Here is a 72,089-nt window from a genome sequence, read left to right on the forward strand (position 1 = left end):
AAGGGGGCGGAGTACTTTTCCAAATGAGTAACAGTGATGGAATTTCACATAGAAACTCGTGGAGGTGCAACCCTAAGTTCCTACTCAGAGGCAGAATGTTGAGTTGGCAAAGTACACAAACCCTGAAACCAAACCACCACCCCTGTCCTTTACTTGCCATTTATTTTCTTGTCTGACCTTGGAGAAGTTACATAACTTCTCAGTGTTGTTCTTTCTTAGAGATCTTAAACGTATCTGCATACCATCTACATTGACCCTTGAACAAGATGGGGGTTAGGGCCGACAATGTCTGCATAGGTGAAAATATACCTGTAATATTTAACTCCCTCAAAACTTTACTCATAGCATGCTGTTGACTAGAAGCCTTGCTGATAACGTAAAGTCTATTAACACATTTTGTATGTTTTATGTATAACACACTGTATTACAGTAAAGTAAGCTAGAGAAAAGAAAATGTTAAACTCATAAGGAAGAGAAAATACATTTACAGGACTATTAATTGGGGGGGAAAAAACCTCATACCCATGCAATTCAAACCTGGGGCATTCAAATTCAACCGTACATGCCAACACCCAGAAACAATCAGAAATAATTACTATAAAAGAGACAGCTTTGCGTTAGAATGGAGTATTTGTCTCAAAAAGATAAAAACTACTAAAACAAATCTAAATACAGTAAAGAAAGTAAAGGTTAAGAAATTACCAAAGTTAAAAGCAAAAAATAAAAACAGAAAACAAAAGAGTATTCTTGATCGATAAAACAAAAAACCTGGTAGTTTAAAAGAAACAATAATATGGGATCAGACTTTTTTAAGTTTATTAAGAAAAAAATCTATTTACACAAATAACATTAGAAATGAGTGGGAGTATAGACACTGTTTTTAAAAATGGACACTTTTGGGGTGCCTGGGTGGCTTAGTGGTTTAAACGTCTGCCTTTGGATCAGGTCATGATCTCGGGGTCCTGGGATTGAGCCCTGTGTTGGGAGCCTGCTTTCCCCTCTTTCTCCACCTGCCTCTCTGCCTAATTGTGCTCTCTCTCTGTGTCAAATAAAAAAAAAATCTAAAGAAGTAAAAAAGAAGAAGAAAAATTGGCATTTGTACCTGAACACACTTATTTTGGTAGCTAGTATTCTCTCCATTTAATAGATGAAAAAAATGAGGCACAGATAGCATGAGTAAGTTATCTAAGGTCACACAGCATTAAGTGGTAGAGCTGTGATCTTTACACACACTCATACACTGAAATAAACCTAAATTATGATGTGAAGAAACATGAAAAACTAGAAAGACACATCATGCTACCAGATAAAATATTTTAAGGATTTTAACTTGATAACATTTTTTCCCCCCAAATCAGCCTGTAAGGTCAACAGGATGCCAATAAAAACACAAAAGAAAAAAAGTTTTTTTAAATGGATCCTCACAATCCACTTTTAAAATTGATCTAGAAAAGTGAATAACTAAAAAACTAGGAAGGAAACTTTGAAAAAGAGAATCTCAATTTAAATCTACTCTATTTAAACAATGTGGTATCAGCACAGGGACAAATATGTTGAAAGAGGGTTAGGGTTGGTAGCCTAGACTATCTGATGAAATTGCTCTTATAAAATGATCTACGAATATTCACTGTATCCTACATCAACAGGAAAAAATAATATCCAATGTTGATGTAGGTGTGTTGATACTGTGTATATAAATTGGCTCAATCTTTTTTTTTTTTTTAAGGAGAGGAAACACAAGCAGGGGGAGTGGGAAAGGGAGAAGCAGGCTTCCCGCTGAGCAGGGAGCCCCATGCGGGGCTTGATCTCAGGACCTTAATGACTGAGCCACCCAGGCGCCCCTGGCTCAATCTTTCTGAAGAGCAATTGGCAATATCAGTATCAAGACACATCCAATTCCATTTTCAGCTTTCTATTATGGAAAAATATTCATGTATTTTTTTTTTTTTATTAGCACACTGTTCATTGTAGCCTAGTTTGAAATAGACGACTATTGGAGAGAAAGTTAATGTTTATTCATAAGGGAACAGTTAAATAGTCATGGTTAATGGCTTTAAAAAAAAAGGCTTTTATCTATCTTATGAAGTACTTTCCCTGGGGGCTTAGGCACACACATGTGCATACATGAGCACACCTGTATTCTTCTATTCTCAGACATAAAACATCATCCCAAACATTAAAATGTTCTTCTTAAGGAACAAAAAAAGATTTCCAAGAAGTGTGTTGAGCTTAATCCCATTTATATAAAAGAGATTTGCAGATGTACAAATCTGCATGTAAACACATAGCAGGTGTTCTGGAAATACATCAAAATCATAACAGAATTTGCCTCTAGAGAAGGCAGCATGGGGAGTGGTGAATGGAGATTTTTATTTTTCATTTCCTTATTTTTTTATGAATTACTTGAGACTGTATTAGTATATTCTTTAGAGAATAGTCTTTTAAAATACTAGGAAACTATGATCACCTATGAGACAGGTAAAATTAGAATTCTACATATTCATCAATACAGCTGATAAAATCATGAATTTAAATGGGCACATTGAAAACCTGTGCAGAGCAATTCAAATGTGTCTGCACACGGTTTGTATGTATCACAATCCACAGAAGGTATGTGTGGAGATCAGCAGGGTTGGGTGATTGAATTCTCGGGAGCTGGGCATGGATTCTGTAGAAATAGAATTTCCTTGAGATTTAATGAGGTAAACTAAATTAAAAATGCTAAATTTATGCTCAAACTGTAAGAATGAATGCAACTGCGTTTTCCTGGTGAGAGATGCAGATGGCCAACCTCTGTGTCCTCCGAATAGAGCAGAGCTGGGCTTTAGAATGCCACAAAAATAGCCTCAAAATACGAACCCCTTTAATTATACAAAATAAAGACAATGTGAAGTCCAGTGAAATAGTTGGTGGCAGGAGGTGATCTTCTGTAAGACCCCCCCATAGGCCCACTATTCAAGCACTTTCTTAGTGGTTGACCGAAGCTGGTTGACCTTCAATCCTGCTTTGTGAGGATCTGTTCCTAATATCCGGGGACAAATTAATCTTCGCCTGTTGCTCAGCCATTCCCTGGCTTTCCATCAGGAGAAGGGACAAGCCAGTGCCTGGAGCTCTGTCTTTGCAATAACTTTTCAAGTTATGAATATAACATGAAGGAAGGAGAGTGGGATATTGACTTAGCCTCCGCTAAAGACAAAACCGCACGCACAGCCATATGCCAGGCTCCCCGCATGGTACAGCGGAGCGGAAAAGATGCGGTGTGAGCCTGCTTTCCCCTTTGGATTTCAGTGTCCCTGCACACCAGCTCCTGCCACCTGAGCACTAACTCAGGCCTCTCTCACCCTGTTTTCTGTGTTACTCTAGATGAATGGGGATGTTTTGGGAGCACTTCACCTGCTACTAGCTCTCAGGCTACAAGGTAACATCTTACAGCCCTCATCACATGTGTTGTGAGATCCGAGGATAAATTTGTAATGATCTGTCTTGGAAGGCTTTGTTTGCTTTGAAATTTATGGTGGCCAACCAGAAATTCTGCCCAACCCAAATGCAAACTTTTCCTCGAGCCCATTCTCAGGCCGCACGAGACCATAGAGCACACTTGACCACGTGCTGTAATAGTGGTCCTCAAGTCTGGTTCCTGGCTCAGTGGCATCTGTGTCACCTGCTTCAAGTGCAGTCGCTTGGGCCCCCTCCAGACCCGCTGAATCAGACTCTCAGCAGGTGTCTAACCATTCCTCGAGGAGCCTCTCATCGGTGCTCACCTCTGAGAGCAGGGTTGTATGTGCCAGACCGCGGTGCGTGTTGAATGATCGATCACTCCTCTGTCCTCTATTAAACACCATCTAGATCAACAATGTGCAAAAGACATATAATGGGAGCCACATAAGTAACTTTCAATTTTCTAGTAGTCCTCGTAAAAAGAAAAAGGAAAAAGTGAAATTAATTTTACTAATATATTTTACATAACACGATAGACTATCATTTCAACATGTCATCGATGTAAACCTTTATAGATTCTTTTACATTTTTTCGGGACTACATCTTGGAAATTCAGTGTATTTTACTCCTACAGCTTGTTGTATTTCTGTCCAGCTACATTTTGTTGGCTCAGTAGCCACATGTGCCTGGTGGCAGCCATAGGAGCCCTTGCCTGAGGAGGGCCTAGGTCCCTGTTACATACTGTGAACCACTAGTATTGGGTTGAATGCAGAATTAGTTCTCATATTGGTTGAGGCCCAGATCCTCAGCCGTTGCTCCAGAAGCCCCTGAGAGCAGATAGAACCTCAAGGGCTAGTGTAGGGAGAACTATCCACTTTCCGTGTGTGCCCTGCCAGACACTGAATGGTTTGGGTCCCCTTCAGATTCCTACACTGAATCCTAACCCTCAGCGTGATAGTATGAGGAGGGGGGACTTTGGGAGGTGAAGACGCAATTTGGTGGCACCTTCAAGAGTGGGATCAGTGCCCTTAAAACAGAGACCCTAGAGAGCCCCCTCACCCTTCCACCGTGTGGGGACACAGGGAGAAAATGCCATCCATGAACCAGGAAGTGGCTTCTCACCTGACGCTGAATCTGCCAGCGCCTTGATCTTGGACTTGGAGCCTACAGAACTGTGAGAAATGAATGTGGTTTACAAGTCACCCAGTGTTCTGTTCTATGATCCCAAACAGACTGAGACGCTCCATCCTTTATTTGTGGAGTACGGTACATTTGGCCCCGTGGTATACAGTGGTAGCTGACACTTATTCCTGCCTAGTAGAAAATGTAGGGGATCTTTCCTCAGGCTCAGGGGGAATGGGAGAGGAGTGGAAAGTAGCAGGGATTTGGTGTCGGATGCCAGCAACTGAAGCCAGGATCTGCATATTTGCTGAGTCACCCTCTTATTTAGTCCACTGGGGGTGGTTGGTGATTGCCTCACGGGGTTGGTGAAGATCAAATATATACTGTAGTTTTGTGAGAGTTACAGTACATCCAGGGGTGTCCAGAACTTCTACAAGTGTACCTTTGCCCAAATTTGTTTTCGGTCCCATTCCTTATATCTCAACTTTTAAAACACTGTCTTGGAACCCACAAATCTTGTCATCTCAGCAAGAGGCTTCTGGTGGCTCCAGGGTGGGTGGTCTAAGCAACTTCACTCTGAGATGCAGGCAATGCAAAAACCCTGTATTTGGAGACAGCTCCTTCCTGCTATTTACCAAAAATAGTCTTGTCTATTGCTCTGTTTCTGTCCTTCTATCTGATCTCCATTCATGCATTTTGTCTGTCTTTGTGTGAAAATGCAGAATTTTTAGCCTTTTAACTGTCTTATTTGCCCTCCCCATCCCTGGACTCTTTCTGTTCATCATTAAATTTGTGGATTTGCAGTGAGACTTCTATCCATCCTTAAAAAAAAATCCTGTATTTGTTTCATCGATTGCTACAGTTAATTATACTAATTAGCAATCTTTCCCTGCTTAGTTTTATTTACTTTTGGTCCCTATCTGGAATAGACCACCCACAACATTCATGACACTTTTGTTTCTCCAAATTGTGTAGTTGGTCTTACTCATTGCTCTCCGTGTGGTTCTGCACCCGGACACCTGCTTGCTTTCCCTGCTCATTCTCCACTCAACAGTTTGTGTATCGCCCTCCACTGATGCTCACAGAGCTTGCTCTGTCGAAGTGGGGCTCTCCCGTCTCAGCATGCACGTCCCGTGCCTTCACAGAGAAGTGACAGCTGGGCTGGGTTCAATCCCTGGCATTCCTGGATCACTATCCTACCCAAATGTTCTCGTGTTAAAGATTTGTAATAAAGCCCAAAGCAGTCCTGCTTTGAAAAAAATTTAAAAATCTCTCACTTTATGGGGCGCCTGGGTGGCTCAATCATTAAGCGTCTGCCTTCGGCTCAGGTCATGGTCCCAGGGTCCTGGGATCGAGCCCCGCATCGGGCTCCCTGCTCGGCAGGAAGCCTGCTTCTCCCTTTCCCACTCCCCCTGCTTGTGTTCCCTCTCTTGCTGTGTCTCTCTCCGTCAAATAAATAAAATCTAAAAAACAAACAAACAAACAAACAAACCTCTCACTTTCCTCCCTGCTCATTCTCTTTCCCCTCATCTTCTCTCTCTCTTGCATTTCAAAGAGCAGCATGTTTTGTGGGTTTTTTTTGAAGTATATATGCCATACCATATCCTGTTAGTTTCAAGTGCACATCATAATGATTTAATGCTTTTATATGTTACAAAATGATCCCCATGATAAATCTAGTTACCATGAATTATTATAATACTATTGACTATATTCTCTGTGCTATACACCCAGGACTTATTTACTTTATAACTGGAAGTTTGTACCTCTTCACCCCTTTTATCTATTTCACCCACTCCCCAACCCTTCCCCCACTCTGATAACCAATAGTTTTTTCTTGTGTCCATGTCTGTTTCTGATTTATTTCATTTGTTTGTTTTTTAGCTTCCACCTATAAGTGAAATTATTAATGTATTTGTCTTTCTCTGACTTATTTCACTCACCCTAATACCTCCCAGGTACATCCATGTTGTTGCAAATGGCAAGGTTTCATTCTTTTTATGGCTGAAAGGGGGCCAGTGGTGCAATGGATAACGTGTCTATGGATCAGAAGATTCTTTTTATGGCTGAGTAATACTTCAGTGTGTGTGTGTGTGTGTGTGTGTGTGTAGACACACCACATTTTCTTTATCCATTCAACCACAGATAGACATTTAATTGGTTTCCATATCTTGTTATTGTAAATAACTATTGTAATAATTATTGGCAATTATAAATACTGCTGCATTGAACATAGGACTGCATAGATCTCTTTTTTTATTATTATTAAAGATTTTATTTCTTTATTTGACAGAGACACAGCGAGAGAGGGAACAAAAGCAGGGGGAGCGGGAGAGGGAGAAGCAGGTTTCCCACTGAACACGGAGCCCAACGTGGGGCTCCATCCCAGGACCCTGGGATCATGACCTGAGCTGAAGGCAGACGCTTATCCACTGAGCCACCCAGGCGCCCCCATAGATCTCTTTCAAATGGTGCTTTTATCTTCAGATAAATACGCAGAAATGGAAGTGCTAGATAGGATGGTAGTTCTATTTTTAATTTCTTGAGGAAACTCCATGCTGTTTTCCACAATGGCTGCACTAGTTTGCGTTCCTGCCAACAGTGCATGAGGTTCCTTTTTCTCCACACTCTTGCCAGTACTTGGTATTTTTTGTCTTTTTGATAATAGCCAATCTGACAGATGTGAGGCAATATTTCAATGTGATTTTGATTTGCATTTCCTGATGATTAGTGATGTTGAGCACCATTTCATATGCCTTATGGCCATCTGTATGTCTTCTTTGGAAAAATGTCTAAGTCCTTTCCAAATTTTTAATAAGGTTTTTTTGGGGATATTAAGTTGTGTAAGTTCTTTATAGATTTTGGAAATTAACCCCTTATTTATGATTTGCAAATGTCTTCTCCCATTCTATAGGTTGCCTTTTTATTTTCTTTTTATTTTGTCGATGTTTTCCTTCCCTGTGCAAAAGCTTTTTAGTTGGTTGTAGTCCCATTTATTTTAGCTTTTGTTGTCCTTGCCCGAGGAGACTGGTCCAAAAAAAAAAAATTGCTAAGACTGCTGTCAAAGTATTTACTGCCTATGTTTTCTTCTAGGATTTTTATGGCTTCAGCTCTCATACTTAGGACTTCAATCCATTTTGAGTTAATTTTTGTGTATGGTGTAAGGTGTAAGAATGGTCCAGTTTCGTTCTTCTGCATGTAGTTGCCCACTGAGGCTTTGTTTTGGCCTCACATGGCATCTGCCCTGGAGAATGTTCCATGGGCACTGGAGAAGAATGTGTGTTCTCTTGCTTTTGGATAGAATATTCTATATATTATCTATTAAGTCCATCTGGTCTAATGTGTTGTTTAAGGCTGATGTTTCCTTATTGTTTTTTTCAGTCTGGATGATCTATCCTTTGATATAAGTGGGGTATCAAAATCCTCTCCTGATACTGTATTTCTATCAGTTTCTCTCTTTGGGCCTGTTAATATTTGCCTTATACATTTAGGTGCTCCTGTGCTGAGTGCATAAATATTTACAAATGTTGTATCTTCTTGTTGGGTTGACCCCTTTCTAATTGTGTAATGCCCATCTTTGTCTTTTATCCCAGTCTTTGTTTTACAGACTATTTTGTCTGTTAATGAGTATAGCTAACCCAGCTTTCTTTTTGTTTCCATTGGCATGGAATACGTTTCACGTTCAGTCTGTGTGTGTCCATATATTTGAAGTGAGTCTCCTATAGGCAGCATACAGATGAATTGTTTTACCCATTCTGCTAGAGAATTTAGTCCATTTACATTTAAAGTAGGTTTTGATAGGTATGTGTTTTTTCCATTTCGTAAATGGTTTTGTGGATTTTTGTAGTCCTCTTTGTTCCTTCTTCTCTGTTTTATTTTTTATTTATATATACATTTAAAATATTTTTGTTATGCTAATCACCATACATTACATCATTAGTTTCTGATGTAGTGTTCCATGATTCATTGTTTGCGTATAACACCCAGTGCTCCATGCAGAACGTGCCCTCTTTAATACCCATCACCAGGCTAACCCATCCCCCACCCCACTTCCCTCTAGAACCCTCAGTTTGTTTCTCAGAGTCCATCGTCTCTCATGGTTCATCTCCCCCTCTGATTTCCACCCCTTCATTCTTCCCCTCCTGCTATCTTCTTCTTTTTTCTTTTTTAACATATATTGCATTATTTGTTTCAGAAGTACAGATCTGTGATTAGACAGTCTTGCACAATTCACAGCGCTCACCATAGCACGTACCCTCCCCAATATCTATCACCCATCCATCCCATCCATCCCACCCCCCACCACTCCAGCAACACTCAGTTTGTTTCCTGAGATTAAGAATTCCTCATATCAGTGAGGTCATATGATACATGTCTTTCTCTGATTGACTTATTTCGCTCAGCATACTACCCACCAGTTCCAACCACGTCATAGCAAATGGCAAGATCTCATTCCTTTTGATGGCTGCATAATATTCTATTATATATATATACCACAACTTCTTTAACAATTCATCTGTCGATGAACATCGTGGCTCTTTCCACAGTTTGGCTATTGTGGACATTGCTGCTATAAACATTGGGGTGCACGTACCCCTTCAGATCCCTACATTTGTATCTTTGGGGTAAATACCCAGTAGTGCAATTGCTGGATTGTATCGTAGCTCTATTTTCAACTTTTTTTTTTTTAAAAGATTTTATTTATTTCTTTGAGAGAGAGAGAGAGATAGAAACAGCACGAGAGGGGAAAGGGTCAGAGGAAGAAGCAGGCTCCCCGCTGAGCCGGGAGCCCGATGTGGGACTTGATCTCGGGACTCCGGGATCATGACCTGAGCCGAAGGCAGTCGCTTAACCAACTGAGCCACCCAGGCGCCCTATTTTCAACTTTTTGAGGAACCTCCATACTGTTTTCCAGAGTGGCTGCACCAGCTTGCATTCCCACCAACAGTGTAGGAGGGTTCCCCTTTCTCTGCATCCCCGCCAACATCTGTCGTTTCCTGACTTGTTAATTTTAGCCATTCTGACTGGTGTGAGGTGGTATCTCATGGAGGTTTTGATTTGGATTTCCCTGATGCCAAGCAATGTTGAACACTTTTTCATATGTCTGTTGGCCATTTGGATGTCTTCTTTGGAAAAATGTCTGTTCATGTCTTCTGCCCATTTCTTGATTGGATTATTTGTTCTTTGGGTGTTAGTTTGATAAGTTCTTTATAGATTTTGGATACTAGCCCTTTATCTGATATGTCATTTGCAAATATCTTCTCCCATTCTCTCGGTTGTCTTTTGGTTTTGTGGACTGTTTCTTTTGCTGTGCAAAAGAGTTTTATCTTGATGAAATCCCAATAGTTCATTTTTGCCCTTGCTTCCCTTGCCTTTGCCGATGTTTCTAGGAAGAAGTTGCTGCGGCTGAGGTCGAAGAGGTTGCTACCTGTGTTCTCCTTTAGGATTTTGATGGACTTCTGTCTCACGTTTAGGTCTTTCAACCATTTGGAGTCTGTTTTTGTGTGTGGTGTAAGGAAATGGTCCAGTTTCATTCTTCTGCATGTGACTGTCCAATTTTCCCAACAGCATTTGTTGAAGAGACTGTCTTTTTTCCATTGGACATTCTTTCCTGCTTTGTCAAAGGTGAGTTGACCATAGAGTTGAGGGTCGATTTCTGGGCTCTCAATTCTGTTCCATTGATCTGTGTGTCTGTTTTTGTGCCAGTGCCATACTGTCTTGATGACAGCTTTGTAATAGAGCTGGAAGTCTGGAATTGTGATGCCGCCAGCTTTGCTTTTCTTTCTCAAGATTCCTCTGGCTATTTGGGGTCTTTTCTGGTTCCATACAAATTTTAGGATTATTTGTTCCATTTCTTTGAAAAAAGTGGATGGTATTTTGATGGGGATTGCATTGAATGTGTAGATTGCTCTAGGTAGCATTGACATCTTCACAATGTTTGTTCTTCCAATCCATGAGCATGGAATGTTCTGCCATTTCTTTGTGTCTTCTTCAATTTCTTTCATGAGTATTTTCTAGTTTTCTGAGTACAGATCCTTTGCCTCCTTGGTTAAATTTATTCCTAAGTATCTTATGGTTTTGGGTGCAGTTGTAAATTGGATCAACTCCTTGATTTGTCTCTCTTCTGTCTTGTTGGTGTATAGGAATGCCACTGATTTCTGTGCATTGATTTTATATCCTGCTACTTTACTGAATTCCTGTATGAGTTCTAGCAGTTTTGGGCTGGAGTCTTTTGGGTTTTCCACATACAGTGTCATATCATCTGCAAAGAGTGAGAGTTTGACTTCTTCTTTGCCGATTTGGATGCCTTTGATTTCTTTTTGTTGTCTGATTGCTGTGGCTAGGACTTCTAATACTATGTTGAATAGCAGTGGTGATAGTGGACATCCCTGCCGCATTTCTGACCTTAGGGGAAAAGCTCTCGTCTTTTCCACACTGAGAATGATATTGGCTGTAGGTTTTTCATAGATGGCTTTTATGATATTGAGGTATGTACCCTCTATTCCTAAACTCTGAAAACTTTTGATCAACAAAGGATGCTGTACACTGTCAAATGCTTTTTGTGCATCTATTGAGATGATCATATGATTCTTGTTCTCTCTTTTGTTAATGTATTGTATCACGTTGATTGATTTGCAGATGTTGAACTAACCTTGCAGCCCAGGGATAAATCCCACTTGGTCATGGTGAATAATCCTTTTAATGTACTGTTGGATCCTATTGGCTAGTATTTTGGTGAGAATGTTTGCATCCGTGTTCATCAAGGATATTGGTCTGTAATTCTCCTTTTTGATGGGGTCTTTGTCTGGTTTTGGGATCAAGATAATGGTGGCCTCATAAAACGACTTTGGAAGTTTTCCTTCCATTTCTATTTTTTGGAACAGTTTCAGGTGAATAGGTATTAATTCTTTAAATGTTTGCTAGAATTCCCCTGGGAAGCCCTCTGGCCCTGGGCTTTTGTTTGTTGGGAGATTTTGGATGACTGCTTCAATTTCCTTAGTGGTTATAGGTCTGTTCAGGTTTTCTATTTCTTCCTAGTTCAATTTTGGTAGTTGATACATCTCTAGGAATGCACCCATTTCTTCCAGGTTATCTAATTTGCTGGCATAAAGTTGCTCATAATATGTTCTTAGAATTGTTTGTATTTCTTAGGTGTTGGTTGTGATCTCTCCTCTTTCATTCATGGTTTTGTTGATTTGGGTCATTTCTCTTTTCTTTTTGATCAGTCTGGCCAGGGGGTTATCAATCTTGTTCATTCTTTCAAAGAACCAGCTCCTAGTTTCATTGATCTGTTCTACTGTTCTTTTGGTTTCTAGTTCATTGATTTCTGCTCTGATCTTTATGATTTCTCTTCTCCTGCTGGGTTTAGGCTTTATTTGCTGTTTTTTCTCTAGCTCCTTTAGGTGTAGGGTTAGGTTGTGTATTTGAGACCTTTCTTGTTTCTTGAGAAAGTCTTGTATTGCTATATACTTTCCTCTCAGGACTGCCTTTGCTGCATCCCACAGATTTTGAACAGTTGTGTTTTCATTTTCATTGGTTTCCATGAATTTTTTTGATTCTTCTTTAATTTCCTGGTTGACCCATTCATTCTTTAGTAGGATGCTCTTTAGCTTCCATGTATTTGAGTTCTTTCTGACTTTCCTCTTGTGACTGAGTTCTAGTTTCAAAGCACTGTGGTCTGAAAATATGGAGGGAATAATCCTAATCTTTTGGTACTGGTTGAGACCTGATATGTGACTTAGGATGTGATCTATTCTGGAGAATATTCTATGGGCACTAGAGAAGTACGTGTATTTTGTTGCTTTGGGATGGAATGTTCTGAATATGTCTGTGAAGTCCATTTGTTCCAATGTGTCATTTAACGTCTTTATTTCCTTGTTGATCTTTTGCTTAGGTGATCTGTCCATTTCAGTCAGGGAGGTGTTAAAGTCCCCCACTATAATTGTATTGTTGTCAATATGTTCCTTTGCTTTTGTCATTAATTGCCTTATATAATTGGCTGCTCCCATGTTAGGGGCATAGATATTTACAATTGTTAGATCTTCTTGTTGGATAGACCCTTTAAGATACAGTGTCCTTCCTCCTCTTTTATTACAGTCTTTGGTTTAAAATCTAATTTGTTTGTTATAAGGATTGCCACCCTCACTTTCTTTTGGTGTCCATCAGCATGGTAGATTGTTTTCCACCCCCTCACTTTCAATGTGGGGTGTCTTTGGGTCTAAAATGAGTCTCTTGTAGATAGCATATCGATGGGTCTTGTTTTTTAATCCAATCTGATAGCCTGTGTCTTTTGATTGGGGCATTGAGCCCATTTACATTCAGGGTAACTATTGAAATATATGAATTTATTGCCATTGTAATTCCTGTAAGGTGACTGTTACTGTATATTGTCTGTGTTCCTTTCTGATCTATGTTGCTTTTAGGATCTATCTTTGCTTAGAGAACCCCTTTCAATATTTCTTGGAGGGCTGGTGTCGAGTTTGCAAATTCCTTTAGTTTTTGTTTGTCCTGGAAGCTTTTTATCTCTCCTTCTATTTTCAATGACAGCCTAGCTGGATATAGTATTCTTGGCTGCATATTTTTCTCGTTTAGTGCTCTGAATATATCATGCCAGTCCTTTCTAGCGTGCCAGGTGTCTGTGGATAGGTCTGTTGCCAATCTAATGTTTCTACCATTTTTGGTTACATATCTCTTCTCCCGACCTACTTTCAGGATTTTCTCTGTCTCTGAGACTCGTAGTTTTACTATTAGATGTTGGGATGTTGACCTATTTTTATTGATTTTGAGAGCGGTTCTTTGTGCCTCCTGGAATTTGATGCCTGTTTCCTTCCCCACATTAGGGAAGTTCTCTGCTATAATTTGCTCCAGTATACTTTCTGCCCCTCTCTCTCTTTCTTCTTCTTCTGGGATCCCAATTATTCTAATGTTGTTTCATCTTATAGTATCGTTTATCTCTTAAATTCTGCCCCCATGATCCGGTAGTTATTTATCTCTCTTTTTCTCAGCTTCTGTATTTTCCATCATTTGGTCTTCTGTATCACTGATTCTCTCTTCTGCCTCATTTATCCTAGCAGTTAGAGCCTCCATTTTTTATTGCACCCCATTAATAACCTTTTTGATTTCAACTTGGTTAGATTTTAGTTCTTTTATTTCTCCAGAAAGCATCTCTTTAATAAATTCCATGCTTTTTTAAGCCCAACTAATATCTTTAAAATCATGATTCTGAACTCTAGGTCCGACATCATACTAATGTCCGTATTGAGTAGGTCCCTGGCAGATGGTACTACCTCTTGTTCTTTTTGTTGAGGTGATTTTTTCCGTCTTGTCATTTTGTCCAGAGGAGAATAGATGAATGAGAGAACAAAATGCTAACAGGGTAACCATGTCCCCAGAAAGTATATTCTAAACAAATCAGAAAAGACCTGAAGCTGGGGGGAAAGAAAGGGAAAGAAAGAAAAAAGAAAAAAAAAAAAGAAAGAAAAAGATAAAAACAAACAAAAACAGAACAAAATAAAAAAATAACAGAATATGATCAAATATGATCAGGCTGGTGCATAGATCAGTGCCACACACTAGATTTTGGGTGTATTTTGGTCTGTTAGAAGAAAGTGCCTCCCAAAATTTTAAATAAAGGAAAACTTATATATGTACCAAAATAGGGGTTGATATGATGAAGGGATGGAATATGACTGTTAAGATGAAAAGTATAAAATCTTTATAAAAGGAATTGTTAAGAAGTTGTTTGAAAAAAGAAAGAGGATTTAAAAAAGAAAAAAAAAGGGGAGATAATATGATCAGGCAGGAGACTAGAACAGAGCCATACACTAGAGATTTAGGGTATATTTTGACCTATTAGCAGTAACTATATCTCAAAATTTTAAAGAGAGAACAAGTTTTATATATATATATATATATATATATATATATATATATATATATATATATGCCAAAAATAAGGGTAACTACTATGAAGGGATAGAATATGACTCTAATAATGAAAAATAAAAATGTTTTTTAAAAAAGGGATTGATAAGATATTGTTTGAAAAAGGGAAAGAGAAAAATTAAAAAAAAGACAATTAAAAAAAATTAACTTTGAAAGACTAAGGAATCATGGGGAAAAAGCCATGAATTCTATGTGCAGTATTCCTCTAGCGCTGGCGTTCTGCCGTTGATCGGTAAACTTGGTCTTGGCTGGCTTTCTTGCTGATCTTCTGGGGGAGGGGCCTGTTGCTGTGGTTCCCAAATGCCTTTGCCAGAGGCGGAATTGCCCCACCCTTGCAGTCTGGGCTAAGTAATCTCCTTGGGTTTGCTCTCGGGAGCTTTTTTTCCCTGTAAGCTTTCTGTACAGCTTTGGAGGATGAGAGTGAAAATGGCAGCCTCCCAATCTCCACCCTGGAGGAGCTGAGAACTCAGGGCCCTGCTTCTCAGTGCACCCCCAGAGAAAAGCATCAGTCACTCCCGTCTCCCTGGTCTCCGGCTGCACTCCGTGCTCACCCAGCCTATGACCGAGCATTTCTATCTCTGGCGCAGGACCCAGTGTGCAGTCTCCAAACCCAGCAGATCCCTGCAGTGCACTTCCGAGTCGCTCCTCCTGGGGGAGTGAGGGGAGTCTCCCCGGATCTGCCGCTTGTTGGGTCCCTGCTGGAGGAGCAGTGGCCCGACTGTGCTGGGGATCACACTGTCCCAGCGAGGGTTCCACCCCCACTTAGCCACTGGAGCGACGTCCCTCAGCGGAGCCGACTTCTAAAAGTTCTGATTTTGTGCTCTGCGGCTCTATCACTTGCTGGTAGTGGCCCTCAGTGGCCCCCTACCCCGCTCTCTCTCCTCCGGAATATCGCCTTGGATTCACTTCTCTGCACGTCCTACCTTCCAGAAAGTGGTTGCTTTCCTGTTCAGAGAGTTGTTGCTATTCTTCAATCTCCTTTTGAGTTTGTAGGTGTTCAGAATGGTTTGATCCCTATCCAGCTGAAATCCTGGGACCAGACCTCTCTGTGTTGTATTTTGATGACTTTCTTTAGTGCTATGCTTAGATTCTTTTCTCATTATCTACTATATGTTTTTGCTTTGTGATTTTATGAAGCTTGCATGTATTAGCCTGTTTACTTCAAGTCAATTGCAAGTTAAGTTTGAATGTATTCTAAAACTCTACGTTATTACCCCCACAGCATTGTTTCTGATTTCATATTTTACATCTTTTTATTTTGTGTATCTCTTAACCATTGCAGTTTTTGTTAATTTTACTACTTTTGTCCTTTAACCTTCATACTATGTTTATAAATGATTAATTTACCACCTTTACCAGTGATTTTTTCTTTTCTCCTTTTTTATTTTTTTACTTTTAAATGTTTTCTTGTAACTAATTAGTGCCCTTTCTTTTCGGCTTAAAGAAGTCCTTTAGCATTTCTTGTATGACTGGTTTAGTAGTGATGAACTCCTTTAGCTTTTGTTAATCTGGAACACTATCTTTCCTTCAATTCTGAATGACAACCATATCATGACACTCCCTTTGGGCCTGCAAAGTTTCTGCTGAAAAATCTGCTCATAGTCTTAGGGAGATTCCCTTGTACATAACAGATTGTTTTTCTCTTGCTATTTTAAGATTCTTTATCTCTAACTTTTGATACTTTAATTATAATGTGTCTTTGGGTGGCTCTCTTTAGGTTTATCTTTTTTGGAACTCTCTAGACTTCTTGGACCTGAATGTGTGTTTCCTTTCCTAGGTTAGGGAGGTTTTCTGCCTCTTTCACTCTTCTTCTAGGATCCCTATAATATGAAAGTTATTCCGATTGATGTTATCCTATAGGGACTTTTAAACTATCTTTATTTTTTAAAATTCTTTATTTTTTAAAATTCTTAAATTTTTATTTTCCTGCTGTGTTTGGGTGAGTTCCACTGCTATGTCTTCCAGCTCTGATTTGTTGTTCTACTTCATGTAGTTTGCTGTTGAGGCCCTATAGTGTATTTTTAAATTTGGCTATTGTTTTCTTTAGTTCTCTGACTTTTGTTAAGTACTCTCATAATTTCTATTTGTTGAATTTCTCATTGCATTCATTCATTCTTCTCCCAATTTTGGTAAGCATATTTATGACCATGACTTTGAACTCTATCAGATAGGTTTCTTATCTCTATTTCATTAATATCTTTTTCTGAGGTTTTGTCTTGTCCTTTTGTTTGAAACATATCCTCTAGTTCTTCATTTTGCCTGACTGTGTGTTTGTTTGTATGTATTAGGTAAAACCTCTACCTATCCTAGTCTTGAAGGAGTGCCCTTGTGTAGGAGATTAATCTTATGATTCAAACTTACACTAGTTCTTGGTTGTCTATTGAGCCTTTGTGATTATCTAAACTGCCTGATTTATTCTTCATAAGTTCCAACAGTTGTATTTGCCAAGACCTGTCTGTGCTTCAAAGGGAAGTATCTCAAGAGTACCCAAAGTACAGTCCTATGAGGCCACATTTGTAAGCCCTGCTAGCCTCTAGACTGGTGAAATCTGGAGGTATCCCCTGAGTGACAGTTGGAAAAATCAGGGCTCCGTTGTAGAAGCTCTTTTCTGGGAGGTATCCACAAGCTGTAGCAAGGCCAATGAGGGGTGCAAAGATGGCGTACCTGGCCTAAATTCCCTGAGAGCCCCTCCATAGCCTCTAGATGTAGGGTCATTCTGAAGCCTGCCCCTCATGCTGAAGTTGTAGGATAAGTAAATAAGCCTTTTATTTACAGAAACACTGGTAGTATGTTTTAGTTTGCTGTCTGTGCCCTACCCTGGGAGGTTGTACCTGCCAAGAACTGTCTCTTTTATTGTTTCAGTCCCATGGGACCCTGAAATATGAGACCCTCTGGTCAACAGAGCCAACGTCTAAGGGGTATCCCCTTTGTGGACTACATGTATCCACTGGTTTTAGCAAGGCAGCAGAGGAGTAGAGGGCCGGGGTGTACCAGCTCACTTTAGTGAGGCTGCAGAGGAGTGTGGGGTTGGAGCATGCCAGTGTAGTGCTGGCAAGATAGATAGAGAACACAAAAATGGTGTCTACCAGCACCTCCATTCCTGGAGAGAGTCCCAATAAGCCCCTGCCTCTCCAGAAGATGCTTTAAGATTAGCAAATGAATCTTTTTTTTTTTCCTGCATATGTTTCAGGTGCTTTTCCAACTTTTTGTGTGTGTATGTGTGTGCTGGGTCCTGGGGTTAGTGAGTCTGTGTATGAGCACTTTCAGACTGGAATCTCAGTTCCCTAGGTCCTTGGGGGTCTCCTGGATGTCAGCCATGTTGGTTTTCAAAGCCAGATGTTTTGGGGGCTTGTGTCTCTGGTTCAGGTCCCTAGAGTTTGGGTACTTGATGTGAGGCACAAACCCCTCACTTCTTAGGGAGAATCTCCAGATTGTGAATTCCCTCCCTAGTGAGGGTTGCCTTGCTAGGGGTGGGGTGTTTCGTGAGACTGTATCTCTGTATCTCCTGTTTGCCCTGATGTGGCCCATTTATCATTTGTTGTAGAGAAGCTGTTCTGCTTGTTTTCAGGTCTTTTTCAGACCCATATGTAGCTGTAGAGTTGTGTCCATGGGAAGAGGTGAGTTCAGGATCTTCCTATGCTGCCATCTTGAACTGCCTCTTCCACCTGTTGATTATTTGGCTCATTTATTCTAGCTCTTTGGTATACAGGTGGCATCTTATCTCAGCCTTTATAAGAAACTTAGGCTGGGACATAGAATAGGGTACAGTTTGCTTCCACTCTTTTACTGTGCAATGGCTTCTTTGATCTGAGATAATACTGTTTAAGATATAATGCTAATAGATCAAGCATCATGAGGGTCCTCAGAGGGTGGCCTTGTTAGGGCATGGTAGGCATAGAAGCCAAGTACACATTGATTCCAGTAAGAATAAATTTCCTACTTCCTCCAAGGTAAATAAAGTACAGGTAATGTACCTGCTCTCTGCCTGGGTAAGGCAGGTTCCTTAGAGGTTGGTGCCTTTTTAAGGACTCATTGTTTGTCTTTGCTGATAGCAGATTAGAAATTTGGCAGTGTTTGTCCCTATATTAGCTTTATCAAAGGGAGCTTGTGCTCTTGGGCTCATAAATAGACTCTTTACCACTAATGGTGACTTAGTTCATGGGCTCATTGCCTCAGTCCTGTGGAGGCTAGGAAGAGAGATTTATACCTGTGACAGAAGTCATCCTTCCCACATGTTAAGAGTATCTTTATAGTGAAAGCTCAGTGGTAGTCATGAACAAGTGTCAAAGATCTTCCTATTCTATGCCTGCCCTATAGGTTCAATAATCTCTTTCCCATACTTTCATGTCTTCAGTCTTCTTATTGTTTTTCTGTTTTGCTCCTGAACAAAAAGCTGAGGGAGTTATCTCTGCCTTGGAGTATATACCTCAGCCAGTTCTGTCTCCATTTAAAGTAAATCTCCAAGTTTACTGCTTCCAGCTCAAACCACTGAAAGCATTATTTTCACTACTGCCCTTTAAGGCCACTTCTGGAAGTGGCTGTAATGCAACAGCTTCTCATTTTCTGGTAGTAACCACATGATACGCTGCCCCATGTGTGAATTAGGCACACATTCTTTATTCTTTCATCAATCATTCATGAAGAATCCTTACATTATGTGAATTGACGGGAAGATGTCATTATGTCATGCATTTAATTTTCTCATACCTTTCAGATCTGCAAAGACTCTGCACAAAAAATGCTACACTTATCTCACAGCGGATGGTTAATGGGCCAGTAAGAACCAGTGCCTCAGTGGCACTTATAATACCACATTCTAATGGACAGCCACAGATACGTTGTTGCCTGTGTCTTGTAGTCTGGCCATCAGGGTCTATGTGGTAAGCCTCCTTTCAGGGATTGCCACAAGGTATTTTTAGCCCCACTGATCTTCAGGGCTATATGGCCGTGTGGCTTGCACTGAGTCTGAACCTACAGAGAATCTCTCTCTGGCTTTGGCTGAACTTAAACATGGAGCTTTCTAAGTTCCCCAGTAAATGAGTCAGGTTGGATTTCCAAGTGTCATGTGTGCTGCCTGCAAAATCCAAAGAGGTGATTGTGCTTTTAGTATTTACCCAAATTAGTTGAAAACATACGCCCGCACAAAAACTGCACGCAGATGCTTATAGCAGTTTTTATTCATAATTGCCCCAAATTGGAATCAATCAAAATGTTATTCGGTTTTTCCTGAGTTGACGTAGGGATGAAAATTCATAAAAAATGTGTTTTTTTTCCAAGGAAGTTAACAACAGAGTTATAAAATTTAGATAGGAGAAAAAATGGTCAAGAATGTGTAGGACACTTGAATGTACATTCATACAATGGAATGTTATTCAACAATAAAAATAAATGAATTGTCAAGCTTAGGATGCTAAGATAAACAAACTGTGGTCCATCCAGACAATGAAATATTATTCAGTGCTAAAAAAAAAAATGAGCTTTCAAGCCATGAAAAGACATGGAGGAGCTTTAAATCCTTATTACTAAGTGAGAGAAGCCAATGTGAAAAGGCTTCATACTGTATGATTTCAACTTTGTGACAAAAGGCAACTATGTACACAGTAAAAAAAAAAAAAAAAATCAGTAATTGCCAGGGGAGGGATCAGGGGATGAATAGGTGGGCACAGGGAATTTTTTAGGGCAGTGACACTATTCTTAGTGGTTACTGGTAATTAAAAGTTACTGTGCACTTGTCAAAACACATGGAATGTACAACATCGAGAGTGAACCCTAATTTTAACTGTGGACTTTAGTTATTATATGATATATAAATATTGGTTCATCAGTTGTAACAAATGGACAACACTAATGCAAGGTATTAATAATAGAAGAAATTGTGGGGGAGAGGGCACAGATGGGAACTCTCCGTAACCTCCATGTAATTTTTTTGTAAACCTAAAACTGCTCTAAAAAATAGTCTATTAAAGAAAATCCAGAGAGGCCCACCAAATGACATTCTTTTTGAGTGGTATGCTTTGGGAGATACAACAACTTGCCCTGGATCTTAGAGGGACTATTATGATATGTCCTAGAGCACTGGACTCTTAAAACTTTATTAATAAATTAAGTCCTTGAATCTTAATGGCATCCTTTGGCACCAGGGTACTTACTACTTGTTGTTCTCCAGGTTCAGGCATAATGATTTGATCAATATATTGGATCAAAGTGATGTTCAAAAGCATGTTAAGATAAATGAGGTCTCTGTGAACTATATTATAAGAGAGAATAAGAGGTGGCATAGATTGAGTGCAAAACAGTGAATTTGCCCTCCCCATTATGTGAAGATAAACTGCTTTGTTTTCTTTCTCCTGAGAAGAAGGTTTTCACTAAATTATCAGCTGTCACATCAAGTGCCAGGGTCTGTGTCAATCTCCCGTGGTGATGATCCCAAATCTGGCACAGTCGCTGCTATTGGGCTTTACTGGGTTACATTTATAGCTGTCGACCATCATCCATCACGAGCCACCTGAGTTTTGCAGGAGCCAGAGAGGCACCTTGAAGAGGGACCTGCTAGGGAACTATATCCCTGCATAAGTCTTGGATGACCCAGTCTCTGGAATTGCTCATGGGATACAGCATTGCTTATGTAGTATCTTGTCCACAGTGGGGAATAGTGTCAGAGTATAGTGGATACTAAGAAAAGCACCCAGATACCCCAAGCCTGCACCTACTTTCAGGAGTTTGGGTGGTTACACCTGCAGGTGCCCGCTCCTGGGAGTGTTGTCTGCTGACTGCCAACATATGAATCCCACCCCTAGAATTTCTTTCCCTGAAGGAGCTTTCTCTTCCCAGATTTAGCCCCACCCCACAGGTTCCCACCTCCGATTGTTTATGTAGAAAACCTCAGAAAACCTATGGAATAATAATTAGAAATATAAGCACAGTAAACGTTTAATCATACAATTAGGCAAGCCAATTTATAATAGCATCTGATGATATGTATGTAGGAATAAAACTAGACAGTAGATGTATAAAATGTCTGTGTAAAAGTCCTAAAATTTTATAAAGAGATCTAAAGTAATAAACAGGTGAACCGATTTGTAGTAATTCTTTATATATTGTGATCCTAATTCTTTGTCCTGTGAATGCATAATAAGACTTAATGTTGTGAAAATTTGGGACCCCTGGGTAGTTCCATCAGTTAAGCATCTACCTTTGCCTCAGGTCATGATCCCAGAGTCCTGGGATCGAGTCCCGCATTGGGCTCCCTGCTCAGTGGGGAGCCTGCTTCTCTCTCTGCCTGCTGCTCCCCCTGCTTGTGCTCTCTCTCTCTCTGACAAATAAATAAATAAAATCTTTAAAAAATGTGAAAATTTTAATTCTTCTCAAATGGATGCAAATGTCTGTCCATGTCTTCTGCCCATTTCTTGACTTGATTATTTGTTTTTTAGGTGTTGAGTTTTATAAGTTCTTCATAGATCTTGGATACAAATAAATACAATCTTGGATACAAATAGATTTTTAAATTATAGGTGAATGTCTTTGGACCTTGGAGTGAAAGAGTTGCCTTAAATAGGATACAAAATGCTTTATGAAAGAAAAAATGGTAAATATGACTATTAAAATTAAGCTCTCTTGTTCATCAACAGATATTTTAAAGTAAAAAGATAAATAAAGTGAAAAGATATAAGTGGATACAAAACACAAGATTTTCACAAACAATTGGATAGACCTATCAAATATATATGCAGAATTTTTACAAAACAATAAGCAATCTAATAAAAAAAAACTTGGCAAAAGATAAACAGGCATTTGATAGAACAACATATTTTGGCGACTGAAACATAAAAAGATTTTTAATATCATTAGTGATCAGGAAAATGCAATTAAAGACCTCAGTGAGTTACAATTTTATATCCATTTGATTCTCAAAAATTAAAAAATTGACACTATCAAGTTTTGTAGTAGATATGAATCCATGGGAACTTTTAGACATTACTGGTGATAGTCTCAATTGTCCTAGCTTCTTTACAAAACACATTAGTTTTAACTCTTAAAGTTAAATATTTGGTTGAGCTTATGGCCCAGCAATCCCACCAAAGTGAAACTCTTACACATGTTCATCAAGAGATATGAACAAGAATATTTGTAGCAACACTGTTCATAAAAGTAAACACCTGGCAACAACCCAATTGCCCATTCACAGGAAAATGAATGAATGAATAAATTGTATGTTTTATAATGGGATATTATCAGGTCAGATCTCAAACGGATTATAGTGGCTGAGAAATCCATAGATGATTTTTAGTAAGCAATATTAAGTGGAAAAATGAATCCCATTACATACATATATTTTCAAAGTCCAAACCACCTATATATATGATATATATGATATACATATGATACACATTGTATATCATACATATGTTACATATGTATAGTACTTTTCAGGAATACATACAGATGCAGTTAAACTCTCTAAGAAAATAAAGTAACAATGAATATGGTTTCAGGACAATGCTTAACTGGGGTGAGGGAAGGACAAGAAGGTGGGAAGTGGGTGGCATATTATCTTCAAGGTCATAGCTTTTATTTTTTTTTAATTTTACTTCAGAGAGAGAGAGAGAGAGCACACGAGCAGGGGTGAGGAGCAGATGGAGAGGGAGAGAGAGAATCCCAAGTAGACTCCCCACCCAGCATTGGAGCCTGATGCAGGGCCCAGTCTCACAACCTTGATATCATGACCTGAGCCAAAATCAGGAGTCGGATGCTTCACCAACTGAGCCACCTAGGTGCCCAAAATGGAGTATTTATAAATATGCTTTACATCATGTGAAAGAGCAATAATTAAATTAAAGGGTCATTTATGGACCAATGACGAAGCATGTCATGAATGAGTATTAGGGATAACCCTTTGCCCTGAGGTGCAAATGGGGAAAGATATAGTAACTCTCTTTGTACATACATTATTTCATATATGTGTGAGTCTCTCTATTCACGATTGCTAAAAGAATTTTCAGTCAAAGGATATTTGAATTTTAAATGTTGATAAACACTGCCCAATACTCTAGGTTGAACTTGCACTTCCTCCAGCAATACATGAGCATACCTATTACCTCCTGTTTCTATCAATGCAAAATGCTATCATTAACTTGAAATTTTTCAGTTAGACAGGTGAAGCCTATCTCATTGGAATCATTGTGATGTTATTTTTGAGAATTATTACCTTTTATTTAAGATATATTTGTATTTCTTTCTCTGTAAAATGTCTTTTCAGCTTTATTTTTTGGTCCAATTTCTTTTGTGTTATTTCTCATCGATGCTTAGGTCATTATAAACTAAGAAGACTAACCCTTCCTTTATGGCAATGTTGGAAATATTTTTCCTTATTTGTTTTTTGTCTTTTTACCTTGAGTTGTTTTTAGTTATGCAGAAATTATTTTTGTAGTCAGATTTGTCAATTTTTACTTTGATGACATCTGAATTTTATGCCTTAATCAGAAATGATTGCTCTCAAAGAATATAAACAACATTATTTCCCCCCTTTTAGTACCTTTCATCTCACTTCTCAAGTTTAAAAATCTGTCCCACTGGCTATTTGTTGAATGTCAGAATGTCAGTGGCAGATGGACAGTTTTCCACAAATGTCTCTCTTGTTGTCTTCACATCACTGTTGACATTTTTTCCCTGCTGATATCAAACATCATTATTTACTAAAATTTTCTATGTGCATCTAATTTTGGACTTTCCGTCTTGTTTCATTGATCTGTTTATCTAATCAGCAGTGCTACATTGTTTATTTTAGACACTATTTTACCTTCTGGTAAGGAATAGTTTTTATTGTTATCTGTGTTTCCCAGATTTTACAGTTAATTTGTATAGTGGGCTTTATTATTATTTTCACTTTATCTCATGTCCCCTTTCCCTTGAAGGGACATACAAGTTTTACTCCTGTTGGGCTTCCTGTAGACTTTGGAATTGCCAATTGTGACTTGCTTGGGCCATCTGAATGAGAGTGGTTATGGAATGCACTGAGTCTGACCAACATTTTCGAGGCATTCCAGTGTGCAGTTGTGTTACCTCTGGTCATGATAGGGACAGAGATTTCAAAGGTTTCTCTCTGCAGGAAAGCTTACTAATACAGTCTAGTTCATCCTCAGAACTATCTTATAATTTAGCAGGCCCTATTTGCCTGTTTCTATGGATTCCTTTTCTCTAAACATAATTCTCTAATTACTTTTTGGTATATAGCTTACTTTTAAGTTTTGTTTTGGTGGTGGTATTCACTTATTTTGGAAAGTAAATAATTCAATCTGAGAGTCCTCCCCTTGAAAGAGAAGTTTTTCCCATTTTGTCCATAGTCTTAACCTGATAGTCTTATTTTACTTTTGTCATCGTTCCACACTTTGTTACTCTCTCCTTATTCCTTTTATCATATTATATCATTCTGCATTTCCTCTGTCTATAATATAAAGACTGTATATTCTGTTTGTAGTGGGCTGAATTTTGTGTCTTCACCCCTCCCTCAAATTCATAGGTTGAAGCCTTAACATCCTCCACAACCCCCACTGTGGCTGTATATGGGGTAAGGAAATAATTAAGATTAAATGAGGTTACAAGGGTGGGGCCCTGATCTGAAAGGGTTAATGTCCTTATAAGAAGACACACCACAGAACTCACACTTTCTCTGAGTTCACACCGAGAGGCCATGTGAGGACATAGAGGGAAGGCAGCCAAGGGGAGTGTCCTCACCAGAAATTGAGTTGGCGGAATTTTGATGTTGGATTTTCTAGTCTTCAGAGCCATGAGAAAATAAATTTCTGTTGTTGAAGCCACTCAGTCTATGGTACTTTGTTATGGCAGCCTGAGGAGACTAACACACTATTTTTTATATGAACTTCAGTTATTTTTACCAATTTAAAAACATTTTTGAGACTATTTTCTAATGTATCAGAAATAAAATAAACTCTAATGACACATGAAATACAAGGCAATTTTTACCCTTATTTCTTATCAACTAGTACCAGTTTTTATTGATTATTCTGAAATCTTAGATGAGCGTTCTTGTTTTGGATAATATATCTTACCTGTTGATAAATGATTTCAGTAAAGTCGCAGGATACAAAATCAATGTATAGAAATCTGTTGTATTTCTATACACCAACAATGAGGCAGCAGAAAGAGAAATTAAGGAATCAAACCCTTTACAATTGTACCAAAAACAATGAGGTACCTAGGAATAAACCTAACCAGAGAGGTTAAAGATCTGTATTCTGAAAACTATAAAACACTGATGAAAGAAATTGAAGATGACACAAAAAATTGGGAAGACAGTCAATGCTCATGGATCTGAGGAACAAATATTGTTAACATATCTATACTACCCAAAGCAATCTGCACATTTAATGCAATCCCTATCAAAATACCAACAGTATTTTTCAGAGAACTAGAACACACACACACACACACACACACAAAGGAAAATTATTCGGCCATAAAAAAGAATAAAATCTTGCCATTTGCAATGACATGGGTGGAGCTAGAGAGTATTATGCTAAGCAAAATAAATCAGTCAGAGAAAGACAAATACCATATGATTTCACTCATATGTGGAATTTAAGAAAGAATAAAGCAAAGGAAAAAAGAGAGACAAACCAAGAAACAGTCTTAACTATAGAGAACAAACTGAGAGTTGCTGGAGAGGAGGTGGGTAGGGGGATGGGTGAAATAGGTGATGGGGATTGAGGAGAGCATTTGTTGTGATGAACACCAGGTGATGTATTGAATCACTTTATTGTACACCCAAAACTAATATTACACTGTTAAGTAATTGGATTTAAATAAAAACTTTATATGTATCTATAGCATATATGATCTGTCAATATATTAAAGATATTTGCATTCTGTTTTATAACTATTATAAAAATTATTCAGAAAACTGTAAGTTGAAATATTTTTTTTTGCTACTCATCAATCATTTTATGCTTGAACTCAGTGGCAAAACTTAGCCAATACTGTTAATGGTTGCATCTGTGATTTTAGATTATGACAGTCAAGTGTGGCTTTGTCTCAGGTTCATAGAGGGGCACTGACCAACGGCCAATATGCAAAACCCCCTCGTAGAGCAAGTCCCAAAACAGCACATTCTTTCTGTAATGCACCCACTGTATTGATAGATGGAAAGTGTATAAACAACTGAAAAAGGAGGGGAAGGGAGGTTGACTCTGAGGCCAAAGCCTCTACCCCAATGACAGGGAGCAATAAATAGACATATATCTCATTAATTCTTTTCTAGTTAGAATGCTCTTGCACCTTCTCTTCTCTGGGGTTCCTTGGTGTGATTTAGTGCAGGGTAGCCTACAGTGCTTCTGAATGCCACTGGCAAAGGGATGTGAAAAATTTACGTTCTCAGCGTTCCTCTTACCGCTAAACATGATTGCAATCACTGTCTCTAGCTGCCCTCAGGCAAACACCCTCAGTGTTTGGTACAGAATTGGTCCTTAATAAATTTTTGTTGCGTGAATTGCTGAATGTAGAATTATAAGTCATAAACTTTTCTATTCATGATTCTGGAAGGTCATCTGATGTTGGGGAGAAGAAATCTTAGTTCAATTTAAGTTTTCTTCCTGACTCGTTAATCTAATTTTTTTTTAATTTCATGTCTATAAGATTCTTTCCTTTGCCTTTAAGAGTTAAATTTTCATCTGATGGAATCTAGATGTTTAATTCTTCCTTACAAATAGTTTTGCGGCAAAAAAATTTTGCTGCTCTCCAATATGGTGAATATACATTTGGTGCTACTCTGTGTGTTTTTTAAGGAACATGAATTAGAGACAATGTCTTCTCTCAGATAATGTTTAACTCTTTTTACATTCTTGAAAACCAGGCAGTTTATCCAGCTTGTCATCCACTATCCTCGTTCAATTTTCTGCAGTGTTGCTTCTGTTCATTACTATTCTAATGCTGGCTCAATTTCTAGAATCAAACTTTTTCTTCTGTTAAGTACAAAACATTTTTTATTTCATCTGACTCACCTTTAATTTGTGTCTGTCCCTTAGCCATATTTCCTTGAGTCTGTGCTCTTACAATGTAATATTTCATATATCATTTTCAACAAAAATTTTACTTTCTCTTGGAATTAGGAAGTATGCCCTTCTGAAATGTCTATATGTTTTCTGCAGTAAAACTATTTTCCTCCCCTTTCCTGGGCTATGTTCTCCTCCCTTTTTGTTTTAGAATCTTTTATTAGAACTATTTTTTCCTCTTTATATTTATGTCACGTAAATTTTATCCATGTCTGGTACTTCACCTATAAAGAGGGTGGATCAATTCTTATGGTATCTCTTTTTTTACTTTATGTTCTTAGTGACTTACCTTTTGACTTCAAACATGTATTTACAACTACCAATAGAGGAAACTCAATCTAGTCCTAGGCATTTAAGGGTCTACTGAGCTCGTAGACATCTACAGGGAATGAAAGAGGATAAACTGTCTGTGTCATTTTCCTTCTGATTAGAGGATTAAGTGAAACATCATCTTCTCCATCATTAAATTAGAATGTGGTTATGAAAAATACTTGAATCCCTTTATTAAATACCTCATTAGAGGGGGGCGGAGCAAGATGGCGGAGGAGTAGGAGACCTGGATTTTGTCTGGTCTCAGGAATTCAGCTGAATAGGGATCAAACCATTCTGAACACCTACGAACTCAACAGGAGATCGAAGATAAGAATAGTAACAACACTCTGAACAGAGAAGCGACCACTTACTGGAAGGTAGGACGTGCGGAGAAGTGAATCCGAGGCGATATTCGGGAGGATAGATGGCGGGGGAGGGGGCCTCCGTCGCCGCTTCTGGAAAGTGCTAGAGCCGCGGAGCACAAAATCGGACCTTTTAGAAGTCGGCTCCACTGAGGGACGTTGCTCCAGTGGCTAAGCGGGGGGTGGAACCCTCGCGGGACAGTGTGGTCTCAGGACCCTCGGGGTCACAGAAAGACCGGGGGAGCCTGAGTGCGGCAGAGCTCCCAGGGATCGGAGTGGGGAAGCCGGCTGCAGAGACAGAGCCGAGGCGCGGGCTCTCAGCTCGGGGTGGCCATAAACTGTGATCCGCGGCCCAGTCGGGCCACTGCTCCTCCAGCAGGGACCCAACAAGCGGCAGAGCCGGGGAGACTCCCCTTCCTCCCCCGGGAGGAGCGGCGCGGGAACGCACCGCAGGGATCTGCTGGGTTTGGAGACTCCACACGGGGTCGGGTGCCAGAGATAGAAACGCTCGGTCACAGGCCGGGTGAGCACGGAGCACGGCCGGAGATCGGGTAGACAGGAGTGACTGCTTTTCTCTGGGGGTGCACTGAGGAGTGGAGCCCCGAGTTCGTGCCTCCTCTGGGGTGGAGATTGGGAGGCCACCATTTTCACCCTGTCCTCCAAAGCTGTACCAGAGCTTGCAGGGAACAAAAGCTCCTGAGAGCAAACCCGAGCAGCTTGCTTAGGCGGACCAACAAGGGCGGGGCAATTCCGCCTCCGGCAAAGACATTTGGGAACCACGGCAACAGGCCCCTCCCCCAGAAGATCAGCAGGAACAGCCACCAAGCCAAGACCAAGTTTACCGATCAAGGAGAACAGAACTCAAGCGCTTGGGGAATACTGCACATAGAAATCATGGCTTTTTTTACAATGATTCATTAGTTTTTCAAAGTTAATTTTTTAACTGTTTTTTTAATTTTTCTTTTTCCCTTTTTCAACCAACATCTTATCAATACCTTTTTTTAAAAAAACATTTTTTATTTTTCATTTTTAGAGTCATATTTTATCCCTTCATACTAGTTACCCTTATTTTTGGCATATATATATAAGTTGTTCTCTCTTTAAAATTGTGAGATACAGTTTCTTCTAACAGATCAAAATATACCCTAAATCACTAGTGTATGGCTTTGTTCTAGTCTCCTGCCTGATCACATTCTCTCCCCCTTTTTTTTTAAATCTTTTTTTTTTCAAACAACTTCTTATCTTATCAATTCCTTTTATAAAACCTTTTATAATTTTCATCTTTACAGTCATCTTCCATCTCTTCATTGTATCAACCCTTATTTTGTACACATATAAGTCTTTCTTCCTTTAAAATTTAGGAGGCACTTTTTTCTAACACACCAAAATATGCCAAAATCTAGTGTGTGGCACTGATCTATGCACTAGCCTGATCATATTTGATCATATTCGGTTTTTTTTGTATTGTTCTGTTTTTGTTTTTAATCTTTTTGTTTTTGTTTTTTCTTTCTTTCTTTTCTATTTCTTTCCCTTTCTTGTCCCCTGGTTTCAGGTCTTTTCTGATTTGTATAGAGTATATTTGCTGGGGACGTTGTTAACCTGTTAGCATTTTGTTCTCTCATTCACCTATTCTCCTCTGGACAAAATGACAAGACGAAAAAAATCACCTCAGCAAAAAGAACAAGAGATAGTACCGTCAGCTAGGGACCTACTCAATACGGACATTAGTACGATATCGGACGTAGAGTTCAGAATCATGACTTTAAAGATACTAGCTGGGCTTGAAAAAACCGTGGCAGTTATTAGAGAAACCCCTTTTGGAGAAATAAAAGAACTAAAATCTAAGCAAGTCGAAATCAAAAAGGCTATTAATGAGGTTCAATCAAATATGGGGGCACTAACTGCTAGGATAAATGAGGCAGAAGAGAGAATCACTGATATAGAAGACCAAATGATGGAAAATAACGAGGCTGAGAAAAAGAGAGAGAAACAACTACAGGATCACGAGGGCAGAATTCGAGAGATAAGCCATACGATAAGACGAAACAACATTAGAATAATTGGGATCCCAGAAGAAGAAGAAAGAGAGAGAGGGGCAGAAGGTATATTGGAGCAAATAATAGCAGAGAACTTCCCTAATGTGGGGAAGGAAACAGGCATCAAAATCCAGGAGACACAGAGAACCCCTCTCAAAATCAATAAAAATAGGTCAACACACCAATATCTAATAGTAAAACTTACGAGTCTCAGAGACAAAGAGAAAATCCTGAAAGCAGCTCGGGAGAAGAGATATGTAACCTACAATGGTAGAAATATTAGACTGGCTACAGACCTATCCACAGAGACCTGGCAGGCCAGAAAGGACTGGCATGAGATCTTCAGAGCACTAAACGAGAAAAATATGCAGCCAAGAATACTATATCCAGCTAGGCTGTCATTGAAAATAGAAGGAGAGATACAAAGCTTCCAGGACAAACAAAAACTAAAGGAATTTGCAAACACAAAACCAGCCCTCCAAGAAATATTGAAAGGGGTCCTCTAAGCAAAGAGAGAGCCTAAAAGAGCCATAGATCAGAAAGGAACAGAGACAATATACAGTAACAGTCACCTCACAGGCAATACAATGGCACTAAATTCATACCTTTTGATAGTTACCCTGAATGTAAATGGGCTAAATGCCCCAATCCAAAGGCACAGGCTATCAGATTGGATTAAAAAACAAGACCCATCAATATGCTGTCTGCAAGAGACTCATTTTAGACCCGAAGACACCCCCAGATTGAAAGTGAGGGGGTGGAAAATATTTACCATGCTCATGGACACCAAAAGAAAGCTGGGGTGGCAATCCTTATATCAGACAATTTAGATTTTAAACCAAAGACTAATAAGAGATGAGGAAGGACACTATATCCTACTTAAAGGGTCAATCCAAGAAGAAGATCTAACAATTGTAAATATGTATGCCCTGAACATGGGAGCAGCCAATTATATAAGGCAATTAATAACAAAAGCAAAGAAACACATTGATAGCAATACAATAATTGTGGGGGACTTTAACACCACCCTGACTGAAATGGACAGATCATCTAAGCAAAAGATCAACAAGGAAATAAAGACTTTAAATGACACACTGGACCAAATGGACTTCACAGACATATTCAGAACATTCCATCCCGAAGCAACGGAATACACATTCTTCTCTAGTGCCCATGGAACATTCTCCAGAATTTATCATATCCTAGGTGACAAATCAGGTCTCAACCAGTACCAAAAGATTGGGATTATTTCCTGCATATTTTCAGAAGAAAATGCTTTGAAACTAGAACTCAATCACAAGAGGAAAATCGGAAAGAACTCAAATACATGGAGGCTAAAGACCATCCTACTAAGGAATGAATGGGTCAACCAGGAAATTAAAGAAGAATTTAAAAAATTCATGGAAACCAATGAAAATGAAAACACAACTGTTCAAAATCTTTGGGATGCAGCAAAGGCAGTCCTGAGAGGAAAGTATATAGCAATACAAGCCTTTCTCAAGAAACAAGAAAGGTCTCAAATACACAACCTAACCCTATACCTAAAGGAGCTGGGGAAAGAACAGCAAATAAAGCCTAAACCCAGCAGGAGAAGAGAAATAATAAAGATCAGAGCAGAAATCAATGAACTAGAAACCAAAAGAACAGTAGAACTTCTAGATCAACGAAACTAGGAGCTGGTTCTTTGAAAGAATTAACAAGATTGATAAACCCCTGGCCAGACTTATCAAAAAGAAAAGAGAAATGACCCAAATCAACAAAATCATGAATGAAAGAGGAGAGATCACAACCAACACCAAAGAAATACAAACAAGTATAAGAACATATTACGAGCAACTCTATGCCAGCAAATTAGATAACCTGGAAGAAATGGGTGCATTCCTAGAGATTTTATTGACTACCAAAATTGAACCAGGAAGAAATAGAAAACCTGAACAGACCTATGACCACTAAGGAAATTGAAGCAGTCATCCAAAATTTCCCAACAGACAAAAGCCCAGGGCCAGATGGCTTCCCAGGGGAATTCTATCAGACATTTCAAGAAGAATGAATACCTATTCTCCTGAAACTGTTCCAAAAAATAGAAATGGAAGGAAAACTTCCAAACTCATTTTATGAGGCCAGCATTACCTTGATCCCAAAACCAGAAAAAGACCCCATCAAAAAGGAGAATTACAGACCAATATCGTTGATGAACATGGATGCAAAAATTCTCAGCAAAATACTAGCCATTAGGATCCAACAGTACATTAAAAGGATTATTCACCCTGACCAAGTGGGATTTATCCCTGGGCTGCAGGCTGGTTCAACATCCACAATTCAATCAATGTGATACAATACATTAACAAAAGAAAGAACAAGAATCCTATGATCCCCTCAATAGTTGCAGAAAAAGCATTTGAAAAAGTACAGCATCCTTTGTTGATCAAAACTCTTCAGAGTATAGGGATAGAGGGTACATACCTCAATATCAAAAAAGGCGTCTATGAAAAACCTACAGCCAATATCATTCTCAATGGGGAAAAGCTGAGAGCTTTTCCCCTAAGGTCAGGAATGCGGCAGGGATGTCCACTATCACCACTGCTATTCAACATAGTATTAGAAGTCCTAGCCACAGCAATCAGACAACAAAAAGAAATCAAAGGCATCCAAATCGGCAAAAAGGAAGTCAAACTCTCACTCTTTGCAGATGATATGATACTGTCTGTGGAAAACCCAAAAGACTCCACCCCAAAACTGCTCGAACTCATACAGGAATTCAGTCAAGTAGCAGGATATAAAATCAATGCACAGAAATCAGCGGCATTGCTATACACCAACAACAAGACAGAAGAGAGACAAATCAAGGAGTCGATCCCATTTACAATTGCACCCAAAACCATAAGATACCTAGGAATAAATTTAACCAAGGAAGCAAAGGATCTGTACTCAGAAAACTAGAAAATACTCATGAAAGAAATTGAAGAAGACACAAAGAAATGGCAAAACGTTCCATGCTCATGGATTGGAAGAACAAACATTGTGAAGATGTCAATGCTACCTAGAGCAATCTACACATTCAATGCAATCCCCATCAAAATACCATCCACTTTTTTCAAAGAAATGGAACAAATAATCCTAAAATTTGTATGGAACCAGAAAAGACCCCGAATAGCCAGAGGAATCTTGAAAAAGAAAAGCAAAGCTGGCGGCATCACAATTCCGGACTTCCAGCTCTATTACAAAGCTGTCATCATCAAGACAGTATGGTACTGGCACAAAAACAGACACATAGATCAATGGAACAGAATCGAGAGCCCAGAAATGGACTCTCAACTCTATGGTCAACTCATCTTTGACAAAGCAGGAAAGAATGTCCAATGGTAAAAAGACAGTCTCTTCAACAAATGGTGTTGGGAAAATTGGACCGCCACATGCAGAAGAATGAAACTGGAGCATTTCCTACACCACACACAAAAATAGACTCCAAATGGTTGAAAGACCTAAACGTGAGACAGGAGTCCATCAAAATCCTAAAGGAGAACACAGGTAGCAACCTCTTCGACCTCAGCCGCAGCAACTTCTTCCTAGAAACTTCGCCCAAAGCAAGGGAAGCAAGGGCAAAAATGAACTATTGGGATTTCATCAAGATAAAAAGCTTTTGCACAGCAAAAGAAACAGTCCACAAAAGCAAAAGGTAACTATCAGAATGGGAGAAAATATTTGCAAATGACATATCAGATAAAGGGCTAGTATCCAAAATTTATAAAAACTTATCAAACTCAACACCCAAAGAATAAATAATCCAGTCAAGAAATGGGCAGAAGACATGAACAGACATTTTTCCAAAGAAGATATCCAAATGGCCAACAGACACATGAAAAAGTGCACAACATCGCTCGGCATCAGGGAAATGCAAATCAAAACCTCAATGAGATACCACCTCACACCAGTCAGAATGGCTAAAATTAACAAGTCAGGAAAGGACAGATGTTGGCGGGGATGCGGAGAAAGGGGAACCCTCCTACACTGTTGGTGGGAATGCAAGCTGGTGCAGCCACTCTGGAAAACAGTATGGAGGTTCCTCAAGGAGTTGAAAATAGAGCTACCATACGATCCAGCAATTGCATTACAAAGATATTTACCACTAAGATACAAATGTAGGGATCTGAAGGGGTACGTGCACCCCAATGTTTATAGCAGCAATGTCCAGAATAGCCAAACTGTGGAAAGAGCCAAGATGTCCATCGACAGATGAATGGATAAAGAAGAAGTGGTATATATACACAATGGAATATTATGCAGCTATCAAAAGGAATGAAATCTTGCCATTTTCAATGACGTGGATGGAACTGGAGGGTGTTATGCTGAGTGAAATAAGTCAATCAGAGAAAGACATGTATCATATGACCTCACTGATAGGAGGAATTCTTAATCTCAGGAAACAAACTGAGGGTTGCTGGAGTGGTGGGGGGTGGAAGGGATGGGGTGGCTGGGTGATAGACATTGGGTAGTGTATGTGCTATGGTGAGTGCTGTGAATTGTGCAAGACTGTTGAATCACAGATCTGTACTTCTGAAACAAATAATGCAACATATGTTAAGAAAAAAGAAAAAGAAGAAGATAGCAGGAGGGGAAGAATGAAGGGGAGTAAGTCGGAGGGGGAGATGAACCATGAGAGACAATGGACTCTGAAAAACAAACTGAGGGTTCTAGAGGGGAGGGGGGTGGGGGGATGGGTTAGCCTGGTGATGGGTATTAAGGAGGGCACGTTCTGCATGGAGCAGTGGGTGTTATGCACAATGAATCATGGAACCCTACATCAAAAACTAATGATGTAAGGGCGGAGCAAGATGGCGGAGGAGTAGGAGACCTAGATTTTGTCTGGTCTCAGGAATTCAGCTGAATAGGGATCAAACCATTCTGAACACCTACGAACTCAACAGGAGATCGAACAGGAGAGTAGCAACAACTCTCTGAACAGAGAAGCGACCACTTACTGGAAGGTAGGACGTGCGGAGAAGTGAATCCGAGGCGATATTCGGGAGGATAAACGGCGGGGGAGGGGCCTCCGCCGGCCGCTTCTGGCAAGTGCTAGAGCCGCGGAGCACAAAATCGGACCTTTTAAAAGTTGGCTCGGCGGAGGGACGTCGCTGCAGTGGCTAAGCGGGGGGTGGAATCCTCCCGGGACAGTGTGGTCTCAGGACCCTTGGGGTCACAGAGAGACCGGGGGTGCCTGAGTGCGGCAGAGCTCCCAGGTGTCGGGGCGGGGAAGCCGGCTGCAGATACGGAGCAGAGTCGCGGGCTCTCAGCTCGGGGTTGCCATAAACTGTGATCTGCGGCCCAGTCGGGGCACGGCTCCCCCAGCAAGGACCCAACAAGCAGCAGATCCGGGGAGACTCCCCTTCCTTCCCGGGGAGGAGCGGTGCGGGAACGCACTGCAGGGATCTGCTGGATTTGGAGACTCCGAGCGGGGTCGGGTGCCAGAGATAGCAACGCTCGATCACAGGCCGGGTGAGCATGGAGAGCGGCCGGAGACCGGGGACACGGGAGTGACTGCTTTTCTCTGGGGGCGCACTGAGGAGTGGGGCCCTGAGTTCTCGGCTCCTCCGGGCGGAGACTGGGAGGCCGCCATTTTCACCCTGGGCCTCCAAAGCTGTGCCGAGAGCTTGCAGGGAACAAAAGCTCCTGAGAGCAAACTGGAGCAGCTTCCTTAGCCCGGACCGACAAGGGCGGGGCAATTCCGCCTCCGGCAAAGACATTTGGAAACCACAGCAACAGGCCCCTCCCCCAGAAGATCAACACAAACAGCCAGCAAGCCAAGACCAAGTTGATCGATCAAGGAGAATAGGAGAACTCCAGCGCTAGGGGAATACTGCACATAGATTCATGGCTTCTTTTTTTTTTTTTTTTTTTTTTTTTTTTTACCATGATTCATTATTTCATCAAAGTTAATTTTTGTTGACTTTTTTTTATTTTTCTTTTTCCCTTTTTCAACCAACATCTTATAAATCCCTTTTTTTTAAAAAAAAATTTTTTTTTTTTTCATTTTTAGAGTCATATTTTATCCCTTCATAGTAGTTATCCTTGTTTTTGGCATATATATATAAGTTGTTCTCTCTTTAAAATTTTGAGGTACAGTTTCTTCTAACAGATCAAAATATACCCTAAATCACTAGTGTATGGCTTTGTTCTAGTCTCCTGCCTGATCACATTCTCTCCCTTTTTCCTTTTTTTTTTTTTTCCTTAAATCTTCTTTCTTTTTTCAAACAACTTATCTTACCAAGTCCTTTTATAAAATCTTTTATAATTTTCATCTTTACAGTCATCTTCCATCCCTTCATTGTATCAACCCTTATTTTGTACATATATGTCTTTCTTCCTTCAAACTTTTAGGAGGCACTTTTTTCTAACAGACCAAAATACGCCCAAAATCTAGTGTGTGGCACTGATCTATGCACTAGCCTGATCATATTTGATCATATTCTGCCTTTTTTGAATTGTTTTGTTTTTGTTTTTATCTTTTTTTTCTTTTTTTTTTCTTTTTCTCTTTCTTTTTTCTTTCTTTCCCTTTCTTTTCCCCTGGTTTCAGGTCTTTTCTGATTTGTATACAGTATATTTGCTGGGGACGTAGTAAACCTGTTAGCCTTTTGTTCTCTCATTCATCTATTCTCCTCTGGACAAAATGACAAGACGAAAGAAATCACCTCAGCAAAAAGAACAAGAGGTAGTACCGTCAGCCAGGGACCTACTCAATACGGACATTAGTACGATGTCGGACCTAGAGTTCAGAATCATGACTTTAAAGATACTAGCTGGGCTTGAAAAAAGCGTGGAAGTTATTAGAGAAACCCTTTCTGGAGAAATAAAAGAACTAAAATCTAACCAAATCGAAATCAAAAAGGCTATTGATGAGGTGCAATCAAAAATGGGGGCACCAAATGCTAGGATAAATGAGGCAGAAGAGAGAATCAGCGATATAGAAGACCAAATGATAGAAAATAAAGAGGCTGAGAAAAAGAGAGAGAAACAACTACAGGATCACGAGGGCAGAATTCGAGAGATAAGTGATGCGATAAGACGAAACAACATTAGAATAATTGGGATCCCAGAAGAAGAAGAGAGAGAGAGAGGGGCAGAAGGTATATTGGAGCAAATTATAGCAGAGAACTTCCCTAATGTGAGGAAGGAAACAGGCATTAAAATCCAGGAGGCACAGAGAACCCCTCTCAAAATCAATAAAAATAGGTCAACACCCCGACATCTAATAGTAAAACTTACGAGTCTCAGAGACAAAGAGAAAATCCTGAAAGCAGCTCGGGAGAAGAGATATGTAACCTACAATGGTAGAAACATTAGATTGGCAACAGACCTATCCACAGAGACCTGGCAGGCCAGAAAGGACTGGCAAGATATCTTCAGAGCACTAAACGAGAAAAATATGCAGCCAAGAATACTATATCCAGCTAGGCTATCATTGAAAATAGAAGGAGAGATCAAAAGCTTCCAGAACAAACAAAAACTAAAAGAATTTGCAAACACGAAACCAGCCCTCCAAGAAATATTGAGAGGGGTCCTCTAAGCAAAGAGAGAACCTAAAAGCAGCAAAGAGCAGAAACGAACACAGACAACAGACAGTTAACAGTCACCTTACAGGTAATACAATGGCAGTAAATTCATACCTTTCAATAGTTACCCTGAATGTAAATGGGCTAAATGCCCCAATCAAAAGACACAGGCTATCAGATTGGATTAAAAAACAAGACCCATCAATATGCTGTCTGCAAGAGACTCATTTTACACCCAAAGACACCCCCAGATTGAAAGTGAGGGGGTGGAAAACCATTTACCATGCTAATGGACACCAAAAGAAAGCTGGGGTGGCAATCCTTATATCAGACAAACTAGATTTTAAAACAAAGACTGTAATAAGAGATGAGGAAGGACACTATATCCTACTTAAAGGGTCTATCCAACAAGAAGATCTAACAATTGTAAATATCTATGCCCCGAACATGGGAGCGGCCAATTATATAAGCCAATTAATAACAAAAGCAAAGAAACACATTGACAACAATACAATAATAGTGGGGGATTTTAACACCCCCCTGACTGAAATGGACAGATCATCTAAGCAAAAGATCAACAAGGAAATAAAGATGTTAAATGACACACTGGACCAAATGGACTTCACAGACATATTCAGAACATTCCATCCCAAAGCAACGGAATACACATTCTTCTCTAGTGCCCATGGAACATTCTCCAGAATTGATCACATCCTAGGTCACAAATCAGGTCTCAATCGGTACCAAAAGATTGGGATCATTCCCTGCATATTTTCAGACCACAATGCTTTGAAACTAGAACTCAACCACAAGAGGAAAGTCGGAAAGAACTCAAATACATGGAGGCTAAAGAGCATCCTACTAAAGAATGAATGGGTCAACCAAGAAATTAAAGAAGAATTAAAAAAATTCATGGAAACCAATGAAAATGAAAACACAACTGTTCAAAATCTTTGGGATACAGCAAAGGCAGTCCTGAGAGGAAAGTATATAGCAATACAAGCCTTTCTCAAGAAACAAGAAAGGTCTCAAATACACAACCTAACCCTACATCTAAAGGAGCTGGAGAAAGAACAGCAAAGAAAGCCTAAACCCAGCAGGAGAAGAGAAATCATAAAGATCAGAGCAGAAATCAATGAACTAGAAACCAAAAGAACAGTAGAACAGATCAACGAAACTAGGAGCTGGTTCTTTGAAAGAATTAACAAGATTGATAAACCCCTGGCCAGACTGATCAAAAAGAAAAGAGAAATGACCCAAATCAACAAAATCATGAATGAAAGAGGAGAGATCACAAGCAACACCAAAGAAATACAAACAATTATAAGAACATATTATGAGCAACTCTATGCCAGCAAATTAGATAACCTGGAAGAAATGGGTGCATTCCTAGAGATGTATCAACTACCAAAATTGAACCAGGAAGAAATAGAAAACCTGAACAGACCTATAACCACTACGGAAATTGAAACAGTCATCAAAAATCTCCCAAGAAACAAAAGCCCAGGGCCAGATGGCTTCCCAGGGGAATTCTATCAGACATTTCAAGAAGAATTAATACCTATTCTCCTGAAACTGTTCCAAAAAATAGAAATGGAAGGGAAACTTCCAAACTCATTTTATGAGGCCAGCATTACCTTGATCCCAAAACCAGACAAAGACCCCATCAAAAAAGAGAATTACAGACCAATATCCTTGATGAACATGGATGCAAAAATTCTCACCAAAATACTAGCCAATAGGATCCAACAGTACATTAAAAGGATTATTCACCACGACCAAGTGGGATTTATTCCTGGGCTGCAAGGCTGGTTCAACATCCGCAAATCAATCAACGTGATACAATACATTAACAAAAGAAAGAACAAGAATCATATGATCCTCTCAATAGATGCAGAAAAAGCATTTGACAAAGTACAACATCCTTTCTTGATCAAAACTCTTCAGAGTATAGGGATAGAGGGTACATACCTCAATATCATAAAAGCCATCTACGAAAAACCTACAGCGAATATCATTCTCAATGGGGAAAGGCTGAGAGCTTTTCCCCTAAGGTCAGGAACGCGGCAGGGATGTCCACTCTCACCACTGCTATTCAACATAGTATTAGAAGTCCTAGCCACAGCAATCAGACAACAAAAAGAAATCAAAGGCATCCAAATCGGCAAAGAGGAAGTCAAACTCTCACTCTTTGCAGATGATATGATACTGTATGTGGAAAACCCAAAAGACTCCACCCCAAAACTGCTAGAACTCATACAGGAATTCAGTAAAGTAGCAGGATATAAAATCAATGCACAGAAATCAGTGGCATTCCTATACACTAACAACAAGACAGAAGAGAGACAAATCAAGGAGTCTATCCCATTTACAATTGCACCCAAAACCATTAGATACCTAGGAATAAATCTAACCAAAGAGGCAAAGGATCTGTACTCAGAAAACTATAAAATACTCAGGAAAGAAATTGAAGAAGACACAAAGAAATGGAAAAACGTTCCATGCTCATGGATTGGGAGAATCAACATTGTGAAGATGTCAATGCTACCTAGAGCAATCTACACATTCAATGCAATCCCCATCAAAATACCATCCACTTTTTTCAAAGAAATGGAACAAATAATCCTAAAATTTGTATGGAACCAGAAGAGACCCAGAATAGCCAGAGGAATACTGAAAAAGAAAAGCAAAGCTGGTGGCATCACAATTCCGGACTTCCAGCTCTATTACAAAGCTGTCATCATCAAGACAGTATGGTACTGGCACAAAAACAGACACATAGATCAATGGAACAGAATCGAGAGCCCAGAAATGGACCCTCAACTCTATGGTCAACTTATTTTTGACAAAGCAGGAAAGAATGTCCAATGGCAAAAAGACAGTCTCTTCAACAAATGGTGTTGGGAAAATTGGACAGCCACATGCAGAAGAATGAAACTGGACCATTTCCTTACACCACACACAAAAATAGACTCCAAATGGTTGAAAGACTTAAACGTGAGACAGGAGTCCATCCAAATCCTAAAGGAGAACACAGGTAGCAACCTTTTCGACCTTAGCCGCAGCAACTTCTTCCTAGAAACATCGCCAAAGGCACGGGAAGCCAGGGCAAAAATGAACTATTGGGATTTCATCAAGATAAAAAGCTTCTGCACAGCAAAAGAAACAGTCCACAAAACCAAAAGACAACCGACAGAATGGGAGAAAATATTTGCAAATGATGTATCAGATAAAGGGCTAGTATCCAAAATCTATAAAGAACTTATCAAACTCAACACTCAAAGAACAAATAATCCAATCAAGAAATGGGCAGAAGACATGAACAGACATTTCTCCAAAGAAGACATCCAAATGGCCAACAGGCACATGAAAAAGTGCTCAACATCGCTTGGCATCAGGGAAATCCAAATCAAAACCTCCATGAGATACCACCTCACACCCGTCAGAATGGCTAAAATTAACAAGTCAGGGAACGACAGATGTTGGCGGGGATGTGGAGAAAGGGGAACCCTCCTACACTGTTGGTGGGAATGCAAGCTGGTGCAACCCCTCTGGAAAACAGTATGGAGGTTCCTCAAACAGTTGAAATTAGAGCTACCGTTCGATCCAGCAATTGCACTACTGGGTATTTACCACAAAGATACAAATGTAGGGACCCGAAGGGGTACATGTACCCCAATGTTTATAGCAGCAATGTCCACCATAGCCAAACTGTGGAAAGAGCCAAGATGCCCATCGACAGATGAATGGATAAAGAAGATGTGGTATATATACACAATGGAATATTATGCAGCCATCAAAAGGAATGAGATCTTGCCATTTGCAACGACGTGGATGGAACTGGAGGGTGTTATGCTGAGTGAAATAAGTCAATCAGAGAAAGACATGTATCACATGACCTCACTGATATGAGGAATTCTTAATCTCAGGAAAGAAACTGAGTGTTACTGGAGTGGTTGGGGGGTGGGAGGGATGGGGTGACTGGGTGATGGACATTGGGGAGGGTATGTGCTACGGTGAGCGCTGTGAATTGTGCAAGACTGTTGAATCACAGATCTGTACTTCTGAAACAAATAATGCAACATATTTTAAGAAAAAAGAAAAAGAAGAAGATAACAGGAGAGGAAGAAAAGGGGAGTATGTCAGAGGGGGAGATGAACCATGAGAGATGATGGACTCTGAAAAACAAACTGAGGGTTCTAGAGGGGAGGGGGGTAGGGGGATGGGTTAGCCTGGTGATGGGTATTGAGGAGGGCACGTTCTGCATGGAGCACTGGGTGTTATGAACAAACAATGAATCATGGAACACTGCACCAAAAACTAATGATGTAATATATGGTGATTAACATAACAATAAAAAATTAAAAAAAAAAAAAAAAAAAAAACTAATGATGTAATGTATGGTGGTTAACATAACAATAAAAAGATAAAAATACCTCATTAGAGTAATTAGTCCAAGAAGAGCCAAGTGGATTTAGGATGTACAGAAAGAGAATTTATTTGGAAGAATTTGCCCTGTGATTATTCAGGGTCATGCTTCAGTGTGAATGTTAACACAGAGGAATGACCTTTATGATAAATAATTAGAATACTGGGGCACAGTTTCCCAGAATACAGACTATCCACAAGTTAAGAAATTATGGTCCTGGCTGAAACTGAATAATATTTCGGCATCATTATTCTTTTTTATTTATCGAAAAGAAAGGATGTCTGGGAATATTATAATTTTATGGCATAAAGGAAGAATTTGCATAGAATTTATATCTGTATCTGTATCTCTGTCTACATCTATATCTATATTTAAAGACAGGCTGACATAGTAGTAGGAGTTTTGTGACTTCTTAACTTTCTGTAACTTCATAATAGTGTTGCCAGATAAAATAGAGAACCACCATTTAAATTTGGATTGTACGTAAACAATGTTTTTTTTTCTTATATTTAGGTATGCCCTGGATATTGCATGAGACATACTTAGTCTAAAAAAAAAAATCATCATTTATCTGAAATTAAAATTAAACTGTGTATCCTATATTTTTATTTGCTAACCTATAGGCAACCCTATATTAGAGTTATTTAAAAAATTATCCATTCAAAATATAGCTTATAAAATATTGCATTTAAATATTTTCTTAACAATGAGATTTTTCCAATACAGCTTATAAAATATTGCATTTAAATATTTTCTTAATAACGAGATTTTTCCAAAATGCATTTTGAAATTAGAAAAAAGTATTGAACTTTGAATGAAAGCAAGATGTCACAAGTGGTCAATAATCTCCTGTGATGGCATTCTCCATGACATGTATTTTATGAGAAAGAAATAAAAATTATATTCAACAAGACTAATCTCCACCTGTTCTTATTTTCTTTGAACTTAGGTATTCTCAATATATATTTTTCCATCCTGTATCTGTGATTTTAATATACATAGTCTGCTTTTTCTCTGCTAATACTAATTTCATGAGTTTACTCGAGAACCATAGAAACAAGAGGTTGGTGATCTTTAAAACCTCTATTGATGCATTCAGCAGTATTTATGGAGCCCCACTGAGTGCCAGTTATTGTGTTGGCTGCATAGGATATAAGTATAGGTGGTTCCCTTTCCTCAGTCTCAGGGAACTAATTGTCTGGAAGGGAAGAGAGACATGGACATAGATAGTGATTAACATGGTTAGCCATTAACAAGGTATAACGAGAGCAACAAAGCAGATAGAGGAAAGACTAATGGAAACTTTGACAAGAGAACAATGGACAACATGCATTTTGTGGATGATGAGACTGGGAGAATTGAGAGAGAAAATAAGATGTGAGAAGGCATGAAGTGAACAAACACTATGGCATGTGTGAGGAATCCTGTGCTTTTTGCCAAGGTTGGAGCATGGGTGTGAGGTGTGAGGCAGGGATGCTGCAGTCAAGGACTGGCCTTGGATTTGGATGGAGAGGGAAGCAGGCTGTGATGTTGGAAGACAGAGCATCCAGCTGGGGATTTTTGGGTTTCATGCTGCAGGTTGATGGGGAGACATTGGTGTTTTAAATATGGGATGTCACAACCAGTGTGTTTCAAACACTTGACTCTGCCTAATGTAGTGTACAGATGGACTGATTAGAAGGGACCATGAATGGAGACAGATTCTGGCAAGGGCTTACACTAGAGGCAAACAGTGTGATCAAAGCAGTGGGAGTTGTCATGGAGATAAGGCAGTTGGTTGGGGGGGATGAAGTGGAAGGGTGTATTAATCCACCGGATTTAAGGACATGGTGGAACCTAGATTTTTGGTTTGGATTGTTAGGGAAGTGACAGGTTTACTGCATCACACAAGTCTAGGGGGTCCATGAACACTGTCTATTATGTGAATGGTAGCCCCTGGAGTTTGAAGAGCCCAACCTATGAAGCTGCAATCATAGTGGCCCTGAATTTGAATTGCACAATTCAGAATAAGGAAGATATGAGGAAGAAGAGCTTTGGCCCAAGGTGATAAATTCAGGCTTAGTATCTTATAGCCTATGTCGATCATGCAAGCAAAATATTTTTGTACTACATCTTCATACTTGATATTTGATGGTCTTGTAAACTGTGTGTAGTCTTTTTGGTAGGTCTACATAGCATTGTCCAAGTGACAGATGGATATATGTATAAGAATAGGGAGAAAAAATTTCAGCAATTATCAGCATATATGTACAGACTGGCAAATGTGGGTCTACACAGCCTTTGCATCTTCTGTGTCCATGGAAGACTTCATCAATCATAGTCCTTCTCTCTAAACCCATGGTTAATCTTGGAATCATTCTTAACTCAGGATTCTAGGAAGCCACAATCAAATTCAGTCTCTGGTATGTAGGCTCTGGAAAATAGATCTGGTTTAGATTGCCTGGGAGGTCATCCTTGAGTAACAAGTGAAGGAAGTCAAGAAAATAACCTAGATTAACTTCATTATTTAAGAGGTAAGCAGAAGGTAAGCTGACCTTGAAGGAGTGTGAGAAGGAATTATCACAAATTTAGAGGGAATATTGCAAGTGAATGTGCAGTGGAAACCAAACCAAGAGAAAGTTTCTAAGGGGGGACTGGCTTTCAGTGCTAAAAGGAGCAAGAATATTGATAGTGATTAATCAACATTGATTCATATCAAAATGAGGAATTTCATAGAATGACAGAGAAATAGCATGGCAAATGACGGGCTACAGGGAAGAATTGGAGATTACAGTGTGAAGACAGTGGAGTGATGCTTCTTTCTAGAAGCTTGACTACTGGAACTCATAGTAGGTCTTTAAAAATAAATAGTAAACAATTGAAAATTTTATATGGAAGGGGAAGGAACAAATGGGAAGGGAACATTTAAAGACACAAAATTAAGGGGAATTAATTGATGAAATAAGTATTTGTAAACAATGGAATCAAGGACAAGTGTAGTGATGGTGAAGGAGAAGGGACTAAAATAGATGAAGAGAAGGAATGGAGAGAAACCCTCTACTCGGAGTCCTGGGTAATCATGGATGTTTGTGGGGGTGTGGGGGTCACAAGGTGGTCTTTTAAAAATTTATTTATTTTTAATAGATCTCATTTTTTTTGGAGCAGTTTTAGGCTTACAACAAGATTGAGGGGAAGATACAGAGATTTTGCATATACCCCTCACTATATGTATGTATATACATATACGTATGTATATGTATGTATATGTATGGTCCCATACACATGCACGGCCTCCCCCACTATTCAACATTCTTCGTTATAGTGGTACATTTGTTACAACTGATGAACCTACACCGATACATCATCATCACCCAGAGTCCATAGTTTATGTTAGGGTTCACTCTTGGTGTTGCATTTGGACAAACATATAATGACATGTCTCCATCATCAAACTATCATGCAGAATAGTTTTCTTGGCCCTAAACATTCTCTGTGCTCCACCTATTCATCCTCCTCCCGCCTCCCCACCCAGGAACCACTGCTCTTTTTACTGTCTCCATAGTTTTGCTTTTTCCAGAACGGCATAGAGTTGGAATCACAGTGTGTAGCCTTTTCAGAATAACTTTTTTAAACATCTTTATTTTTAGCTTCTTATTTTTTGGTGTGATAACCCGTGATCTTAATGAAGTCATCGACGTGGTTACCTAGCAAGGGTAATCATCAGTGGGGTCTGGGAGTGGGTAGTGAAGACTAGAAGCACCACTGAACAGGGTGACGTGAAGAGCTGCTTTGTGGTGTAGAGAAGACTGTCTCAGTGTTGTTAAGAACTCACTCAGAATGGTGTTTTATTCTCTAGAAATCTTTCCTGAATACTTTAAACTAGAACAAATCCCTTCTTACCCTCACCTCCCTTTTACTTTTTCTTGGATTGTCTAGAGAGATTAGCTCAGTCTACTTGCATTAATTAAGTTATATGCCTATTTTACAATTGGACTATGAAGTTAGACTATAAGGTCTTTGGTCTCTTAGGAACTTAGAAATTACAGCACAGAAGAAGGAGGGGGACAAGGGAGGAAATTAACTACAGAGATACATAGCAGAGTGGTTGAGAGCTCAGATGAAGAGAACAGATGGATGTGCTGGACTCTTGGGTCCAGCAGTTACGAGTTTGGTGGCTTGGAAAGGTTTTGTGTTCTTTCTGTGCCTCCAAGTTTCTGCAAATCCAAGATAACAATGCACACAGATTTATGAAGGTTATATATGCACACACATACATGCATATATGCATGTATTTGTAAAGCACTTAGAGAAAGATCTCCATAAATGTTTATATTTATTATTATTATATGGGCTTAAAAATTGATGCCACTTGTCATTACTTGCATATGAGGGTTGAGATGGAAAAGAAAGCAAACATTAACTCTGAGGTTTCAAATCTGGGTGACTTTGAAGCTGTGGTTTGTGAAGAACTGTGAGGAAGTTGTAAACTAACCAGCTAGCCCCCCACGTGAATGGGAGACTGGGGACTCCTGGGTCAGCGGTAAGGGGTAGGCTCATGCTCTCAGCCACAACAGTAGACAAAGGAACTTCATTTTTAAGTCAGTTCCCCAAGCCCTCCTTCCCTTCAGGTGACACCCAAGGGCCAGATGGCACAATGCGCTGTGTTACAAGAGAGACACCATGAACTCAGGGAGCCAAAGCTCTTATTATGGGCGGTAGGCACACTCGCTTTTAGCTCCAAATGGAGAGCTGGTCTCTGCCTTCCATACTCAGGCATTCCCAAAATGATGCTCTGGAGCACAGGACCCTCAGTTCCTCACTTTACACAGCTTCACAGCAATGCAAGGGACCCCTGGAGAACTGTCTGCCCGTATGGAGGGAACAGGATCAGGTGAAGGGAGTGGAATGAGAGAGCTGGAAGCCAGCTGGAGTTTGTGTTTCTCATGTAAAATCATGGGTCTCCAGATCAAAAGAGGAATTTAGAACTAGAGTAATCATTTGAAATTGTTGCTCTCTTATACTTCCTCCAATTTTTAATTTTAGTTCCAGAATCATGAAACCCGAAGGTCCCATTTTTCTGAGACAACCATCACCTTGAGCTAAATTTTACCAGAAACATCTTCCTATTTTTTTGTCACTAAGTACAAAATCAAAATGTTCTAGGTAAATTTTACTGTATATTGGTTTATGATAATCCATCTTCAGAAGCAGTGTATTTTTAAGTTTCTTGTTACTTCATATTCTCCCTTCAACTCTACTAGCTGGTTTCAGTAAAATAAAATTTACTGTCCATCCTATGGCTGCCTTTGTCAGCATATTATGACTAGTAGTTATTACTCAGACAATGTACTCAAAATTCTGTGATGTGAATATTAAGCAATTTTTTAAAGTAATGCATTTCTCCATTTTTTAAGAACTTGCAAGGATAATATTTATATGGCTTCAGGAGTTTAAAAACAATTAGATTATCATCTGATAAGAGAAGACTATGATAACATCATAAAACATACTTACAACTGACTCTTTAGAATTCTACCGAGTAGCACTCTTCATAAGTGAATTTCTAGGACAAGGCAGAGGAAGGTGAAGGCTCTACAAAGCCGTTTTCAAATTCTGTGCTACCATGTCTATAAGACAACACATTAAATCCCCAGTAAGGTGAGGAAAGGAAAAACCGTCCTCGCTTAGGACGAGTAAATTAAGTGATTTTTCGACCCAGCCTAGATTTGGTCCCTTGTATCTCTTGAAGACAGAGAAGTGTATGATTATGTATCTGAGAGCATGGCCAGACAGTTCTTAACCTTAAAATCGTTCACAAGATGATCCTGATTCTAAATAATTCATTTATATGAAAGAAGTCCCATCATTAGTGGCCCAGGGACATGAATCACGAACATGACGCACCTCTGCCTACTGCTGTCGCTGTCAGCACGAGCCTGTCCCTCACTGCTCACCCAGGAGTCCCATGCCTCCCACTCCCGCCTGTGAAACCCTCAGGGGCTAGCTGGTTAGTGTACCAGGTCTTCACAGTTCTTCACACACAACCTAGAAGTCACCCAGGTTTGAAGCCTTGGGGCTAATGTTTGCTTCCTTTTCTATCTCAACCCTTGTATGCAATTAATTGACAAGTAGCTTCAATTTTATTAAGCCGATATAATAATAATAGTTAACATTTATGGAGACCTTTCTACTTGTAAATGCTTTACAAATACATGCATATATGCCTGGATGTAAGCGCATGTATAATCCTCATAAACCTGCATGCATTGCCATCCTTGTTGTACAGAAAGTTGGAGGCACAGAAAATGCATAAACTTGCTGTAATGTATCACCGAGAATGGTGTGTTCTTTAGGTATTTCTGTGGATATTTTTAAAGAGATTAAATTGTCTTTTTAACAGATTAAACAGTTTTTTATTCCTTGTGTGCTAATTTTTTCAGACAGACTGGGTTTTGAATTTTATCAAATGTTTTATCTGCAGCTATCAAAGTGATCATTTGACCACCAAGTGACCATGAATAATTTGGGGAAGTACTTTCTTTGTCAAATTAACTGAGCAACTTTGTTTGGGTTGACATTATTTCCTGAGTAGCAGAATTTACTGGTGAAGATACCTGAGCCTGGAATTTTGTTTTTGAAAATATTTTTAACTACAAATTACTTTTTAAACATTATAACCAACCAAATTTTCTATTATTTTAATGTCTTATTTTCTAAATGGTACTTTTTATGAAACCTAGTTATTTCAAGTAACTTTTCAAAATTCTAAGTGTAAAGTTATTTATGATATAATTGCCCTATTTTTCATGTTTCTATTATTTGAGTTATACTCTTTTCATTTCTGATATTGTATTTTGTGTTTTTCTCACTTTTCTTTGAAATCGTTCCTGTTTGATGTTTGACAGTCTTATGTTTATTTTTTTTTCTCCCAAAGGACAAACTTTTTCAACTAATTTTCATGTGAGATGCTCCAAAGTTTCATTTTTTTCCTCCATCAAACATATTCATCATGTCTTTTAAGTTCAATATCTGCATGAAATATGGATCTACTTATATCATCATTTTTGTTTGGTTGGTTTCATGCCCTTTTCTCTAGGCATGCTTACTCATTTTTGTTGAATGAGAAAGGTTTTGTAAATAATGTGGAGGATCCCTGGAGGATTTGTGGTCTCCTCTGCTAGGGAGAAAGAATGGATCAAGATGAGGAACTGGACTTGAGAGGGTGGGCTACCATTTTGGTAAGGGTAGCCTGTCTCTGACTCTTCCCTGCTGTGTCCTCGCAGGCAGGGATCCCCCTCGAGCTGAGAGCCTGGTATGCTTGTAGGGCTTCTCCTGAGCTTGAATTTTTGTGTGCTCCAAATTGTAGAAACTGGAAAAACCTGCTTGCTTATCAGAGGCTGGCTCCTTACAATTTTAGCCTGCTTCAAATTACAGTAGATGCCAAGTGAGGAAGGGCCCATGCTTCTCCAGTCCCTGAAGCACGTTCACGTTGATCTTTCTAGCCCTGGAAGATGGCCAGAACCTCATCTGGTTTCTCAAATCTGCAACAGTGGCTTTGGATTCTTATCCTTTTGCTTTGTACCTGAAGCTGGCAGATACCCCAGGAAAATAGGACTATCAAATATGAGCTAGGATCTGAAGGCTTCTAGATCTCATTTTTCACTATTTCTTTTATGCCTTTAAATAGGAGCTTATTTTATATAATTTTCTACTGATGTTGGATTTGCCATAATCCACTCCATTCTTCCCAGAAGCAGAAATGCACTGTGGTACAGTATATCTCCTGATTTTATTGCTAATATTTTGTTGAGGACATTTGCTAATGTTTATGAGAGAAGTCTGCTCTTGAATTTTCCTGTGTCATGCCCTCATCAGATATTAACAATAAGCTTTTCTGACCTCATAAAAAATTAACAGTTGGAATTATTCCTTTTTTTTTTTTTTTTTTTTGGTCTGTAAATATTTGGCTTTATTTCTTCCTTGAAGGTTTGGAAGAATTCACTGATGAAACCCTTTTTAGTATAGAGTTTCTCTTTGAGAAGTTTATAACTTTTTAATACACAGAAAAAATATTTCATTAAAAACCTTTTAAATTGGTTATTTGTGTTTTCCGAAAACAGTGGTTGTCAATTTCCCCAAAATGTTTTATTCATCAACAAAGAGTCGTTCCTAAATGTTTGTACAGAAGGTTATTATGTATGTGGAATCTAGAGTGTTTTTCTTCATTTCTGGTATTGGTACTTTGTACCTTTCATTTTTATTCTGATCAGTTTTACTAAGAGGTTTTTTTAGCAATTAGTTTTGTATAAAGCGAACTGTCTCAACTATTTCTTGTCTACTTTATTAAACTTTGCTCTTTGTTATTTCCTACCTTCTTATTTTGGGCTGTTCTTTCTCATTGGTCTCAGGCTTTCCTCATGCAGGTATTGGGGGCGTACACTTACTCCAATCTATAGGTTTCCCTGGGTCCCCCAGCAGGACTCACTGTCATGATAATTTCTTACTATTTTCACATTCCCATTTAGGTTCCTCCTTTGTCTGTTCGTTTTATTAGAGATTTTATTCATTCAGTTGTCAGAGAGAGAGAGAGCACAAGCAGGGAGAGCAACAGAGGGAGAGGGAGAAGGGGGCTTCCCGCTGAGCAAGGAGCCCCGTGCAGGACTCGATCCCAGGACCCTGGGATCATGACCTGAGCTGAAGGCAGACGCTTAACCGACTCAGCCACCCAGGCGCTCCTAGGTTCCTTCTTTGGCAAAAGGTTTTTTTTTTTTTTTTTCTTAATGTGCATTTCTATATTTCAAAATACTTGGGATGTTTTAAGTTATCTTTTAAGTATTTTCTAATTTAATTTCACTTGATTAAAGAGCATGCCCTGTATCATGACAGTCCTTTGGACATTTTGTGAATTTGCTTTAAGTTCCTATATAATGGCACTTTCAGTTCATGTTTTTCTGTGCATCCGAAACATCTATTCTATAGCTATTAGAGGCAGTGTTTACATATGTTACTTAAGACAGATTTATTAATTATGTATTTCAAGTCCTCTGTTTCCTTACTGATTATCTCCTGTTCTATCAATTACTGTGAGAGGTATATAAAAAATATCTGTGGATTTTAAATTTTACTTTAGGTAGGTTGAATCTACATTACAACATGCAAACAAATTAAGAATCTTTATAATTTTGGAATTACCCCATTTGTTATTACAGAATACCTCAATCACCAATGTTGTTTCTGCCATAATCGACTTTGTCTGCTGTCCTTATAGCTTATCACATGCCTTAGTCTGCTTGGGCTGCCGTAGAAAAATATTGACTGAGTGTTTTCAACAACAGAAATCTATTTTCTCACAGTTGTGGAGGCCAGGAAGTTCAAGATCAAGGTGTTAGATTTCGTTTATGGTAAGAACCCTCTTTCTGGCTTGAGTTGGCTACCTTCTCATTATGTCCTCAAATGGGAGAGAGAGAGAAAAATCTCTGGTGCCTCTTCTTTTTTTTAAAGATTTTATTTATTTGACAGAGACACAGCAAGAGAGGGAACACAAGCGGGGGGAGAGGGAGACGGAGAAGCACGCTTCCCATGGAGCAGGGAGCCCGATGTGGGGCTTGATCCCAAGACCCTGGGATCGTGACCTGAGCCGAAGGCAGACGCTTAACAACTGAGCCACCCAGGCGCCCTGTTGCCTCTTCTTATAAGGACACTAATCCTACTGGATCAGGGCTTCACCCTATGACCTCATTTAACCTTAATTACTTCTTTACTCCAAATATAACCACACTGTGGATCAGGACTTCAATACATGAATTTGTGGGGGACATAATTCAGTCTTGAGCACCATTTTTTTTTTAATTTTTTATTGTTATGTTAATCACCATATATTACATCATTAGTTTTTGATGTAGTGTTCCATGATTCCTTGTTTGTGCATAACACCCAGTGCTCCATGCAGAATGTGCCCTCTTTAATACCCATCACCAGGCTAACCCATCCCCCTACCCTCCTCCCCTCTAGAACCCTCAGTGTGTTTTTCAGAGTCCATCGTCTCTCATGGTTCATCTCCCCCTCCAACTTACTCCCCTTCATTCTTCCCCTCCTGCTATCTTCTTCTTTTTCTTTTTTCTTAACATATGTTGCATTATTTGTTTCAGAAGTACAGATCTGTGATTCAACAGTCTTGGACAATTCACAGCGCTCACCATAGCACATACCCTCCTCAATATCTATCACCCAGCCACCCCATCCCTCCCACCCCCCACCACTCCAGCAACCCTCAGTTTGTTTCCTGAGATTAAGAATTCCTTATATCAGTGAGGTCATATGATACATGTCTTTCTCTGATTGACTTATTTCACTCAGCATAACACCCTCCAGTTCTATCCACGTCATTGAAAATGGCAAGATTTCATTCCTTTTGATGGCTGCATAATATTCCATTGCGTATATATAACACTTCTTCTTTATCCATTCATCTGTCAATGGGCATCTTGACTCTTTCCACAGTTTGGCTATTCTGGACATTGCTGATATAAACAATGGGCTGCACATACCCTTTCAGATCCCTACATTTGCAATTTTGTGGTAAATACCCAGTAATGCAATTGCTGGATTGTATCGTAGCTCTATTTTCAACTCTTTGAGGAACCTCCATACTGTTTTCCAGAGTGGTTGCACTAGCTTGCATGCTCACCAACAGTGTAGGAGGGTTCCCCTTTCTCCGCATCTCCGCCAACATCTGTCGTTTCCTGACTTGTTAATTTTAGCCATTCTGACTGGTGTGAGGTGGTATCTCACTGAGGTTTTGATTTGCATTTCCCTGATGCCGAGCAATGTTGAGCACTTTTTCATGTGTCTGTTGGCCATTTGGATGTCTTCTTTGGAAAAATGTCTGTTCATGTCTTCTGCCCATTTCTTGACTAGATTATTTGTTCTTTGGGTGTTCAGTTTGATAAGTTCTTTATAGATTTTGGATACTAGCCCTTTATCTGATATGTCATTTGCAAATATTTTCTCCCATTCTGATAGTTACTTTTTGCTTTTGTGGACTGTTTCTTTTGCTGTGCAAAAGCTTTTTATCTTGATGAAATCCCAATAGTTCATTTTTGCCCTGGCTTTCCTTGCCTTTGGTGATGTTTCTAGGAAGAAGTTGCTGCGGCTGAGGTCGAAGAGGTTGCTACCTGTGTTCTCCTTTAGGATTTTGATGGACTTCTGTCTCACGTTTAGGTATTTCAACCATTTGGAGTCTGTTTTTGTGTGTGGTGTAAGGAAATGGTCCAGTCTCGTTCTTCTGCATGTGGCTGTCCCATTTTCCCAACACCATTGGTTGAAGAGACTGTCTTTTTTCCATTGGACATTCTTCCCTGCCTTGTCAAAGATGAGTTGACCATAGAGTTGAGGGTCGATTTCTGGGCTCTCGATTCTGTTCCGTTGATCTATGTGTCTATTTTTGTGCCACTACAGTACTGTCTTGATGATGACAGCTTTGTAATAGAACTGGAAGTCTGGAAGTGTGATGCCGCCAGCTTTGATTTTCTTTTTCAAGATTCCTCTGGCTATTTGGAGTCTCTTCTAGTTCCATACAAATTTTAGGAGTATTTGTTCCATTTCTTTGAAAAAAGTGGATGGTATTTTGATGGGGATTGCACTGAATGTGTAGATTGCTCTAGGTAGCATTGACATCTTCACAATGTTTGTTCTTCCAATCCATGAGCATGGAACGTTTTTCCATTTCTTTGTGTCTTCTTCAATTTCTTTCATGAGTATTTTATAGTTTTCTGAGTACAGATCCTTTGCCTCCTTGGTTAAATTTATTCCTAGGTATCTTATGGTTTTGGGTGCAATTGTAAATGGGATCGACTCCTTGATTTGTCTCTCTTCTGTCTTGTTGTTGGTGTATAGGAATGCCACTGATTTCTGTGCATTGTTTTTATATCCTGCTACTTGACTGAATTCCTGTATGAGTTCGAGCAGTTTTGGGGTGGAGTCTTTTGGGTTTTCCACATATAGTATCATATCATCTGCAAAGAGTGAGAGTTTGACTTCCTCTTTGCCGATTTGGAGGCCTTTGATTTCTTTTTGTTGTCTGATTGCTGTGGCTAGGACTTCTAATACTATGTTGAATAGCAGTGGTGATAGTGGACATCCCTGCCGCATTCCTGACCTTAGGGGAAAAGCTCTCAGCTTTTCCCCATTGAGAATGATATTGGCTGTAGGATTTTCATAGATGGCTTTTATGATATTGAGGTTTTTTGTTTTCATTTTCATTGGTTTCCATGAATTTTTAAAATTTTTTAAATTTTTAAAATTCTTCCTTAATTTCCCGGTTAGCCATTCATTCTTTAGTAGGATGCTCTTTAGCCTCCATGTATTTGAGTTCTTTCCGACTTTCCTCTTGTGATTGAGTTCTAGTTTCAAAGCATTGTGGTCTGAAAATATGCAGGGAATAATCCCAATCTTTTGGTACCGGTTGAGACCTGATTTGTGACCTAGGATGTGATCAATTCTGGAGAATGTTCCATGGGCACTAGAGAAGAATGTGTATTACGTTGCTTTGGGGTGGAATGTTCTGAATATGTCTGTGAAGTCCATTTGGTCCAGTGTGTCATTTAAAGTCTTTATTTCCTTGTTGATCCTTTGCTTAGATGATCTGTCCATTTCAGTCAGGGGGGTGTTAAAGTCCCCAGCTATTATTGTATTGTTGTCAATGGGTTTCTTTGCTTTTGTTATTAATTGCCTTATATAATTGGCTGTTCCCATGTTAGGGGCATAGATATTTATAATTGTTAGATCTTCTTGTTGGATAGACCCTTTAAGTAGGATATAGTGTCCTTCTTCATCTCTTATTACAGGCTTTGTTTTAAAATCTAATTTGTCTGATATAAGGATTGTCACCCCAGCTTTCTTTTGGTGTCCATGAGCATGGTAAATGGTTTTCCACCCCCTCACTTTCAATCTGGGGGTGTCTTTGGGTCTAAAATGAGTCTCTTGCAGACAGCATATTGATGGGTCTTGTTTTTTAATCCAATCTCATAGCCTGTGCCTTGGGATTGGGGCATTTAGCCCATTTACATTCAGGGTAACTACTGAAAGGTATGAATTTAGTGCCATTGTATTGCCTGTGAGGTAACTGTTACTGTATATTGTCTGTGCTCCTTTCTGATCTGTGCTGCTTTTAGGCTCTCTCTTTGCTTAGAGGACCCCTTTCAATATTTCCTGGAGGGCTGGTTTTGTGTTTGCAAATTCCTTTAGTTTTTGTTTGTCCTGGAAGCTTTGTATCTCTCCTTCTATTTTCAATGACAGCCTAGCTGGATATAGTATTCTTGGCTGCATATTTTTCTCGTTTAGTGCTCTGAAGATATCTTGCCAGTCCTTTCTGGCCTGCCAGGTCTCTGTGGATAGGTCTGTTGCCAATCTAATATTTCTACCATTTTAGGTTACATATATCTTCTCCTGAGTTGCTTTCAGGATTTTCTCTTTGTCTCTGAGACTTGTAAGTTTTACTATTAGATATTGGTGTGTTGACCTATTTTTATTGATTTTGAGAGGGGTTCTCTGTGTCTCCTGGATTTTGATGCCTGTTTCCTTCCTCACATTAGGGAAGTTCTCTGCTATTATTTGCTCCAATATACCTTCTGCCCCTCTCTCTTTTTCTTCTTCTTCTGGGATCCCAATTATTCTAATGTTGTTTCGTCTTATTGTATCGCTTATCTCTGGAATTCTGCCCTCGTAATCCTGTAGTTGTTTCTCTCTCTTTTTCTCAGCCCCGTTATTTTCCATCATTTGGTCTTCTATATCACTGATTCTCTCTTCTGCCTCATTTATCTTAGCAGTTAGTACCCCCATATTTGATTGCACCTCATTAATAGCCTTTTTGATTTCGACTTGGTTAGATTTTAGTTCTTTTATTTCTCCAGAAAGTGTTTCTCTAATAACTTCCATGCTTTTTTCAAGCCCAGCTAGTATCTCTAAAGTCATGATTCTGAACTCTAGGTCCGACATCGTACTAATGTCCGTATTGAGTAGGTCCCTGGCTGATGGTACTATCTCTTGTTCTTTTTGCTGAGGTGACTTTTTTTTTGTCTTGTCATTTTGTCCAGAGGAGAACAGATGAATGAGAGAACAAAATGCTAACAGGTTAACAACGTCTCCAGAAATGATGCTCTGTACAACTCAGAAAAGACCTGAAACCAGGGGAAAAGAAAGGGAAAGAAAGAAAAAAGAAAGACAATAAAAAAACAAAAACAAAAACAGAAGAATACAAAAATACCGAATACGATCAAATATGATCAGGCTAGCGCATAGATCAGTGAAACACACTAGATTTGGGGCATATTTTGGTCTGTTAGAAAAAAGTGCCTCCTAAATTTTAAAGGAAGAAATTCTTATATATGTACAAAATAAGGGTTGATACAATGAAGGGATGGAAGGTGACTGTAAAGATGAAAATTATAAAAGGTTTTATAAAAGGAATTGATAAGATAAGAAGTTGTTTGAAAAAAGAAAGAAGAAGATTTAAAAAAAAAAAAGGAGAGAATGTGATCAGGCAGGAGACTAGAACAAAGCCATACACTAGTGATTTAGGGTATATTTTGATCTGTTAGAAGAAACTGTATCTCAAAATTTTAAAGAGAGAACAACATATATATATATGTCAAAAATAATGGTAACTAGTATGAAGGGATAAAATATGACTCTAAAAATGAAAAATAAAAAATGTTTTTTTTAAAAAAAGGGATTCATAAGATGTTGGTTGAAAAAGGGAAAAAGAAAAATTAAAAAAAAACAGTTAAAAAATTAACTTTGAAAAACTAATGAATCATGGTAAAAAAAGCCATGAATTCTATGTGCAGTATTCCCCAAGCGCTGGAGTTCTCCTGTTCTCCTTGATCAGTAAACTTGGTCTTGGCTCGCTGGCTGTTCGTGCTGATCTTCTGGGGGAGGGGCCTGTTGCCGTGGTTCCCAAATGTCTTTGCCGGAGGCGGAATTGCCCCGCCCTTGTCGGTCCAGGCTAAGCAAGCTGCTTGGGTTTGCTCTCAGGAGCTTTTGTTCCCTGCAAGCTCTCAGTACAGCTTTGGAGGACCAGGGTGAAAATGGTGGCCTCCCAATATCCACCCGGAGGAGCTGAGAACTCGAGCCCTGCTCCTCAGTGCGCCCCCAGAGAAAAGCAGTCACTCCCGTCTCCCTTGTCTCCGGCCGCACTGCGTGCTCACCCGGCCTGTAACCGAGCGTTTCTATCTCTGGCACCCGACCCCGTGTGGAGTCTCCAAACCCAGCAGATCCCTGCGGTGCGTTCCCGCGCTGCTCCTCCCCGGGGAGGAAGGGGAGTCTCCCCGGCTCTGCCGCTTGTTGGGTCCCTGCTGGAGGAGCAGTGGCCCGACTGGGCCGCGGATCACAGTTTATGGCAACCCTGAGCTGAGAGCCCGCGCCTCGGCTCCGTCTCTGCAGCCAGCTTCCCTGCTCCGATACCTGGGAGCTCTGCTGCACTCACGCACCCCCGGTTTTTCTGTGACCCCAGGGTCCTGAGACCACGCTGTCCCGCGAGGGTTCCACCCCCAGCTTAGCCATTGGAGCGACATCCCTCAGCGGAGCCGACTTCTAAAAGTCCGATTTTGTGCTCCGCGGCTCTAGCACTTGCCAGAAGTGGCCGAAGGAGGCCCCTCCCCCGCCGTCTATCCTCCTGAATATCGCCTCGGATTCACTTCTCCGCACATCCTACCTTCCAGAAAGTGGTCGCTTCTCTGTTCAGAGAGTTGTTGCTACTCTACTCTTCCATCTCCTGTTGAGTTCGCAGTTCAGAATGGTTTGATCCCCATTCAGCTCAATTCCTGAGACCAGATGAAATCCAGGTCTCCTATCTTGAGTGATATATTTTAATTTGTGATGTCATTCTATTATTTTTCTACTTACCAAATCTTTCTATATTTCCTTTCCTCTCCTTTCTCTTCCTTTGAACTAATAAAATATTTTTAATCCATTTAATCTTTAGTAATTGTAATGACTGAGTCGTGTCCCTTGCTTGAAATAAATGTTGAAGCCGTAGCGTACAACATGACTGTTTAGAGATAAAGACTTTAAGGAGGAAGTTAAGGTAAGTTGAGGGCATAAAGTAGGACTTATTTTAATAGGATCAGTGTCCTTACAAGAAGAGAGAGATGCCAGAAACTTTTCGCTGTCCATCTGTGTGCCTGAGGACACAGCAGGAACACAGCTGCTTGCAAAACAGGAAGACCACGCTCCTCAGACAGCAGCCCTCCGAAGCCTTGATCTTGAGCTTCCAGCCTCTAGAACAGTGAGAATAAATTTACATTGTTTAAGCCTCCCAGGCTGCAGTATTATCTTGTCCTGTCAGCTTAAACAGATGGAAGAGTCAAGAATTGTTCCTTTATCATTTCAGTTGTTACCCCATAGATTACCCCATTCAGTCTTGCCTTACATAATAGAAACATGACCTTTTACCATTTACCATTCCCAGACAAAGATGCCTTAAGTGTTTGTTATGTTCTTTTTTGTTATGTACTTAAATTTTACATTTACTTATAATTCATCTTTATTATTTTCATTTTTGTTTTATACTATCAATATTTATTTAGCTTTATCCACATATTTCCTTTTATCATTGACATTCACTGCTCTATTCATTCTTAATGTTCTGTGCTTCCTTTTGCATTCATCCTATTTCCATTTGAAACTGGTATACAATATTTCATTTAATAGGTGTCTGTTGGTGCTGTGTGATTGTTCTTTGTTTTAAAATTCTTCCTCCTTCTTTTGTAGAATAGTTTTGCTTGATGTACATTTTTTTGGTAGGCAATTATTTTCTTCCAGAATTTGAATATGTCATTTCATTAAATTCTGGTTTCCATCATTTCCGTTAAGAAATCAGCTATAAACCTAATTGTTGCTTTTTTTTGAGGCAATATGCTGTTTTTCCTCAGAATTCTTTAGATTATTTTCTTTCTCTTCAGATTTCAGCAGTTTTATTATAATATTTCTTGGTGAGAATTCCCCCCCCCCCCCGGTGGTCCTGTTGCTTTCTAAATCTGAGAGTCCGTGTTTCTCTTCAAATTGGGGAAATTTTCACTTATCTTTTTATATAATGCTTCTTTCCTGTTTCTCTCTTCTTCTGCTTAGGATTCCACTAAATACATAGATGTTACAACATTTCATATGTCCAGTGGGACTCAAAATTTTCTTTATTTCCCATCTTTTCTCCCCCTCATGTTGAAGGATCTGGATATTGACTACTGACTATTATTAATTCTCTGTGTGTTTAATCTACCATTTAACACAATAATTGAATTATTAATTTCAGTTCTTTTATTATTCAATCCTATAATTCCCACTATCTTTTATAAATTACAGTGCTCTGGAATCTATAAAATTCCAGATGACTAGAATTCATGATTTCATTCATCTATTTTTCTGAAGATATTAATCACCACTATTTTTTAATTTAATTTTATTATGTTATGTTAGTCACCATACAATCACCACTATTTTAAGTAGAAGTAAATGTCCCTAACTCCAGACACTGAGTCTGTTTCTAATATATCATTTCTCCTTGATATTTCATTTTGGCATGCCTGGTGATTTTAGATTAATTGTTGAACATTGTGCATGAAAAATTGGGAGACTGGATACTGCTAAAGTGATTTTTCTTTAGCTTTTGTTAAGCAGTTATAGGGAAACAATCTTTATCTAGTAATTGGATTAATTTGAAGTATGATTTCAGTGTTTCAGGGGTTGCCCTCCCATTGTCTTTTCAGTGGCCCCACCAGACCACACAATGAGCTCTTGTAAATTGTACTTGTAACCCCAGGTGACAAAATCCTAAGGTTATCTGACTTGATGGATTATTTTTTTTTCTTTTAACAACTTTATTGAAGTATTATAGCATACAGTAAACCACAACCATTTTAAGTGTACAATTCAGTGACTTTAGTAAACGTACTGAGCTGTGCGGCCATGGCCACAATGTAATGTTAGAACACAGCCATCACACAGATGGGCATCTCGTGCCCTTTAGAGCTTCTCTCCACCCCAGTCCCCAGATCCCAGCAGCCATTAAATGTTCTACGTGCACTTGCCTGTCTGTCTTTCTCTCTTTCTTTCCTTTTTCTTTTTTTTTCTTTTTTCTTTTCCGTTCTTTCTTTTCTTTTTTCCTTTTCTTTCTTTCTTTCTTTCTTTCTTTCTTTCTTTCTCTCTCTTTCCCTCTTCTCTTTTCTTTTTCTTTCTTCTTTTCTTTCTTTTTCCTTTCCTTCCTCTTTCTTTCTTTTCTCTCAACATTTCATATCAATGGAATCATAGGATATGTAGTCTTTATTGTTTTGTTTCTTTCAATTAGTAGTTTTCGTTTACTATAGGTTTAGAGGTGCATCCATACTGTAGCACGCATGTCTTCTTTTTTTTCCTTTGTTACTGCCACATAGTCATCAATGGTCGCATAGACCACATTGTGTTCTGACGATGGGCACTTTGATTGTTCCCTCTTTGGGCTATTCTATATAATGATGTGGTAAACCTTTGTGCCTATGTTTTTGTGTGAACATAGATTTTAATTTCTTGGGTAAATACCTAGGAGTGGAATTTCAGAATTGTAATTTTTCTAAAATAATTTTAAAAGTGCCAAACCGTTTTCACACTGGCTGAACCATATGTATGTTTTCACTGGTTCTCAGTCTTTCTTGGATCGTTTGACTTCTGGGACATCCCTTTCTTAGTTTGTGACAATTTTGGCCCTATTTCTTTGTCACCTTTGATGGGTCCTACTCAGGTTCCTAACCTCTACAATTGGAGGGCCATACACTTAGTTTTTAAGGCCTACGGCTGAATGAAATAACTGATTATTAACTATAGACAGAAAAGACAATATGTCTAAAACCAATCTTTACCTACAGGATTTATAAATTTATATCCTTAGGTCAGATCTTTCTCCCAAATCAACACCCACATCTGACTGTCTACTGGGTATGTCCTTGGATTTACAACAGGCATTTATAAATCAGCATGTCTACAACTGCATTCCTGATACCTGCTTACATTATGCCTTCAAATTTCCACCTTACATATTCTTCTTTTCTAATAAATGCAAACCCTATCATTGCATTTGATCAAGCTAAACACTTTCCCTCATAGCCCACATTGCACTCATTGCTAATTGTGTTAATGCTACCACCCCAAATACATTCAATAATCTGTCCCTTACTTCTTTTAGTCTACTCCAAGGAAAAATTATAACTAACCGGGATTGTAACAGCAACATAACAGGGTTCCATGTTTCTGTTCTTGCCCACATAGTCTGTTATGCCTACAAAAATCAAGGGGACCATTTTAAAATATAAATTAGATCTGCTTCAAAAACCTCTAAAAAAAAAAATCCCATCTCATTCACAATAAAATCAATGTATTTTACCAAGGTCATCAAAAATGAGCATTATCTATTAATAAAATTATAATTATATATAATATACATAATATACTAATGGTATAGCAGGATTACAATTATAATTATTATAGTTACTATGGTTATAAATGTATAATGTGGCCTTGCTATTACCCTTGTGGTACTTCTCCTACAACTTTTCCTTGCCCCATTCTGGGTATACTGGCCTCCTTACTGTTAATTTATATTCTCAATAATATCCCCATTTCTCCCTAAAATATTCGTCCTCCCATTCCCCAGATATCAACATGGCTTACCATCTGTTCTTGGAGGTTCTTGCTCAAATGTCCCCTTATCAGAGAAGCCTTCCTTCCCTGAGCATCCTATCTGAAGTGGCAACTACATCCATCCCTCAGCAACTGCAGTATTTACTTTTTCTCTCTAATTCACTTTTCTCCATTTCACTAATTGCCTCATGGCATATTGTATATTAGTTAATTGTCTGTCTCCTTTGATTAAAATGTAAGATACATGAGAGCAGGGGGAAGTGTCAGATATATTCACTGCTGTATCCTTACGGCTCGAGTGATTCTTGGCATAGCAGCTTCCTAATATGTATTTGTTGAATGAAAGAATAAGCAATAAAATTCTATCAGAACAAAGATAAAGATAGAGGACATAAGTCAAAGCTGGCTAGGGCAGTTGCCCAGATGATTAGTGTGGAGGACATCTATTTTTTTTCTTGTCCAGTATGTATTTTGCTGCCTTTTTATAACAGCAGACTAATTTTTCTTTTGATGTAAATCCTTCCCTCATCATAAAAATGCAGATGGCACAGCCCAGAAAGTTGACTGACTCTCCCTTGTAGAGGGTTGGCATCTGATCCAGATTAGGCCAAGATCAGGTGCTTTCCTGGAATTTCAATTTTGAGTGGGATGACAAGGTCTGAAAACTGTCAGAAGCTTATTCATCCTGACAGTGGCATCCTGTGTACACCCCAAGGGCTCTTTGACTTTGTTTGGCATTTTCTGAATCCTAGAGTTTTTCAGCCTTCTGTAGTTTCTCTTAGTTAGACATATCTTACGAGTTAGTATGTTTTTTTACTATTAGACAGAGTTTGTTTCTGTAGTTTCAGTTAAAGTATCCCAACAGATATTGGCAGATTAAAAGGACACTTAGTTAAGTTCTTTCAACTAATTTCCAATGATTCAGGAAGATCTTCGGGGCACTGGATGAGCTGGTGGATCATTTGAGTTTCATGACTTACCCATTCATTGATTCGTTCAACAAATACTTATTGAGACTATATCATGTGCTCAAATGATGCTCTGCTTTGTGTATATAAGGACGGTTCTTTTCCTTAAAATCTCAGAATCTGGTGGAGTATTACCATGTTCTAATCAAGGTCTGTGTGGGGTATAGTGTGGGTACAAAGACAAGAGTGGGTAAGTTTACCTGGACACTGATGGGGTCAGGAGTGGCCTTAGAGTTTTTTAAGCCTTGTTGAGCCTGGAAAGGTTGAGTAGGCGTTTACAGGTAAACAAATAGGAAAGGACTTTGTGTTCAGTGTGGGCATATAGACTTTTGAGAAACTAGGAATTCCAGGCAGCATGCTGGCAGTGTAGTAAACCTTTTGATCTTGGTTTATATACATATATAACTAAGAAGAATCTTTATGAGTAGCATCTCTTCACTAGTTTTTTCCACAGAAGATGGGGATGGTACTTGAAGCTATCTAGAAAGTCACCTTGAAATCACCCATTTTCTCATACCTTGGGTCCCATTGCCTGATATGGTAAAACAGGGGCTAAAACCTATGAAAGGATAAGAAGAATTTAACTCTCAATAGTTTAATATTTGGACTATTCTAAGAAAAAATTTTACTGTGTGAAATTCTCTCTCAACTGTGTTATTTCAGAGGGTGTTGAAAATGAAATGCAGGTACTTTAAGTAGCTTTGAGTACAAAGACTCAAAGCTCTGAGCATCAGGTGGCTGCTTGCCCTTCCTTAATTGTGTTCAGAAAAAGCAAATACATACGTAGTGATATGGTCAAAATAGAGGTCTGATATTATTGAATTTACTTTATTGTATAAATTCATATGACTAAACACAGCCTTAAAATTTAGAAACCATGTAGAAGGAAGTAGGGAAGGAAGGCATCTCCTGGTAAGAATGATAGGCATCTAAAGTCTGGGATACTGGAATAAATACCATTTTAATTTTTTTTAACATTCCCTCATAAACTGTGTTTAAGGATCACACAAAACTATGTAAAGAGGGATGCCCAGAAATACATGGCATCAACTTTATAATTTTTCCTTTGTCAGGCATTCAGCTGAACTATAGTCAAGGAATTGGATGTGATAGTTTTTAGTGGATTGCCTTGTTCTGTTTGGTACCCACGTGCCAAGCCATTCCTAGAAAAACAAGGAAAGAGTTCCCCCAATGTCAAAATAATTTTTGGATGTTTCTCTTCTCTGGCTTGAGAGTGACAGACGAGTTCAGTGCACAAGTTTTCCTGTTAAGTATCTATGATAGTCCCCGCCAAAAAAACAGGATGAATTTTACCTGATCGAATGAAAAGGTATATGATCTATTTGCAAGCACCTGTATGTACGTATTTGCAATTTCTATTGAGTTCTGCAACAAACATTCATGATAGCAGAGCCATTCCAACCCCCTTCACAGTAAACTTGTAATGATTTGTGTGCGTGTGTGTGTGTGTGTGTGAGAGAGAGAGAACATTTAAGTTATACTCTCTTAGCAAGTTTTAATTACATAACAGAATGTTATTCACTTAGAGTCCCCATGTTTTACATTAGACCCTCAGACTTTATTCAGCTTACAGCTGGAAGTGTGTCTCCTTTTACCGATATCTCCCAATTGCCGCCAGCCCTGGCAACTACTTTTTTACTCTCTGTTTTTGTGTTTGGCTTTGGTTTTGTTTTTTAAGATTCCACTTATAAGTGATGCCATGCAATATTTGTCTTTCTGTGTTTATTATTTCACTCAGCATAATGCTCTCAAGGTCTTTATTGAAAGGTACGACGGTTTGCTGTGCACCTGCTATGTGTCAGCCTCATTCTAGATCCCAGAGGTGTGTGAGTGAATGACCATTATCACCACAACAAAGTCCTTTGCTAGTATTCTTTCATTTTAGTGCCAGAGAGAGTTGGGAAATGATGAAGGAAAAGTGTCCTAGAAATCTACGAAATCTCAAAATCTATTTAGTATACATTAAAGATCAGAGACAAATATACTGTTTAATATGCACTACTCATTTCGATGTTGTGTATGCACTAAACAGGTGAATTAGATGCTTGTTTACATGGAAACATGACCTATGAGTTTGAAAATCTTTTGTATGTGAAAAATAGCTCAAAATAAAACTCGTCTCTCAACTGCTCAGTGGGAGGAAATATATCTTATCATTCTAAAGAATTGTGTTTGTTCCATGACTGAAGGTAGCCAAGAATTTTTGGCCTCTCTGGAGGATTGATACTCCTGTAGCAGGTTTTATGATCTTATAATAATATTTTCCCTTCTGTTACAGTTAACGTATGTCCAGTTCTCATTACACTCAAAAATTGTAATTTCTGGATTGAGTCTGTTTCATCTTGGCCAATCAACAAGTACAAATCACATCACAAATAAAGTGTTGGCTAAAATATTCTGCCACAGAATAGGCACGGGGTTCTTGGCGTCTGATCTGTGCCCTTAACTGCATGCCAGTTCCGTGGAGTGTGTCTTGTAGAGGGCAGTGGGTGGGTGGGTACATGTGGTTGCCATGAGGAGCAGAGTGGAAAAGAGGATTTTGGAATAAGGTACGATGGGATGCTGTGTTCTGAGTGGACGATTGACAGCTCCTGAGGTACAGCGGGCATGCATGTAGGCAAGAGCTCATAGAGGATAATTTATACGGTATTTGGAGGAGTAGCAAACTTCAGTTGCCCGTGCTACAAAGCCAAATGACTTTATCCTAAAAATTCTCATTTTGAGCGATGAAATGGCATACATAAAAGTTAACATTAGTGCACACATAATATCACAGAGTGTTAAATTTCAATACTGTTAGATTGTGATAGTACTATTTTCCCTCTGAATTCTCAAAATTCTGGTTCAATGTAACGAAGCAATATCTTTTTTTGTGTCTCTGTAACATATTGGAGATATCTCATGCATGAATCCTTTTGACCTCTTTAGAAGGAATTAGTTATATTCAAGATGTCATTTCAACTTGTCTTTCCAAGAGACTTTGGTGAATAAAAAAAATATTGGGTGTTAGGAGAGGATATAAAGAATAATAATCATTGTTATTCTTGAAGCTATCTAGATGCTGTTTTTCCTCTGAATTCTTTAGATTATTTTCTTTCTCTTCAGAGAAACAAGATGGAAGAAGCTCCAATGGGCATCTACTGCATCTGTCAGAGTCCCTGGGGACCGAGTGGTAGCAACAATGAAAAATACTGGGCCACTTTCAAAGAGTTCCAAATTGCATTGCACCATCCTCCAGAGGCCTTTAACTACCTAGACGTCTGTCGGGTTACAAATACAGCTATCAAATGGCTCCTAAATTATGTTGAAGACAGCTTTATGATTCAACAAGTGAGACTCTAACCTGAGTTGAAGTCATTCTGACTTGAGAAGGACAGGGAGGGTTTGCATCAAAGTATTGGATGTCCTAAGAGACCCAGATGCAGATCGATCTGGTTCAGCAGGTTAAATGGGGAACAACTGTTAGAACAAAAGTGTATTTCAAGCAAATAAATTTGCAGACAAAAAAAATCCTTTGTTTCTAAAGAGAAACTTATATCTATGGGAAATCTTGATCAGTGGCAGCAACTGCAAACTTTTTCCCATGAGAGAGGATTGTGACGGTTAATCAAGAAGTCAGTTTTGGGGCACCTGGGTCGGTCAGTCAGTTGAGCATCTGTCTTCAGTTCAGGTCATGATCTCAGGGTCGTGAGATCGAGCCCTGCATTGAGCTCTGCACTCAGTGGGGAGTCTGCTTGAGAGTCTCTCCCCCTCTCCTTTTGCTCCTCCCCCCACCGTGCTTGCTTGCTCACTCGCTTGCTCTCTCAAATAATCTTTAAAAAACCAGTTTTTCAAGGAAATAATATGAAGTTTGAAGAAAGGAATTGTCAAACAATTTAAAAGTGAGATGCTTATCTCCTACAGAATATATTATTTCTGTGCTATATTCGTACATGGGTCCTCCCATATTCGTGGGAGAACTCTGGCAAAAGGAATATGAGACCTTATCAGTGACAGAGATGTTAAAATATAGAATAAGGGAGAACAGGGAAATCATTTAAGTGTCAGTGACTGTGTATCTGTTCACCAGGCTTGTTTTCTTTCTAGTCCTAGTTATTCTACACATTTCAGCCTCCCTTCTCAGGTGGTCACCCTAGAGAGGATTACTAGCCTGTGGAAGGGGGGTGGAGGGTGTGACCATGCTCCTTCCAGCCACTGACTGAATAGGAAGACTCTGGACCTCAAGGAGCCTTCCCTGGGTACCCACCAACAGAAACACCCCCTTATATGTCTTCTCCATGACCTAAAGAAAAGAAGGCAGTGGCGTAAGTGTGCCGCCATATTGCATGGTCTTCTTCCTTGGAAAACTGTTTTTCCACGCACTGTTTCATATGTGCTATCTTGAAATATGTACTTTGTGCTGCTATTTCTTTCCTCCTCTTTTAATAAACTTTTTCTACAAAACCTCTAATATCCATAGACATTAAACAATAGGAATCTCAGAGAATAAGTAATACTTGGAGGTTTATCAGGAGACAGTAAAGGCACCTACTACCCTAGTATGCCAAGATGCCCTAAAGGGGGATCATTTGTGATTGACTAAAAATACCTTAGGATCTGAATGAGCTGACCTAAAGGTGCAATGACAAATGTCTGTATTTGGACTTTGGATACTTAAGAAATTGAGAGTCCTTTGTTAGCTTACTTAAAAAACTAGCAAGTATGCATTGCGTGTAATGCACGGTGTTAGGTGTTATGGGGAATACAAAATAAATCAGGAAAAAGGACTTCCCTTAAAGTTATCTAATAGTAATACATTTTGAGACAAGATTCAAGATGATAAGAGTCATGATGTAAACAAACAATTCTCTGGGTATTTAGAAGAAAGCTTAACTCCACTGATGATATAAGAAGGATGTCATGCTGGAGAAGTCATTTGCACTGACCCAATATAGATTCTGGTTCTACAGTCTTGTTTTCAGGGATTTAGATTTACTTTTTAAAATGGAAAGATTCTGGGGCGCCTGGGTGGCTCAGTCATTAAGTGTCTGCCTTCGGCTCAGGTCATGATCTCAGGGTCCTGGAATCGAGCCGAGCATCAGGCTCCCTGCTCCACAGGAAGCCTGCTTCTCCCTCTCCCACTCCCCTTGCTTGTGTTCCCTCTCTCACTGTCTCTCTCTCTGTCAAAAAATAAATAAAATCTTAAAAAAAAATAAAATGGAAAGATTCCTAAGCAGATGTTCTTCGTGGACTGTTTGAGGAACTTGATCTGACATGCCTAGCAGATCTCACTCTTCCCAATCAAGATGCTCTGTGCTCCTCACAAGTTTTTTATTTATCTGGGACTTGCTCTCCCCTGTGGTCAGAATCTGCTGGACAGACTCTAGAAGAACACCTTATTGTCATCAGTTTCACTTTTTATGTCTTCTCTGGGTGACCCAGCATCAGTCTTAAAAACCATTGTGCACTTGGACATTGCTGGACAAAAGGCACCACACAAAAGAAATACTTTGAGGCTAGGGCCTCTTTAGACCCTGCACCTACTTGGCTTTTTTGAAATTGGGAAAATAATATGCAGAGATCGGTTTCATGCATTATTACAGAAATGAAATCTTCTGTAAGAATTTCACCACATGGTAACTACTAACTGATTTGGGCACCTCAGAGCTGAGGAAGCACAGGGAATAGTCTGTGCCAGTAACGTTTCATCAATGGTGGTAAAGAGAAGTAAGAAAGCCAGTAGGAGTTTCTTCACAAGTGAAAAATTTTGTTTGGAGTATCTTCATCTATTACCAGATTGATGGTTCCTCACGAATGAGAAATTTCCCTTTTATAAAACACTGTGCACAACTTTCACTGAAATCCTATTGGGAAGCAAAGTGCTTATATCCTGCCAAAAAGGAGGAATTTATTCTAGAAGTAGTAGAGAAATAGAAGAAGATATCTCCAAAAATAGGGCGTATGGATTTTAACTGAGGAGTTACTATATATGCTTTATTCCTATCATGTTTTAATAAAAATGTGTTATTTTAGGATTAAATTTTCTTTGAATACTTTGGCCATGCATTTAGCATCAATTTATTTTACCTATTTTTTTTCATTATTTGTCTGCTACTTTTTAGGTTTTTGTTTTTGTTTGTTTTTTGATGAGTGTGGTTATAAGAAGTATCATAATAGAAACTAGGGGCACTTGGGTGGCTTAGTTGGTTAAGTGTCTGACTCTTGGTTTTGACTGAGATCATGATCCTCAGGGTCGTGAGATCCAGCTGCACGTTGGGCTCTGTGCTGGATGTGGAGTCTGCCTAAGATTCTTTCCCTCTCCCTCTGTCCTTACTCCCCCACGGCCTCACCCCAGTTCACACTCTTGTGCTTTCTCTCTCTCAAAAAAAGAAAAAATAAATTAAAGGTGGATTACTATGATAATTTATGCAACATCAGTGCTCTTTTATGTGTATTTCAAGTAAATTTGACAAAAACTATCTACATGAGGTAATCACCCTTTTCAAAAGTATGCCCTTTTGCATCTTTTGTTATAAGTTAATGGGCTTGTAAAATTCATATTTGTTATTTAAATTTATCATATTAGCTGTCAACATATTGCTTAATGAAGCAAGTGGTTTTTGTTCAGAGAAAATGAAGGTCTACTCTTGGATTAGCTGTTATTTAAAAATGTGCTGATAAAAGCAAGTTAGTGATTTTTCAATGGGCTGATCTGCATGTTACTAACTTTGGAAAGAAAATTAAATTATGCGTACATATTTACAAATGTCACTAGGACTCAGTATCATCTAATTCAAGGCACCATGTAAAAGTCAACTGAAGGAAGTTTTTCAGATTGATAACATAACTGAAAATCAAATCCCTTAAGAAAATTTAAAGACATTAGTAATGTGAGGTCATAAAAATCTTATTTTTAAGCATTGAAAATTCTCCAGCATGGGGACATCTTTGGGTTTTGTTAAATAAGATTCATTTAATCTCCTTTTATTTGAGCTTCCATGTATACTTCAGCACTTAAATTGAACTGAACCTCAGCCTGGGGCATAATCTCTTTTGTAGCTGATGGCTGTTAGCACTACCGCTAAGAATGGTACTTTTAATTTTGATCTAATGATCTGTGATTGTTTTTGTCCTTGGTAAATGCAAAAGTATATTTTAATTGAAACAATTTTATTTTTTATTCTTGATTTCAACTGATATTATGTTGAAGTGCCAACTGATGCTAATAAGAACAAAAAGCCCTAAAAAGTAAAGATACCTACCCTTCTGAGTTTAGCTGTCTGAACTGCACCATAGGATTAAAGCCATAAAGTCATGTGTGGGGCTCTTGGAAGCTGATCTGTCAGCAGAGGACACTGGAGGTCCCAGTGTAGAAATTGAAACTCAGTGAAGAAAACCAGCACAGAAAGGAGAACACTTGGGGTTCTTGGGGCAATTATGGAGAGGCCTGCCAGAAACCCAGTTTTGGAATTCAAGAAAGCAGACTGATGGCCAACTGAATCTGAGGCCATTCCACCCTGAATGCCATGGTGTTCCACTGCCTCTGGTTCTTCAAGTGGCCCCAGCTGGGTTAGACACACAGAATTGTGAAGTTGCCTGGCTGTATACTGAGGTTTGGCATCAGGGACAGGGCAGAGGGCACAACTCTAGACATGGGTGTGGGTGTTTTCAAACAGGAGCAGCTTCTCGGCTTCTAAAGGACTGGTGATTATGTCAGGACTATCCACCTAATCTCCCTATCTTAGAATCAGTTGATTTGGGACCTTAATTACATCTGGGATAGTCTAGATTCATGTTTGATTGAGTAACTGGAAGAGGGCACATCTTAAAATTCTTCCTTTCAATGTTTTTCCTTCTGAAATTCATTCTGATTCTAAATTCTATGAGTTTACTAGTCAAGTAACTGTCATGGCTTTTGTGAAAAGTATGGTGATCTTTGACTTAAGCATCCAGCTCCCTAGAGTTTTAGGTGAGTGTAGTACAGGGAGGGTCTTCAGACAGATACCAGTAGAGTCTGATAATGAAATGGATCTTATAAAACCAGATAACCTAAATGTGCTACATCTCACGTTCCTGTTCAGGGACAATGGCACTGAATTTGGCCAACCGCAAATCTGAGGTTGCTTCCTTCTGTTGTTATTCCACCTGTATTCTAATAGGTTTGGTTTTTTTTTTTTTTAGATTTATTTATTTGAGAGAGAGCGTGAGTGTGAGTGGGGGGAGGGGCAGAGGGAGGGAGAGAGAATCTCAAGCAGACTCCGCACTGAGCATGGAGCCTGACGCAGGGCTCGATCCCATAAAACCCTGAGATCATGACCAGAGCCGAAATCAAGAGTTTGGCCGCTCAACTGACTGAGCCACCCATGCGCCCCTTTTCTGTGTTCTTAAGTTCTAAATTCTAAGTTTAAGCGCCTAAGTTCTTAAAATTTTACTTTTTTATTTACTTTTGTTTCCAAAGTCCCCTACTCCCTTCTGCTCTCACTGATATTTAATTCATGTAACTATTGACATCACATGAGATTTTGGTTTCACAATCCTGGATTCTGGTCTTTGTTCTCCTAATTATGATGTATATGAAAAGCTCCATGACTGAAAATTTACTCTCTATTTATAAACGGGGATAATGCTCCCTGCTTCTTGAGGCAATTGCTAAGCTACAATGAGATATTAACAGAAAATTTATTTTTTAATTATGAAGCACTCTGTAAATATAAACTATTGATAGTCACAAGTAGTCCTCTAGTAATGCAGTGTCATCTCACAGATCTTTATGAATTAGGTACATCAATGATTTAAACATAATTGAGATTCATTCCACACCTAGAGAAACACATTCTGCTTCCAAAATCTTCCTAGAACACAGCCCTGATTGTGTTATTTCTTAGAAATCTTTTGTGCCCACTCATTAAAGTCTCAACTAATTATTCTGGCATTTTGTTCTTTCCAGTCTAACTCATGTGCCTGATCTTCCTTCCTCCACCTCCGTCTCCTGCCAACATGCAGATTCCAGGCATACAATCTGACTTGATTAATGCAAACCCTACATGGATGCTTTGCTCTACCATCTCCACCTGTCGGGATTGTGCACCTCAGTTATCATTTCCTGTGGGAAGGATTCCTGGGGTTTTGACCACTAACCTCTCCCTCGCCTCTGCTTTTCATGTCAGACTTTGCACTTTCACAATAGCTCTTTTTCTGTTTTTCCTGGGAGTAAGGTTATTG

The sequence above is a fragment of the Zalophus californianus genome, chromosome 2 (genome assembly GCF_009762305.2).
Source record: "Zalophus californianus isolate mZalCal1 chromosome 2, mZalCal1.pri.v2, whole genome shotgun sequence".
NCBI classification, from domain to species: domain Eukaryota; kingdom Metazoa; phylum Chordata; class Mammalia; order Carnivora; family Otariidae; genus Zalophus; species Zalophus californianus.